This window comes from Taudactylus pleione, unplaced genomic scaffold (genome assembly GCF_031769625.1).
Source record: "Taudactylus pleione unplaced genomic scaffold, aTauple2 ptg000399l, whole genome shotgun sequence".
Taxonomy (NCBI): Eukaryota; Metazoa; Chordata; class Amphibia; order Anura; family Myobatrachidae; genus Taudactylus; species Taudactylus pleione.
In genome coordinates this window covers 3,623,393-3,695,481 of record NW_028284801.1, presented here as the reverse complement: position 1 = coordinate 3,695,481, position 72,089 = coordinate 3,623,393, and the positions used below count along the sequence as shown (strand labels likewise).

Below are 72,089 nucleotides of genomic sequence, written 5' to 3'. Positions count from 1 at the left end.
TGATGTCTCTCCTTCACGATGCACGCTTGCATGACATCATGATCTCTGATCATGCTCCCATCACTGTCACACTCACATTTCCCTCGGATCCCTATCGAGATAACATAGCGCAATTTCCTGCGTATTTAGCTTCTTCTGCAGATTTTTGCTCTTTCCTTAAGACAAAATGATCCAATTTTATAGATGATAATCTCCAACACTGGGACAACCCTGACCTTATGTGGGAACCCTCAAGAGCAGTGTTACGGGGCCACATCATTGGTTATATGGCAAAGCAAAAGCACGAAACAGCGACCACTTGTACTTCATTACGAATATCTGTTACCCAAACTTTTACAACATATAACCTTGACCCATCCCTGACTTTCTTATTTTGCAGGCGAAACGAAGTCTGGAATTTTCCAAACATAAATATTATCGCTGGGGCAATAAGGCCAGACATTTTTTGGCTAACATAGCTAAGTCACGAAAGCCTAGGATACATATCTCTGCAGCTCTTAATCCTTCTACTTGTTCTCCTGCCACTGACTCACAGACTATTTTTTCTGTATTTAACTCCTATTATTCAACATTATCTTCCTCACAGCCAGTTGACTTAGAACATCAAAGACTTTTGTTAGACGAGGCTTGCCTGCCCAAACTCACTCAAGACCAATGTGACACCTTAGACTTGGCAATCACTGAACAAGAACTTCGTGATGCCATTAAAGCCTTGCCCACTCATAAAGCCCCCGGCCAAGATGGCTACTCAGGAGAGTACTACAAAATCCTCCAAGATGATCTCTCCCCTCTTCTTCTAGATTTATTTCGCCATATTCATTGTGAGTCTCCCCCCCTTCGGTCTTTCAACACCTCCCATATGATCCTACTACCTAAGCCAGAGAAAGATCCCCTTCTCCTTGGTTCATACCGTCCCATTACATTGCTGAATGTAGATTTTAAATTACTTGCGAAAATCATGGCCACTTGTCTACAGCAAATCTTACCCACTCTTTTGACTGAACATCAGTTAGGATTTGTGACAGTAAGGCACTCAGTTAAAGGCATCCGTACCGCTTTGGCCATTATAATTGCCTCTAATCAGGACCCCCATGCACAGAACATGCGCCTAAGCCTTGATACACACAAGGCATTTGATACAGTTCTCTGGCCTCATTTGTTTGAGGTCTTGAGTCGCAGACAATTTGCTCCAAATATTATTAAACTGCTCCACTTTTTTTTATCATTCCCCCTCTACGTCTTTATTGATTAATGGATTGCGTGTCACTTCTATGGAACTGGGACGGGGCACTCGACAGGGATGTCCCCTCCCCCCTCTCCTTTTTAATCTTGCCATCGATCCTCTTCAGCGTATTCTACAACAATGGTCTAGCTTTCAGGGAGTTTGTGTAGGCACTCATAGTATCAAACTAATGGTGTACGCAGATGACATTCTTTTATACATTAACGACCCTCAACATACACTACCACTGCTCATGCAAAAGTTTGGGCAGTTTGGCAACATCTCTAGTGTTCAAATCAACGCAGACAAATCAAGGGCAATGTTTCTTCACCCCACCATTGTCATTCCCTCCTGGGGTTCGTTCTTTTCCTTTTCCTGGGCCTCCTCACTCTTAGAATATATAGGTATAATTTTGCCCAAAAATCCTGCTCAATTATATAACATGAATGTATCTCGGATGACTCGACTTATTGCTGAGGAACTCAAGAGTTGGAGACATTTGACACTCTCATATCTTGGTAGAGCCGCCCTTATTAAGATGATGACCTTTCCCCGTCTTCTTTATATGTTGCAGGCATTACCCATTCTCCTTACTAAAAAGGATATTCAGTTAATTAACAAATTGTTTTGTTCATTCCTATGGCACGGTGGCAGGGCTCATATTAGTCTTAGGAAATTATACCAACCTAAATCTAATGGAGGGATCAACTTTCCTAATTTTTGGTTTATAACCATGTCTCCTTGATGAGGTTTTTGATTGATTGGTTACAAGATCAAGAGATCTATGCTAATATATCCCTTGAATCACAATTTCTAACTACGATGGCCCTAAAATATTTCTCTCATATTCATGATCAAGAGATTCCGTCAGAGGTTCTTGACAATCCTTTATTAATGATGACTAGGCGCCTCTGATACATTCTGCATCATAAGTCTTGCCTTAATACTTACAAATCCATTTATCTTCTGTTTTTGGGTAATTTAGATTTTCAAGTGGGAGGGGCAGCCTATCCTTTTACGATATGGAGGACAGGAGGGATACATAATATAAGTAATTTGCTTAACTTGGAGTTTGAAACTTTAAGAGCTTATCCTCTAGCTTATTTTCAGGCACATTACATAGCTTCAGTGGTGCAGACATTTTCGGCTGATGATTGGTGTAATCCATTGAACCAACGCCTCTCAGGACCAATACCCTCACGTAAAGCCATCTCCATATACTACAGATTTTTAAGTGAGGATTTGGACCATGATTTAGTCAGCCAGGGGATGCACCAATGGTTGACACAATTCCCAACTCGTTCTACTGAGGATTTGGTAAAAGGCTAATGAAGTCACGTACACTGCTAACAGCTAGTTCATATAATGAACTTTTCTTAAACATATATCATAGGACCTATTTGTCCCCTCATAGATTATATAGAATGGGTCTATCCAACTCACACAGTTGCCCTAGATGGGCTAAGGAAGAGGCCGATCTTTATCATTGTCTATGGGAGTGTCCAGTAGTCCAGGGATTCTGAAGGCGTTTACGGTGGGAGGCTGAAAATCACCTGGTCAATTTTGTGCCATTTACTCCAGAATGGGCCATCTTGGGTATCTTTTCGAGGGGTCAGAGGCTCACCCAGGGTACCAGGAAATTACTACTTGCTATAAGTGCCGCAGCAAAAAAAGAGCATTTTGCAGGATTGGATACACCCAACCCCCATTAACTTTCAATTGTACAGGGAGAAATTAAATTTTATCTTCCAAATGGACTGGGTTGAAACGGTGTTTGAAAAAGAGAGGATGGTACATTTTTCTTTGACACCTGGGAAAGCTTTATTGAGACTTCGCCACTTTCAACACAAACCCAGATATATCATAGTATGCATCTGACCCAGTGGTATGAAACTAGAATCCTCTTGGGTGATCCTCCTATCACGCTGCCTGGTGGGTGAGTGCCGGACATTCTCTTTTTTTTTTTCATTTACTTATTTAGTTATTATTTATGTACTTTCTATTGTTTGTGTTTAGATTTCAATTTGTATTGGAATAAACTATTGGCAAATTGTACGCAGATATGTATACAGACATACATATGCCCTGGAATAAATGTATAGGCTGATAGACACCATATGTACTGTTATCCAATACTTGTACTAGATTTATTACATTTATATATTGCTAATTTTATGTATAGTGTTTTTTTTTTTGCTTCAATAAAAAAATATTTATAAAAAAAAACAACATACGTGATTTAAGCTAAATCACAATCCTTTCTCACAGGAATGAGACAGAGGACACACAATATAGTGTACAGGACAGCAAGAGAAAAAGCAAAATATCATATTGCCTTTTTTTTACAGAATCAGTCAATTGGTCACAAACTATTTAACTCTTTTGATCTCACTTCTGACACCAAGTGCATAATGGTGGGTTTCGTTCTGATTGAAATGAATAGTACACACACGTGACCATTTGAGTGAGTACAAATTAACACACTTTATTTACAAGTAACAAACAAACAATTAACAAAGTATACAGTATACTCAACTTTTGTCTATGCATTCAGATGACACCGATAGTTCATCATCTTCAACATCTGGGGAGCCCTCATTTCAACAATGCCCAAGTAGTTCAATTTACATTGCAGGCACCCTACTGCAGTCTCAGGTCCATACACTAAACAAAGAGCCTTTGTCTAAATCTCGATTTATATACCATAATATGGGTGTTGGAGTTCCAGATATTAAGCCCATATTAGTTACATACTGGGTACCAAGCACTGATTGGTACAGCATAGCATGCATCATTCTTACCTCTTGCACATGCTCTGTTAGCACTAACATATACTACCAGACAAAGAAATACAGTAATAACATATCCTAATATCTGCAGATAAACTCTCAAAACCCCTTTGTGTAGAATAGCCCATAATGCTTAGCATTTCTACACATCTTACAATGGTCACCCCACTGGAATGTGGCTCACTGACTACTGATAACACCATATAAGCTATGAATGGCTCATTATACATCTATTAATGACAGGTACAAGTTAGGACCTCTCAATATATGTCTTGTTTGACCCTAAAAGGTGAATCTAACCAGTCTATGCATAGACTGCATGAATACAACCTCTTTTAAAATCTCAATGGGGCCTAGCAAGGGTTGTATATTACAACTTATATGCCTATGTAGAAATTAAATATTTAACCCACTGGTTACATCTGATTTAAATAGTGTTTCATCTGTCAGTTCTGGGGGGGCCGCTGTCACTGGGGGACATTACTGTGACATAATGTGTAGTAAGGGGCATTACTGTGTCATAATGTGTAGTAACTAGTAATGAGCATTACTGTGTCATAATGTGTAGTAAGGGGCATTACTGTGACATAATGTGTAGTAAGGGGCATTACTGCGACATAATGTGTTGCAAGGGGCATTACTGTGGCATAATGTGTTGCAAGGGGCATTACTGTGGCATAATGTGTTGTAAGGGGCATTACTGTGGCATGTATTGTAAATGGCATTACTGTGGCATAAAGTGTTGTAAGGGGCATTACTGTGACAATGTGTAAGAGGCATTACTGTGGCATAATGTGTTGTAAATGGCATTAATGTGGCATAATGTGTGGTAAGGGGTATTGCTGTGTCACAAAACCAAACATCTTTTTTGTGCTCTATGTTTTTTTTTTTTATTGTGGGGGGGGACGCCAAATTACTTTCTTGCCCCGGATGATAGAAATCCTAGTTTCGGCCCTGGTGGGAGGATGGGAAGACGATCAGCTCAGTCTTAGACATATTAAGTTCAGAAATCGCTGGGACATCCAGGAAGAGATAGCAGAGAGGCAGATTGAGATACGAGTCAGTAGAGAGGGGGAGAGATCAGGTGAGAAAAGGTAGAACTGAGTATCATCAGCATAGAGATGATAATTGAAGTCAAAAGAGTAGATGAGTTTACTTAGAGAGAACATATAGAGAGAGAATAGGAGAGGTCCAAGAACAGAACCTTGGGAACACCGACTTTAAGAGGCTATGTGGGGGAGGAGTAGTCGTGAGAGGAAACAGAAGCAATGGTCAGAGAGGTAGGACAGCCAGGAGAGAGCAGTTTCACATAGACCAAGGGAGTGAAGGATATGCAGGAGAGGGTGGTCCACAGTGTCAAAAGCAGCAGAGAGGTCAAGGAGAATGAGCAGGGAGTAGTGGCCTTTGAATTTGGCAGCAAGGAGGTCATTGCTAACTTCCGTGAGGGCAGTTTCAGTGGAATGGAGAGAATGGAAGCCAGACTGAAATGGGTCAAGGAGGGAGTGGGAGGAAAGAAAGGTGGCGATGCGGTTGTAAACAATACGCTCGAGGAGTTTGGAGGCAAAAGGGAAGAAAGAGATGGGTCAGTAGTTTAATGTTTGGATCAAGGGTAGGTTTTTTTTAAGAATGGGGAAGACAAGGGCATGCTTGAATGCAGAAGGGACAGTGCCAGAAGAGAGGGAAATGTTAAGGAGGTGGGCAAATTGGGAGCAGGCAGGAGAGAGGTAGCGGATGAGGCAGGAGGGAATGGGGTCAAGGGGAGAGGTGGATGGACTGGATGAGGGCCTTTACTTCCTCTCTAGATACAGGGGAGAAGGATGTCAGAGTCGGTAAAATGGATGGGGAGGGGTTATCCAGGAAAGGTGGAGAGCTGGGGGACTAGTTGGATACGATGGAATAAATTTTAGATGTAAAATAAGTAGCAAAGTCAATGGCAGAGAGCAAGGAGGGGAGGGAGTTGAAGGTGGAAAAGAGACGCTGGGGATTTGAGGACTGGGAGATGAGATTCTTGAAATATGACTTCTTTAGAGAGGGAAAGGGCAGCACTTTAGGATGTACTATCGCTCGGCGGTTCGTGAACATATTTGCAGGTATCTGGTGCATTTGGAATGCCAGGGTTGAGGTGTGGATTTGCAATGGTGAGTAGTGATCACCGAAGCAACAGACTCCAGAGCAGAAGGGAGGCATTGTATAGGGAAGTAGCTTGTTCAGGGCATGAGAAAGAGTGGATAGGGGAGAGAAGTGAGTCAAGTAGTGAAGAAAAGAAAGTAGTGTTATGCTTAGTAATGGTGGCTTTCGGAGGTAGAGAAGGGGCAGGAGAGAGGGATAGTTTAAAAGAGAGGTGATGGTCAGAGAGGGGAATGGGGAATTGGAGTAGGCACAGAAATATCACAACGGTGAGTGAATACCAGATCAAGCAAATGCCCACTCGCATGGGAGGGTGAGGAGGTCCATTAGGAGAAGCCAAATGAGGAAGTGAGGGTGAGGAGTTTGGAGGCAGAGGATTCTATGGGGATATCAATTGGAATATTGAAGTCACCTAGAATAATAGAGGGAAGATCTGAGGAGAGAAAGTGAGTGAGCCAGGAAGCAAAGTTGTCAAGGAACTTGGAGGAAGGGCCAGGTAAATGACAGATACTCGGAGGTGTACTGGTTGGAAGAGGTGTATAGCATGAACTTCAAATGTAGAGAATGTAAGGGATGGTTCTGAGGGTATGAGTAACCAGGGGATAGAAGGACCCCAACACCACCCCCATGGCGACCTCCAGGCCAGGGGGCTGGGAGAATGTGAGGCCCCCCATAGGAGAGAGCTGCAGTAGAAGTGGTATCAGAGGGTAAAATCCAGGTTTCAGTAACGGCAAGGAGATGCAGGGAGTTGGAGATGAAAAGGTCATGGCTGGGCGGCAATTTATTACAGACTGATCTGGCATTCCAGAGGGCACAGGATAGAGTGACAGATTTGATAGGAGGAATGAGATTATCAGGATTGCTATAGCGTGGAGATGAGATTACTTTGGGAGACTGAGATGAACAGAGTGTAGGGATCCTGTGCTAGGAGGGGAACCTGTATGATGTGGGCAGGGAGGTAAATTAAGGAGATGTGGATGGAGGTGGGGTGAAGGGACAGGGAGAGAAGTGAGGGAGATGAGATTATCAGTGGGGTAGTAGGATCCTGGGCGGGATATAAGAGGGAAGAAAATGGAGTGATGGCAGAAGAGGGGGAGGAAGGCAGAGAGAGAAGGGGAGATAGGAAGAGGTGGAGGAGACCAGGGGAAAATGATAGAGGTGGAATCAGGGGGCAGAACAAAAGATTAGGTGGAAACTGAGTGAAGGGAGGAGTTGAAGATAACATTGTCATAGTAAGGGTGAGGTAAACAGGAAAATTTTGGAAGTATGAATGAAGAAAGAATGTAAGAGAATGTGCAGATTTCCAGGAATGTTAAAAAAAAGTGTCAGCACCACAAAAAACAGGATTTTGGTACTTACCGATAAATCCCTTTCTCCGATTCCACAGGGGACACTGGAGGACTTCAAGACAGTGGGGTATAGACGGTGCTCAGTGGAGCTAGGCACTTTAAAATTAAATGAAGTGTGACTATCTCCTCCCCTCTATAGGCCAGTATTAGAACCGAGCCTGAGGGGAGCAGAGAAAAAAGATTGACAGAAGAGGAGGAGGCGAAAGTACACAAAAGAACTGAAAGTTGAAAACAAAGCAAAATAGAATGAAACAAGAGACGACAAACATGTCTCTAACATTCATAACATCACACTAGACAACAAACATGTCGCCAACAGGCATAACAGGTGTGGCAGGAAGAACAGCGCAGGGTGGGCGTCCAGTGTCCCCTGTGGAATCGGAGAAAGGGATTTATCGGTAAGTACCAAAATCTTGTCCTTCATCCACTAGGGGACACTGGAGGACTTCAAGACAGTGGGGACGTCCCAGAGCTCCCATCACGGGTGGGAAAGCGCTGAGAACCTTACAAAACAGACTGACCATATTGCGCTGCAGAAGTCGCAAAGGTGTCAAATCTGTAAAACCGAACAAAAGTATGCCGTCCTGACCAGGTAGCTGCCCGGCATAGAGATTCCATAGAAACGCCTCGAGCAGCCGCCCACAAGGCACCCACTGAGCGAGTGGAAGGATTCGAGGGAGAAGGGGAAATGGAGGAAACAGATAAATGAACTGGAACCGCCATGGTGTTGACAGTGCATCCACAGCCACCACTTGTGGATCCCTTGTTTGAGAGCAGTAAAGGGGCAGTTGATGGTTCTGCCTGGATGCCATGAGGTCGACCTGCGGAAGACCCCACCATTGGACCAGTTGCTGAAACACCTGTGGATGTAGAGCCCATTCTCCCGGATGTACATCCTGACGACTGAAGTAATCTGCCTCTCAATTTTCGACGCCCGGAATGAAGATTGCCGAAATCGACCTTGTGTAGCTTTTCCGCCCAGATCAGAATCCTGCTGACTTCCTTCATGGCCGCACGACTTCTGGTGCCTCCTTGTTTGTTTATGTATGCCACTGCTATGGCATTGTTGGACTGACCCTAATGCGTAGAAAACTGCTCTTAACTCCAATATGTTGATTGGTAGACTCAATTCCTCTGCTGTCCAGCGCCCCTGGAAGTGATGCTCCAGAATTACTGCCCCCCAGCCTCTTAGACTCGCATCCGTGGTAAGAAGCGTCAATCCCACTCTCCGAATCTCTCTCCCTCCACAAGGTGAACTGAGTTTAGCCACCACAGTAGGGAAATCCAAGTCTTGGGTTGTAACCTGACTCTTTTGTGAAGAAACAGGTGGGATCCCGACCATTGTGATAGGAGATCTAGCTGAAAAGGTCTGGCGTGAAAATGACCATACTGGACAGCCTCGAAGGCTGCCACCATCTTCCCCAGAAGTCGGATACATGCATGAACCGGAACCTGCCAACGTCGAAGGACCAACCTCACCATCTCCTGAATGGAAGTTATCTTGTCCTGGGGAAGGAACACCCTTTGACACACTGTGTCCATTATCATTCCTAGAAACTGCAATCTCTGTGTGGGTTGCAGATGCGATTTGGGAAAATTCAGGATCCATCCATGATGAATGAGGAGGTTGTGCGTCACAGTGATGTCCTGTAATAATTGATCCTTGGAATTCGCCTTCAGGAGTAGGTCGTCCAGGTACGGAGTAATAGTGATTCCTTGTTTCCGAAGGAGACTCATAATCACAGCCATAACCTTTGTGAATACCCGTGGGGCCGAAGATAAGCCGAAGGGCAAGGCCTGAAACTGGAGATGTGAATCCCGAACTGCGAATCTCAGGAAAGCCTGGTGAGGTGGCCAAATGGGTATGTGCAGGTAGGCGTCCTTGATATCTAGAGATACCATGAACTCGCCCTCCTCCAAGCCTGCAATTACCGACTGAAGAGACTCCATCTTGAACCTGAAGATCCGTAAGTATGGATTGAGATCCTTTAAGTTTAGAATGGGTCTGACCGAGCCGTCCAGCTTCGGAATGACAAAAAGAATGGAGTAAAATCCTTTTCCCTTCTGATGACTGGGGACTTGGATTACCACTTTCATGGACAGAAGCCTGTCTATTGCTTTCTGTAAGACCACACTTCTGTCGTTGGAAACTGGCAAACCTGTGGTAAAAAAACGATTCGGGGGTTGCAATTGGAAATCTAGCTTGTAGCCTCAAATTATTATACCTCGGACCCAAGCGTCCGCACAGGTTTCCGTCCAGACCTCGCTGAAGTCCCGAAGAAGCGCTCCCACTCTGTGGTCCCCCAGGTGAGAGGGAAGCCCATCATGCACTGGGTTTAGAAGTGGACTTAACTTCCTGTAGACTCGAGCCTCTGGTGGCTGCGGTTCTACCCCGACCTCTGGTACCACAGGACATTGATGATCCTCTTAAATGACCATGTGAACGACCCGGGGCCCGAAACGAAGGTCCTGAGTAAGATCGTCTAGGTTGAGGAGCTGCAGATGGTAGAAAAGTGGATTTACCTCCAGTAGCCTGAGATATCCATTTATCTAGTTCTGCCCCGAATAGTACATGTCCAGTGAAAGGAAGTGCTTCCACAGCCTTTTTGGATTCCGCATCAGCCTGCCAATTTCACAGCACCCGCTGTGCTGAAATTGCCAGAGCTGAAGTTCTGGAGGCAATAGAACAAACATCCTTAGACGCTTCTCTAAGGTAAGCTGCCGCTTCACCTATATGTTCTGCTAATGGAATGAGTTCCTCCATAGGTAGTTGATCTTTCAATCCGTCCGCCAATTGCTTAGCCCAAATTTCAATAGCCTTGTTAGTCCATGAGCTAACTATCGCTGGACGAAGAGTCACCCCTGGACTTAAGAGTGCTCTCCAGTCTCCGATCGGACGTTTCCTTTAAAGATGTGACTCCAGGAACAGGGAGCGTAGTCTTTTTTGACAATCGCGATACAGATGAATCTACCGTAGGGGGAGTTTCACAAGCCTTTCTATTATCTGCTGGAAAAGGGTAAAAAGATAATAAATGCTGGGACATCTGAAACTTTTTATGTGGATGTTCCCAGGATGTCGTTAGAAGGGAATCCAGCTCTTCCGATATAGGGAAAGCCGTAGCTTGTCTTTGTTTCTTAAGAAAGAAAGACTGTTTTGCAGGTCCTGAGTCCTCTTCCTGTATATGCAATACCTGTCGTATTGCACCAATCAAGGCTTCTATTCCTTCTGATACCTGTTCAGGATCAGACTCCAGAGGCTCTTTAGGCGAATCTGGGGCGTACTCACCCTCTTCTAATTCGGGCATATCCTCCTCCGGGTCATCCCAATGGAGGACTGAGGGTAACAGTCTCTTTTTAGAGCGGACGCCATTGTCATGGCTTTGGAAATCCCCTCCATAGAAACAGCTAGGGATATCGCCCATGCTGGTTCCTCTGTAGTAGCTGACCTGTAAGCCTCTCTTTCTCTGAGAGAAGCCTCCAGTTCAGCCGAGAGAGAGGACATAACAGATGTAACCTGCGTCCAAGACGGTGGTTCTGACATCTCTGCAGATTGCTGATCCATATAACAACCGTCACACAATCTGGAGGTAGATGACTGTCCCTGTGTAAATTTTACTCCACACTTTTTGCAGGTAAATAACTTTTGCAAAGCCTTAGACCTGCCAGTCATGCTACATACAGACCCCACACAAACCACAAAGAGGTTAAGTGACAGGGTAAGAAAAACAGAATCCACTGGGGTACAGAGAGATTGGAGACAGTCACACTTGCCCACCACAGCGCTCCTAGCAGTGCCAAAACACCAGGCAAAGATTAATTATTATTATGCTCTCTGTCTACATCAGCCTAAACCCCTGCTGTGATACATACAGGTCCGAGTAGGCTGTCCAACACTGCCACTCCCTGTAATGGCCGCCAGCAAACTGCATGCAGTGACACGCTGGGGCTGATGGGAGGCAGGAGGAAGTCGGAGCTAAGCTCCGCCCCCCGCATTCTAGCGCCGTTATTATAAAGTGGTGCGTGTACTGAGTATAACTGTTTTATATATATACTGCCTCTGTGCAGTATTGCTGAGCCACCTAATGCAGGGAAAACACCGGCTACCCTGCTTGTCAGGGAGCCGGGGCATACAGGAAGCCGCCTCTGTAGCGCTAATCTGGCTCCCTGCTAATCAGGGACTTGCTAATTGGACTTCGTAGAAATAGAGATTACAAGGGTAAGTTCTTACCATATCTCATATTTTCTACTTCAGGGTCCAAAGGGTATCCACAGGATACCTTGCGGATGTCCCAAAGCAGTATCCTTTAAGGGTGGGGAGGCTCTTGTGCTGGAAGGAGAATCCGCTGCCCGAAGGAAGCATCCTGAGAGGTGAAGGTATCAAATGCATAATACCTTGCAAAAGTATGGACACATGACCACTTGGCTACCTTGCAAAGCTGAACTGCAGAGGCGCCACGGCGAGCTGCCCACAAAGGACCCACAGACTGAGTAGAGTGAGCTTTAAGAGAGGATGGAACAAGAAGGCCCTCATGACTGTAAGCCTCAGAAATCGCCATGCGAATCCATCCTGCCAAAGTGTGCTTCGTGGCAGGCCAACCCTTTTTACGGAAACCATAGAGGACAAACAGAGTCGGAGTTCCAATATGGACAGGTATGGTTAACATAAATCCTTAGAGCCCATACCACATCTAAGGAGGCCTCACCAGCAGAGAGGTCTGGGGAATTAACTGCTGGTACTAGGATTTCCTCATTGATGTGGAAACTAGATACCAGAAAACCAGGGCGAGTGCGTAGCACCGCCCAATCTATGAAAAATCAGAAGAGGGCGACATGACAATTCTCAGACCCGCCTGGCCGAAGCAATGGCCAGAAGGAATACAGTCTTAGCAGTAAGCCATTTAAAATCCACCGAGCAAAGTGGTTCAAACGGCAGTCCTTTGAGAGCCCTCAGGACCACAGCTAGATCCCAAGGAGCCACTGGTGGAATAAAGGGAGGCTGAACACGAAGCACACCCTGCATAAAAGGTGCGGACATCAGAAAGAGTAGTAATCCTACGCTGAAACCACACGGACAGGGCAGAAACCTGCACCTTCAGTGAAGCAAGGCGAAGACCGTGATCTAAGCCCGTCTGTAGGAAATCCAAAACCCTGGATATCCTGAACACCTGAGGATCATAGCCTCTAGTGCGATACCATTCAAAGAAAGTATGCCACACTCTGTGGTAAATTCTTGCAGATGCCAGCTTCCGAGCATAGTGTTAACTACAGAGCTGAAAAAACCCCTGGACCTTAAAGAGAGCAGTCTCAACAGACACGCCGTCAAAGACAGACAACCCAGGTCCGGGTAATGGCAAGGATCTTGAGACAATAGGTCCGGACAGAGAGGAAACAATCTGTCTATTGAGAGACTCCAAAAAGGTCTGAGTACCAATGCCGTTTGGGCCACGCTGGAGCTATCAGCAGGAGCGTGCCCGCAGCCACAGCCCGCTGTCCCCAGGGTATAGTGGAAGCACAGGTTAATACTTTGTTCCACACTGCAGCCAGTCCACAGGGAGCCTCCTGCCTGGGGACTTAGGACTGTGTTGCTCCACGGGTGCCCTCCGCATGACCCCATTGCTAACCTGTCCCCCTTGGATCCAGCCACAGTCCAGGCATCCGGGGTCACTGCTAGCTGTGACCCCAGATACCTACCAGCATCACTGGATGAGTACAGGCGTTCTGGTCCGGCAGGGTGTAGGAGTGACAGCACGGACATCGGTACTGACTGTCCATGCTGTACAACTCAAATGTGCAGCCACAGCTGCTTTTGAAGAAACTTCAGGGGCCATAACAGCCCCCCTCTGTTAAGGTGATCAGACTCAGAGCCGGGAACCAACGAAATTGGCTTGAGGTATAGGAGAGGGACCCCAGTGCATCCTGGGAGGCTGAAAATTTAACTCTGGTGCCCGATGTCTGACATCAGCCTATACCCCAAGGTATCCTGTGGAACCCTATGGACCCTGAAGTAGGAAAACACTGGTTCTGACTGATGTTTGGATAAGCTGCAGGAGCCCACTGCCTAAGTATGCGACACACTGGTCCTGTCTGACACTTTGGTAAGCTGCAGGAGCCCTTTGCCTAAATATGGCACAGTGCAGCACACAGCAGTATGTGCGAGACCTCAAATATTATCTTTTATATATGAGAATTAAAAGAACCACCTTAACTACACCTGTATTAGGGTAGAATTGGAGGACAGGTATAGATAACAAAGGTAAGTTCTTACCATATCTCTTGTTATCTCTGTTTCTACAAAGTCCATTGGGTCCACAGGGTTGACCTTCGGGTATAGCTGGATCTGGATCCACGGGCAGCACGCAGTTAAAGCTTTGCTGCTCCCAGGATGCACTTGGGTCTGTTCTCCTCTATACCCCGCCCCCGAGCCACAGGCACTTCAGTTGGTAAGCAGCCAAGGCCGGAGGAGGAGACTAAACAGAGAGAAGGAAGACAAGAACACACAAGAAATACTCACAGAAATGGGAGACTGAAAACCGGTGACCAGCCACCCAGCCCATATGAAGCCAGGTGCGTCAGGGCGGGCACCCTGTGGACTTTGTAGAAACAGAGATAACAAAAGGTAAGTTCTTATCATATCTCTTGTTTTCTACTTCAGGGTCCATAGGGGGTCCACAGGGTTGACTTTGGGGATGTCCCAAAGCAGTTCAACTAAGGGCGGGGACGCTCCTGTGCTGAAAGGAGCACCCGGCGCCCGAAGGATGCATCCTGAGAGGCAAAGGTGTCAAACGCATAGAACCTCAAAAACGTTTGAATTGAAGACCAAGTGGCCGCCTTACACAGCTGAACAGCAGAGGCGCCACGTCTAGCAGCCCAAGAGGGACCCACAGAACAAGTGGAATGAGCCTTAACAGAGGCTGGCACAGGTAAACCCTCCTGTGCATAAGCCTCACAAATAATGGAACGAAGCCAACGGGCTAACGTTTGTGTGTTGGCAGGCCAACCCCTCTTGTGAAAACCGAAGAGGACAAACAATGAATCAGTCTTCCTAACCGAATCAGTCTGGTCCACATAGATTCTAAGCGCCCGGACTACATCTAAGAAACCTCACCAGCTGAAAGATCAGGTGACTGAAAAGCTGGCACAACAAGTTTCTGATTAATGTGGAACTTTGAGACCACTTTGGGCAAAAACTCAGGACGAGTGCGGAGCACCGCTCTGTCCTGGTGAAAGATCAGAAAAGGAGGGCGACAGGAAAGCGCCCCCAATTCTGACACCCTCCTGGCAGAAGCAATTGCCAGGAGAAAAACGTTCTTAAACGTCAGCCACTTGAGTTCCACCGACTCAAGAGGCTCAAAAGGAGGACCCTGCAAGACCCGTAGCACCACCGCCAAGTCCCAAGGAGCCACGAAGGGAGGCTGGATCCTGAGAACACCCTGGAAAAAGGTGTGAACATCTGGCAGTGTAGCAATCCGTCGTTGAAACCACACCGACAAAGCAGACAAAGCGTAAGCAGAGGTCCAAACCTGACTGAAGGAACTCCAAGATTCTGGAAACCCAGATCACCTGAGGATCATAGCTTCTGGATTCACACCACTGAAAGAAAGTGTGCCACACCCTGTGGTAAATCCGTGCGGAAGCAGGCTTGCGTGCCCGAAGCATGGTACCAATGACCGAACTGGAGAAACCCCGAGACCTCAAGACAGCTGTCTCAAGAGCCACGCCGTCAAAGACAGCCGACCCAGATCCGGGTAAAGGCAGGGCCCTTGAGACAACAGGTCCCAATGCTGAGGAAGAAGGTACGGAGCGTCGATGGAGAGGCTCCTCAGATCGGAGTACCAAGGACGTCTGGGCCACGCCGGAGCCACCAGCACGAGCGTGCCGGCGTCCTACGTGAATTTCCGCTGGACCCGAGGAAGTAGGGATATCGGAGGAAACAGATACGCCAGGTGAAACGTCCATTTCACCGAAGCGCGTCCACTAGACAAGCGCCTGCATCTCTTGTCCTTGCCCTGTAAACGGGCAACTTGTGATTGTGATGGGAGGCCATCAAGTCCAGCTCCGGCAGCCCTCACCTGTCCATGAGTAGCTGAAACACCTCTGGGTGAAGCGACCATTCCCCGGGATGCACGTCGTGACGGCTGAGAAAGTCCGCCTCCCAATTGAGGACTCCGGGAATGAAGACTGCCGAGATCGCTGGAATGTGACACTCCGCCCAAGCAAGAATGCGAGATACCTCCGACATCGCTGCCCGACTGCGAGTTCCTCCTTGGTGGTTGATATACTACACCGTGGTGGAGTTGTCGGACTGCACCTGAACCGCCCTTCCGTAAAGAGCGGGGCCGGACGATTGCAGGGCCCTGTATACTGCCCGCAGTTCCAGGATGTTGATGGGGAGAAGTGCTTCTTCCGCAGACCAACAACCCTGAAGCGACAATGAGCCGGTCACTGCCCCCCAACCCCGGAGACTGGCATGCGTCATGAGCAGGACCCAGTCCGGGATCCAAAAGGGGCGCCCCTCGACCAGATGAGCTGTCTGAAGCCACCAAGCCAAAGACTGCCGAACCTCCGGGGTCAACACCAGCATCTGAGAGCGGATCCGGTGAGGCAACTCGTTCCATTCCGATAGAATCAGCCCCTGCAGGGGCCGGGAATGGAACTGGGCAAATTCCACCATGTCGAATGTCGACACCATGGACCCCAGAACTCTCTTAACTGAATGGACAGACAGACGGCAACTGCTCAGGCAACTGTGTATCTGCAGCTGTAGGGAGGAGACCTTCTCCGGGGTCAGGAAGATCCGTTGCTGACGAGAATCCAGCAGGGCTCCCAAATGAACCATCCGCTGTGATGGAATCAGGGAGGACTTTTTCCAATTTATCAGCCACCTGTGCGCTTGCAGGCAAGCGATAGTCAGGTGGAGATGTTGAAGCAGTACCTCCGGGGAGCTCGCCAGCAACAGGAGGTCGTCCAGATACGGCAGCAGCCGTACATTCTGGTTCTGAAGATGTGCGGCCATGACCGCCATAATCTTTGTGAATACCCTCGGTGCCGTGGAGAGGCCAAAGGGTAGAGCCCGGAACTGATAATGATGTTGAAGGATAGCGAACCTCAGATACCGCTGGTGCGAATGTGCTATCGGAACATGGAGGTAGACATCCTGGATATCCAGGGACACCATGTAATCCCCAGAATGATGGAACATAACGTTTCCATCCTGAACTTGGGAACTCTGAGGAATTTGTTCAGAGACTTCAAGTTGAGGATAGGGCGATGAGAACCATTGGGTTTCTGCACCAAAAAAAGAATAGTACCCCGTCCCTCGTTGTAATTGAGGAACGGGAACAATGACCCCCGCTTTCAGCAAGGACTCTATAGCTTCCTGAATCTGTAAAGTCTTTGTCTTGCCCTGAGAAGGACTCGTGCAGAAAAACTGGTGGGGCGGTCTGTGCCGAAAAGACAGGGCGTACCCCTGGGAGACCACTTCTCGAACCCAGGCATCCATGGTGGTATTGTGCCAGCACTGGGCAAATAGAAGAAGTCGGTCCCCCAGAGGGAGGCCTGTCCCATCAGGCAGGAGGTTTATCTTCCTGCTTGGACGGCGCCTGGCACTCCAGGCCTGCTTCTTGGGCTTAGAAGCGGCCTTGGTCGCCGACTGCCTCGGGAAGGACTGACCTTTGGCCTTGCCCTGAACCCAAAAGGCAGAGCTCCGTACCTTGGTAGGTGCAGAAGCCGAAGGGAGGAAGGCTGATTTAGATTTAGCCAGAGTATCCACTATTTTGTCCAAGTCTGGACCAAACAGCAACTCTCCATTGAAAGGTAAGGCCTCCAGACCCTTTTTGGAGTCTGCGTCAGCTCTCCAAGACCTCAACCACAAGGACCGACGTGCCGACACAGCTGCAGTCGACACCCAAGAGGTCAGCAGGCTTGCATCTAGCGATGCTTCCCCAATGAAGGAAGCCGTATCCCTAATTTGTCCTATCAACGCTCTCTGTATCTCCGGAGCATCCTCCAGAAGTTATCCTCCGAAGCGTTGGCCCAGCTCTCGATGGCCTTAGCCACCTAAGAGATGGCCATGGACGGACAGGCCACCGCCCCCGAGAGAGAAGATAGATTTTAAACAAGTCTCCACTTTGCTGTCCGTGGGATCTTTCAGGGAGGAGATCGACGGCAAAGGCAGCGTAGCGCTTTTATTTAAGCGGGTGACGTGGGAATCTACCGCAGGCGGAGTTTCCCACTTCCTGCAAGGAGCCTCAGGAAAAGGATAGTTTGAAGGCAACCGTTCTGCGGTTGGAATCTCTTGCTGGGCAACTGCTAGGCCCCTGCCATATGATCCGTTAACTGGTCGGACAGGGGAAAAACCATCGAAGCTACTTTGGCCTTTTTAAAATTAGGGTACTTCGATCTGGGAGCTGGCGCATCCTCCTCTATATGAAGGTTGGCCCGCACCGCTCTAACCAATGCCGGCACATTAATGGAGGACTTAGCCTCCACCTCCTGGGCCCCGTCATCCGAAGACACGTCCGAGTCCGTGAACTGTGCCGCCAGTGAAGCTGAAACGGGTCTCTTGGACGCCTTTGGGGGCAAATCACTGTGCAACATAGATTGTTCAGAGCCTGGCGGCTTCGTCGTCGGCTTTTTCAGAGCTGGAGAGGACATCCACCCAAGGAGGGGGTGCCGTTTGAGGATACCCCTGAAAGGGTACCATCGACTGCTGCGGCACCGTGGGAGACTGCACGTATACAGGCAATCCCGCATAAGGACCCACAGTCTGGGACCCGAGAGGAGACTGCACCAGATGCATCACACCCGGGGAACGGGGGATGGTAGGCTGGGGCAACACCCTAGAAGGGACCGCAAGCCGGTCCACGTTCGACGCCAGTACTTGCGGAAACATCGCCCACAGAGGATCCTGCACCACCGGGGGTTTAGAGGGACCAGGTACCAGCTGGCACCACCCGCACAGACCGTCCTGAGACAAATCCACCCCGTCAACCCCTGCCGAACAGCGTCGGCAGGAAAACAACACAGGAGCCACGGAGCGCTAATTCTCCTCATCAGACATGACACAAAACTTTTGCAATAAAATGAATCACCAAAACAAGGTAAGGCGTACAACACCTGCGCACTCCCAAGTATGCAACACAAACAGCGCACAATATGGTACGGAGTAGCACACCGCTGTATGTGACGGACCTCACAAATACATAGATCTATATAAGTGAGGTACACAGAAAGAACACCCCTCCCCCACGCATCTGCGGGCCGTAGGAGAAGGAAAGGGATAGGTAAAAAGCTGACAGTAAGAGGAAATAAGCACAGACAGGCAGCACTAGCAAAAGTCACATACAATGCAGAGAAGTTAGTACTCACTGCACCTTCAGCTACATTCAACCTCCCAGATTCAGTGTCTGGGAGGGCTATAGCGCTACGAACACTGTCCTTTGCCAGGGGAGTTGTACGCAGGGGGACTGGTCCACTGTATACCGCCTGGGAGTCTGCGATGCTGCCTGGAAGATGGCCACCGGAGAACTCTGAGGAGTGGCCAGGAGATAACAGCCCAGCGACACCAGCACCCGAGAGGAGCGCTGGGCTGAGGGGATGAGCCGCTAAAGCAGGGAAGGCTGCCTCCCGCTAGTAATAAACCCCCAGGGAAGCCGGTTCCCCGCCAGTACTTACACCCTGGGGGCCAGCGGTCATGCGGGGTATGCCACAGAGGGGGGAGCCCACCGCCGCCGGTCTTTCCCCAGAGACCGGCAGCTGAAAGACTGCCTTTGATCCCTGCGCGCAGCGCTGCACACGGCTTACCTGGCCCTGTGTGTCCGGCAGCAGTCAGTGGGAACTCCCGGAGCCACGCTAGCACTGACTCCAGGGTCCCACTGCGATCCCCAGAGCAGTACTGGCGTCGCAGCGCCAGCGGGGCTGTTGGAGCAGCAGCATGGACAGTCTGATGCTGCCACTCAGAAGATCGTAAAAAAAAAAATAAAATTACATTTTTTTTTTTCTAAAAATTAAAAATAAAGCTTAGGGGCTGCTTATGCAGCCCCACCGCGTCAGGGTGACCAGACTCCGGCCGGGCACCAACTAAAACTGAGGTGCCTGTGGCTCGGGGGGGTATAGAGGAGGACGGACCCAAGTGCATCCTGGGAGCAGCAAAGCTTTAACTACGTGGTGCCCGTGGATCCAGATCCAGCTATACCCCAAGGTCAACCCTGTGGACCCCCTATGGACCCTGAAGTAGAAATATGAGATATGGTAAGAACTTACCCTTGTTATCTCTATTTCTACGAAGTCCATAGGGTTCCACAGGATACCTTGGGGTATAGGTGTGACGTCAGTCGCTGGGCACCATAGAGTTAAGCTTTTCAGCCTCCCAGGATGCACTAGGGTCCCCCTCCTATACCCCGCCCCCGAGCCAAGGCACCTCAGTTAGTTATCAGGCCGGAGGAGGAGAAGGAAGAGAGAAAAAAAGATCTGGACACATACAAGAATCACATTCTCACCAGAGGGAGACGGAAAACCGGTGACCAGAGCAAAGCCCATCTGCAGCACAGGTGCGACAGGGCGGGAGTCCTGTGGAACCCTATGGACTTTGTAGAAATAGAGATAACAAGGGTAAGTTCTTACCATATCTCATTTTCTACTTCAGGGTCCATAGGGTATCCACAGGATACCTTGGGGATGTCCCAAAGCAGTATCCTTTAAGGGTGGGGACGCTCCTGTGCAGAAAGGAGAATCCGCCGCCCGAAGGAAGCATCCTGAGAGGCGAAGGTGTCAAACCTGTAATACCTCACGAAGGTATGGACAGAGGACCACGTAGCAGCCTTGCAGATCTGAACTGCCGAGGCACCACGTCGAGCTGCCCACGAAGGACCCACAGACCTAGTGGAATGAGCCTTCAGAGAAGGTGGGACCGGTAGGCCTTCATGAAGATAAGCTTCAGAAATAGCCATACGGAGCCAGGCTGCCAAAGTTTGCTTTGAAGCAGGCCAACCCTTTTTACGGAAGCCATAGAGGACAAACAAAGCGTCTGACTTCCTAAACGAAGAAGTGCGGTCAACATAAGTCCTTAAGGCCCGCACAACATCCAAAGAGGCCTCACCCACGGAAAGACCCGGTGAGTTAAAGGCCGGTACAACTATTTCCTCGTTAACATGAAACTGGGAAACAACTTTGGGAAGAAACTCGGGCCGAGTGCGGAGCACTGCCCTGTTCCCATGAAAAACCAAGAAAGGGGGTCTACAAGAAAGAGCCCCTAACTCAGAAACACGTCTGGCCGAAGCAATGGCCAGAAGGAAAACAGACTTAGCTGTTAGCCATTTAAGATCCACTGAGCCCAGTGGTTCAAACGGCGGTCCTTGGAGAGCCCTCAGGACCGCAGCCAAATCCCAAGGCGCCACAGGTGGAACAAAGGGCGGCTGAATGCGGAGAACACCCTGCATAAAGGTGCGCACATCCGGGATTGTAGCAATCCTACGGTGAAACCAGACAGATAGGGCCGAAACCTGTACCTTCAAAGAAGCAAGGCGAAGCCCATGATCTAGTCCCGCTTGCAGGAAGGCGAGAATCCGAGACAGACGAAACTCCCGCGGTGCATAACCTCTCGGTCGACACCACTGGAAGAACGTATGCCACACGCGATGGTATATCCTCGCGGAAGACGGTTTCCGAGCTCGTAACATGGTACGCACCACAGAGTTGGAAACCCCCGGGACCTCAGCATGGCCGTCTCAACAGCCACGCCGTCAAAGACAGCCGAGTCAGGTCCGGGTGAAGGCAAGGACCCTGAGACAGAAGGTCCGGTCGTAGCGGCAACCGCAGAGGACTGTCCACGGACAGACCCTGAAGGTCTGAGAACCAGTGCCGTCTGGGCCACGCGGGAGCTATCAACAGGAGCGTCCCTCCTTCCTGTTTGAATTTCCGGATTACCCGTGGAAGAAGGGAGACCGGAGGGAACAGGTATGCGAACCGGAACGTCCACCGGACGGACAGAGCATCCACCAGAGACGCCCCTTCGTCTCTTGTGCGAGACCCGTACACCGGCAACTTGTTGTTGTGCCGGGACGCCATGAGGTCGATTTCTGGAAGACCCCACCTGTCCACCAGTAGTTGAAAAACGTCCGGGTGCAGGGACCATTCCCCCAGATGAACGTCTTGGCGACTTAGAAAGTCCGCCTCCCAATTTAGCACTCCTGGGATGAAGACCGTTGATATGGCCGGAAGATTGCGCTCCGCCCAAACCAGGATCCGAGAGACCTCTACGAGAGCTGCCCGACTGCGAGTTCCTCCTTGCCTGTTTATGTAGGCCACGGTGGTAGCATTGTCCGACTGGACCTGCACCGGGCGACCCTGGAGAAACCGCTGTGCCTGCTGGAGAGCATTGAAGACCGCACGGAGTTCCAAGATATTTATTGGAAGCTCCGCTTCTGTCGGCGTCCACCTGCCATGGAAAAAGTGTGGACCCAAAACTGCTCCCCAGCCCCGAAGACTGGCGTCCGTTGTCAACAGGACCCAATTTGGAACCCAGAATGGACATCCCTTGTTGAGGTGGGTCGTCTGTAACCACCACGCAAGGGACAGGCGAACCTCCGGGGTGAGCACAATCGTCTGGGACTTCAGAGACTGAGGCAGCCCGTTCCACTTGGACAGGATCAGGTGCTGCAGAGGTCTGGAGTGAAACTGGGCGTATTCCACCATGTCGAACACCGACACCATGGAGCCCAGTAACCTCATCGCCGAGTTTAAGGACACCCGGCGGCTGTGCAGGCAACTGCGCACCCTTGACTGTAAAGCAGAGATCTTGTCCTCCGTCACGAAGATCCTTTGCTGTCCCGAGTCCAATAAGGCTCCAAGATGCAGAATCCTCCGAGACGGGATTAGAGTGGACTTCTGCCAGTTGATTAGCCAGCCGTGCCGTTGCAGCAGTGCAATGGTCAGGTCCAAGTGGCGTAACAGGAGCTCTGGAGATCCTGCCACCAATAACAGGTCGTCCAAATACGGCAACATGCGGACTCCCTGCAGCCGCAGAGAAGCCGCCATGACCGCCATCACCTTGGTGAAAACACGTGGTGCTGTTGCCAGGCCAAAAGGTAACGCCCGAAACTGGAAGTGTTCGCTGCGGATTGCAAACCTGAGGAACTGTTGATGGCGCAAAAGAATAGGGACATGCAGGTAAGCGTCCTGTATGTCCAATGACACCATGTAGTCCCCAGGTTCCAGCGCCAGAATGATGGACCGTAGGGTCTCCATCCGAAACTTCGGGACCCGCAAAGACTTGAGTGCTTTGAGGTTGAGAATCGGACGATATGACCCATTGGGTTTCTGTACCAAAAATAGATTTGAATAGAAACCCTGGCCCCTCTGGGAGAATTGAACAGGCACTATAACTTCAGCCTGGAGCATAGTGTGCAATACCTTCCGCAGCTCCGTAGCCTTGTTCCGGTCTGATGGTAGACCCGTGGTGAAGAAGCGAGCCGGGGATCTGTGCCGGAAGGAGGGCGTATCCGTGGGAAACCACCTCCAGAACCCAAGTGTCTGTTGTAGTGGTCGACCAACACTGGGCGAACTGTAGCAGGCGGCCTCCCACCCTGGGATCCCCCAAAGGGAGGCCCGGACCGTCAGGCCGCAGGCTTGTCATCTGGCTTGGGGGCCGGACGTCTGGTACTCCATGCCTGCTTCCGGGGCTTGACCGATTTCTTAGGGCCAGCCTGTCGAGGAAACGACTGTGGTTTGGGCCTGCCCTGGGCCCTAGATGACCGAAAGGACGATGGTCCAAAACCAGAAGGAGCAGCGGCCGACGGGAGACAAGCAGATTTGGCTGCCGCCAGCGTGGCCACAATCTTATCCAGATCCGGACCGAAGAGAACTTCTCCGGTAAACGGCAACGCTTCCAGACCTTTCTTGGAATCTGCGTCCGCCTTCCAGGATCGCAGCCACAAGGTGCGACGAGCAGCTACCGCTGCTGAAGAAATTCTAGACACCAGAGTACTAATGTCTAGAGCCGCCTCGTTGATGTAGGTGGCCGAATCACGGAGATTGCCAATCAACTCCGCCTGTTCGGCCGGACAGTCGGATTCAAAAGAAGCCTCTAATGAATCTGCCCAGCGCTCCAGCAACCCAGCAAATGGCCATAGCCGGCCGTGCTGCCCCCCCTGCAAGGGAATAAGCGGACTTCAGGCAGATTTCTACCTTGCGGTCCGTAGCATCCTTAAGGGAGGACATGGATGGCATCGGCAATGTGGCACTACGGACAAGACGGGTCACGTGAGAATCCACCTGTGGAGGGGATTCCCACTTAGCAAAATAATTATCCGCGAACGGATAAGCCACTGCCAGGCGTCTCTGCGGCTGGTATCGCTTGCCAGGCCTCCTCTAAATGGTCCACCAACTGACCCGAAAGAGGAAAGACTGTGGCATCGCCCTTCACATCTTTGAAAAAGGCATACTTAGATTTAGCCGCTGGGGGAACTTCGTCCTCAGTCACCAAGGCTGTGCAGACCGCCCGAATAAGTCCAGGAATATATACTTTGGACTTAGCATCAGCGTCCTTCGTATGGAGAGGTTCTTGATCGTAAGGATCCAGAATCTCCCCATCATCAGACGTCCCTTCGTCATCCTCATAAGGAGCGGACAGAGACGCCACCGGCCTTTTATGAGGCCGCATCACAGACTCCCCTTGCAACACATCCGACAAGTGCTGTACAGAACTCGTCAGGGAGTTAACCCACGCTGGCTCCTGAGAACCCGGGAGCGGGGAAATAGGGAGACTGTGGGGTACCACCAATTGTCGTGGGAACCCCTGCATGGGTGACTACACCACAGACTGCTGGGACAAACCCATCGGAGTAAACGCGGGCTGCGGAGCTAACTGGCCCACTAAAGCTGTTAACGCCTGAGCGAAACAAGCCCAGGGCGGCTCCTGTACCGGTGCTGTAACCATAATAGGCCGCGCCATGGACAAACACTGCTGGCAAAGGCCCTCCGCGCTACCCTCCCCCTCCGCTAACGGTACTTTGCACGTGGTACACTGTAGCCGGAGGGGAAAATCACTTTCAGACATGATGGCACCACGTATGTGACCTCTCTCACCAATTAAGTATTAAATAGGCGAGAGACCACCCTGCAGCACCGCACCGCAAGGGCTTTAGCAGAAAGAACAGGGACAGTAATAAAGCTGACAGTTTAGAGAAGAAAAGTTACAGGCAGCGCTAGCAGTCACATACAATGCAGAGAAATAACAATTCCTGCACTAACAGCGCTGATCACTCAACTACACAGACACAGGGCCTGGTAGGACACAGCGCTGCATACACAGACCTGAGCCACAGCGGAGAAGAGGTATGCGGGGGGACCCAGACCACGATGCTTCCATCCAGCGCTTCCACCATGCGTTCTGGAGAAGATGGCCGCCGAGGAGCAGAGAGGAGGCTGGCCTGGGGAAGGAGCGCTGCCACAGGACCAGTCGGCAGCATGCAGAGAGGGCTGTGTGCAGCGGGGGAGGCACCGGCTGTGAGACAGGGAAGGCGCGCTCCCCTGGCATGCATTTAACCCCTGGGACGCCGCAGCGCTGCCGCTCTGCTGCGGTCCGCTGTCCCAGGGGGTAGTGGAAAGCGCAGGTTGGTCGCCTGGCTCCACGCTGCAGCCAGTCCCCAGGGAGCCCCCTGCCTGGGGACTTAGGACCATGTGACCAGCGGGGACCCACCGCTTACCTTTGTCCCCCTTGGGTCCGGAACATCTGGGGTCACCGCTAGCTGTGACCCCAGATGCTCACCAGCATCCCCGGATCGGTACCGGCGTTCTGGTACCGGCGGGGGTGTAGGGAAGACAGCATGGACGTCAGGACTGACTGTCCATGCTGTACATCCAGATGTGCAGCCACAGCTGCACTGAAGAAAGCTTAAGGGGCTCTTCTAGCCCCCACTCCGACAGGTGCACCCGACGCCGGCCGGGCACCAAACTAAACTGAGGTGCCTTGGCTCGGGGGCGGGGTATAGGAGGGGGACCCTAGTGCATGCTGGGAGGCTGAAAAGCTTAACTCTATGGTGCCCAGCGACTGACGTCACACCTATACCCCAAGGTATCCTGTGGATACCCTATGGACCCTGAAGTAGAAATGCTCAGTTAGAAAACAAAGACAGGCAGCGTTAGCATAAGTCACATACAATGCAGAAAGTATGCTGCAAAGTGGCACTACAATCAACTGCTCAGATTCAGTGTCTGGGAAGGCTACAGTGCTGCATACACCAACCCAAGGGAGGAGGTATGCAGGGGGGGACTGGATAACACCCTGGCCTGAGATCTGGAATTACACCTTCCAAGAAAATGGCCACCAGAGACCTCAGAGGGGGCATGCCCCCAGGAGGAAACTGCTCAGCAAAGTCAGACAGCAGTGGAAAAACACGCTGAGGGGAGGAGCCGCTAAAAACCATGAATGCCATCTCCCCTGGCTGACTATTAACCCCCAGGACACTGGCTCCACCAAATAAAAGTCCCTGGTGGTCTAGTGAAGTGCAGAGTATTGTGTGCCTGCCTCCACAGTCAGCACTTAATCTGTCCCCAGAGACCAGACATAGGACTGCTAATATGCGGGTGACCGCAAGCAGTGACCCTGCTCTTACCTGTCCCCGTACGTCCGGCTGCAGTCAGGGATGTCCCGCAGGGCAAGTCTAGCACAGATTGGTACTGATGTTGTGGCGCCAGTGGGGTACCGGAGCGGCAGTGCAGATGACCTATGGACAGTCTGCTGCTGCCCGCTCTGATGGAAGAAAAACTATCCAAATCAAAATAAAACTAGCTGTGGGACTGAGAAACAGCCCACCTGTGTTAAGTGACTCCTGCCAGGTACCAACTATAACTGAAATGCCTTTGGTTCAGGACAGGGTCTAGGGAGGCTGGACCAGTGCATCCTGGGAATAATGTGGTGCCCAGGATCTAGATCCAACCTACAGCCCAAGGTCTCCCTGTGGAGCCTATGGACCCTGAAAAAAAAAAAAAAAAAAAGTAGTTAATTATTATCTAGGACATGCTTTGCAATCTAGAGTTCAATAAATGTATTGTGTGCTTTCCATTGTTCATATTGCCCTATCAAGAACTAAACTTATTTCATTCTGTACCATAAACTGTAGCTATTGCACGTTTAAGACATAACATTGCTTGCTATCAAATTGTACCCAATAAGCAACGAGATTGATCCATGTCCTAGAACTTGTTTACCATAAAAAACGTAAAGTACCAATAGAAACGAAAAAAAACAAAACAAAACAAAAAAAAAACACCTCAAGTCTGGATCAGTCAGAGGTCACAAATTACTCATGGTAGCTTTATCTTGCAGCTTTTGCCCATTTGTTACATCAGTCTGTTTTACGTGGCAAAACTTCCCTAGTTTAACAAGATTCTATAAGTGACCAAACATGCTGACTAAGCAGAGGGTGCAGACAAGTATATTATTGCAGATATTCAATGAGCACCGGTTGTCTCATGGGAGAGTTCCAGGTAAACTTTAATGTGCTTTAGCTTTAATCAAACTATTGAAGTGACTGGCAATGAGTTTACTAAACCTAGTATTGCGACAGCCACTTAATTTTCTAACTCAACGCATAACTCGACCCCATTTGTGCAATCATTTCTGGATGCTTGAACTCCATTTTCTATTAGCAATGTAATAATGTTCAGTAAGACATAGGAAAAAAATATATAATTAGCAGACATGGCAAAGCTGAAATATAAGTTTTTTAATGGCACTAATACAATGCTGATATTCATGCTGTGAAGGTACAGGATTCCCAATCTTGTTTTGTCAGACTCCCGTGAACAGCCCCATTATTCTTGCACTTGTGATTCAAAACCTAATCTTTTATATGAACAGGGGGATACACCCAGAATAGATTTTCCTAATAAATATGTGTGTTACGGCACCAAGATGGAAGAAAATCCTGGACATTAGACCAAGGAAGAAATCTCTTGTAAGTTGCAAAATGAAGGTGGGCCATACTGAGAAAGCTGACATTTGCCATTTTAAGTCCACATCTCCAGGTGATTTTCAGGCTGCCAAAGGATGATCACAGCTTGTCCAGGAAGTTATCCAAAGCTGGGATACCCTCTTTAAGACCCTTTCTTTTACGGGTTTCTGCAACAACCTGGCAGGGCCTTGAGGTGGCATCAAATGGATCTCCAGGAAGAACCTGCCAGTGGTCAAACACACACTGAGGAAAGGCTTGGCCACCAGTGTTTGATCGCAGATCAGCAGTGAAGCCTGCAAAGAAAAAAAAAAAAATTAAGTTAAACATTTTACATGAAGACAGTGTCCAACTATAACTACTTTAGTTCTATGCTCACTTTACTTTGTGTATTTTTTAAATATAAAATTAAATTACATTTGACCCAATGAGTACAGGTTCAACAATGTAGAAAGCATATTCTTAAAGTGGTGCTGTAACGTTCATTTTTTTTTTTTTAAACACAATGCATGTTCCAAACCTTGTTGTTATAGGTTAAATTTTATACAGCAAGAACCACCATTCAAGTGACCAAACTTTCCTACAGTAGGCTCCAATATTGTACAGAATAGCTTGGAAGACTTTGTAGAATACAGGAAGTGTATTCTAAATATAGGACATTATGCAGTTAAATGGCAATATGATTGGTACTGCAGAAAACACATTCCACCAATACCAGTGCTACTTTATAAAGAAATGCTCAGACTTCCATACTTTACTAAAGTTTAAATTATACCTACTGTAGCAACTCAGCATTGGATGTCTCAACATATATTGTAATTAGTTACACATTCCCAACACCACTAAAGAGGGTGCAGTGCAAAGAATGAACTTACCAAATGATTCATTGACAGGCAAGTAAGCTTTAACAACAAACATTGGTGTGCCAGCAACTTGTGACTCCTCAAACACATGTCCACGTTTTCTGTTCAAGACTCCATAGATTCCTCCCACAACTTGCTCAGGGCACTGTGATAGAATATATGCTGTAATCACTACGGCAGTTACTGTACATGTACTGTTAGAAGAGAACATAACCTATACTGACCTGGATCTCCACAAGATAGATTGGTTCCATGAGGCGGGGCTGAGCAGTTAGTACACAAGCATAAAGGCAGCGACGGGCAGTGGGGATGATTTGTCCACCGCCTCTGTGTATGGCATCGGCATGAAGGGTCACATCATGGACATCAAACCGAACTCCCCTCATGTTCTCCTCACAAAGGGCACCCTGAAAAACAAACATTTAATCCAATCAAGATGGAAAACCATGGTCTTTTTCACACAATTTTTACTTTAAGAGCAGTGAAATTAGACAAGTGCTAGACTGGTTCATTGGTGAAGCCATCAAAGTTAAAGCTCAGGAAACAGCAAAGAAGTCTTTCCAAGTCTAGCCCTGCAGATAGAGACTTCAGATTATGACCATTCAAAAAGTTAATCAATGTCAGTGTTGCTCTGCTGTAGAAGTATAAAGGTCAAGTATTTAACCCATAAAAGCTCATTGGGCATGGTTGGATTTATTGCACTTTAACTGCTCCACGATTGCTTTAAATTACAGGTAATTAACAAGTACTTCCTCCCTGAACACAGTAATGTAGACAAGAGGTTCCCAAACACTGCATATTTTCCTGTCTCCTCAGAGGATCAAAAGTGAAATTAGCTTCACTTGTTTAAAACATCAGTGAGCACCTGCCAGTAGACCTGGAAAATGACTTGTGTGGGATCCTGAGGACAAAGTTTGAGAACCACTGATGTAGACCAATGTATTATTGAAGCAATAAAAATCTTGCTTGGCTGCTTAACACCTACCTCCTTGGTGGCCCACTGGAAGCCTGCCACTACACTGTCCTTTATTTCAGTCAAGTACTGGACTCCCTTGGTGACATCAGCAAGTATGTTTGGGCCAGTTCCATCAGGACCAAAACACCATATCTTCCTGGCTTCTGTAATATCCCATTCATATTTCTCAAACAGGTAACGAGCACGAGCCTTTAGCTCCTGACGTGCCGACACATCACCTTTATCGATATCCTCAGCCAGGCCATCAGAGAATGGACGTGACTTCATGTAGAGACGGTTGTGCTTATTTGGAGACTTTGACAGACAGAGTACGCTGGATTCATCACTCACAGTCTCACGGTAAGACACAACTGGATCAGATTTCTATAAATTATAGAAGCACGAAGTTAAGCCACAGTATTTGTAACTTCATGTATTGAACAAACAGTTAACATTTTCAATGATGTAGCACTTCACGGTCACACTATTGATCGTTATGTAAAATAATCAGATTTATTCTGACAATTGGATTATGCCTGGCCAATGTTAAATCTTTGTCATGAAGAAAAAAAAAAAAATGAAGTTAAGACTTTAGAAGCCATCTGTCCATGACACAAGCAAGAGTGACAGACTCTTGTCTTCTGCTGGGTACACTGGCAGATATTTGCTGATCAACTCATCGGCCAATATATTGTATGCCAGTCGGCCAGCAATATGTCTGAATGACGTCAGACATAGTCGGCTGTGCTGCATAGCCGATGGCAGATATATCTGTCCATTATGCCATGTGTACGAGTGATCAGCTGACTACCCTTACACTAGCAGCCGCTGGGAGGGGATTACAGCATGACAAAAAGCCAGCGGGACACGCTGACACAGATTGAAGATTATGGCTGTGTAGTGTATGAACCATCATCTGCAGATACATCTGCTAGGTGTGTACCCAGCTTTAAAAGCTAGCAGAGCGTGAGCCTCACGTTACCAGTGGTGCATGGGAAACCAAAGTGCCTTGTGCCCATGCCTGGTTTTGAAAGCAACACTACAAATGCATTTTCTATCTGCTTTGGGTGAGTGTAAACTCCCTTAAAAAAAAACAAAAAAAAAAACATTTAATTCAGCTGATAACCAGTATACTGAAGCCCATCAATTTGTTGGTCAAAGTAACCTTACAGGAATGAATATGTATCACCTACCCGCATGCAACTTCAGCTTACAGGTACATTGTTCTGTTAGACAGTTAATTTATATTGTAAGTTAGAGCTGCACAATGTAGCTTATTGTGCAAGTGACTCGAGGCCAACTGGCAGGTTATGTGAGCATCTGAAGATGCTTAGCTCAGCTTATTGTTAAGTTACCTTTATTGGAATGCAAGCATGGTCCTCTTCCAGATCTTTCAGACAAATTTCCAAGTGTAATTCTCCAGCTCCAGCAATAATGTGTTCCCCAGACTCTTCAATGATGCACTTGCAAGATAAAATTAAAGTGGTCACAGGCAGCAGATTATATGCAGTAGCTGAAAATATAACGAGTGCTTCAACTATGTCACCATTTCAAGTGAAATGACCATACTATGTATCGGCATCATGTAATTTAACCATTTATAGAAGTAAGCTTTTGTGCCATTTTAGACCTGTAAAAGGTGAACAAATGTAAGGATACTAGCATATGAACAATAGCCCAAGATTCATTCTTACCTGCACCATAGGATCAGATTTAGCCAGACGCTTCAGACCTTCAACCAATTTTGGCAGGTCAGCAGGGTTCTTTGCTTCTACAGCAACACGGACCACAGGGCTCACACTGAACTTCATGACACGCATGTTATGTGCATGTTCGAAAGTGGAGATTGTTCCAGTCTTCACCAAAAACTGGTCCACTCCTACTAGACCAACAATGTTACCACAGGGTACATCCTCAATGGGCTCCACATAGCGCCCCATCATCAGAATAGTCCTGGAGTGAAAAGATGGTAAAGCTGTAATATTTCTTGGAATGAAGGGGTGATGCAATTATCATATGCATGTTGCTTCCAGGTTAAGGGCCCAGGAGGTATTCAATTGACTGCACTGCACCCAGCACTTAACCCAAAAGCTGCACCTTAATGCAATACCTAGGGCCTAGTCACTGTAAACTGCATGTGGTAAGTTCACAGTTGCCCCAAGACACCAGTCACATTCCTATGCACACCCTCAGAAGGGTATGAGCAGACAAGCCATGGAATAGCTCTGGGCTATTAACCCAGAAGCTACATCGCTGCAACGCTATTTATTCTCACTGCACATAAATAAGTTTAAATCTCGTTTAAATGGCTATTTTGCAAAAAAAAAGAAATTGCATTGAAATAGCCATTTACATAAGGTGGGGGGACACAGAGCAGTGGGCAAAGACTGAGGTACAATACACAACTTCCTGATCACTGATAGTATATATTGGGGCAGAGCAGCAGCTGCTATTTCTAGTGCACACTCAGTTGCACTTGAGCTGGCAGGAGAGGGTACCAGTGGGATGCCTGATCACTGCTGGTCAGTGATTGAAACAAGAGGTTCTCATACTCAGTCCTCAGGACCCTACAAAACACATTTTCCAGGTCACATAGCAGATGCACAGGTGTAATCTGACAAATTTTAAAAAAGTTTCACTGTGGAGCCAATCACTTATAATTCTATGAAGCCACATATCCATTAGGTGATTTTAATAAGTGATTACGACATCGCAATCGCTCATTAATCGTGCACTATACTGACAGAAATGACAAGCAATGTGCGCTCCCGCTGTTTGTTTCCGACATCAATCGCCTGAACAAGCCGGTCAATCTGCCGATGACAGATTGGCCATGTTCAGGGATGAGGGAGATTACTACACTAGACATATCGTTCAGTGTATGCACTACAGAAAATCAGGAACAACTGTATGATTATGATGTAAATATGCGCTATTTGGAGTCCTGAGGACAGTTTGAGAACCTGTGATCTAGACACATTGGGGTGGAAATGTGGGTACAGGGAGGTCCCTCTGACACTACCAGCTCCTGGAAGATCATCTCTGTGCATTTCTGACTGGTTGCATCAAAGGTGGCCATGTCAGGTAAAGCCCAGGCTGGTGCAGTTGCATCTGATGAGACCATGCCAGGTAAGTTGTTAACTTACATACAGCCACCATTACAAAGCAATCTAGCAGCACTACTTCACTTGTCTCCAACACAAACCTTTGAATGGGCTTCAGGAAAAGGTCCTCCTTCTTTCCTGGTGTAAAGTTTGGTCCCATAATCCTAACTTTAAGGCCAGTAGACACAACACCAGAGAACACACGCCCAAAAGCATAAAATCTGCCCTTATCAGTTGTGGGCACCATTTTAGAGATGTACATCATCAGGGGTCCTTTGGGATCACAGTTCTTAACACCTGTTTTAAAGTAAACAAATACAGCTTGTTAAATTAGGAACAAAGACAGTTGAAATCTCATTGGCTAATCTAGCCAGCCAATCTGTTACCCCATCTTAAATTTAATCAAACATTTAAGTCATGTTTTGTTTAGTCCACCAAGAACTAAGGCAGCACAGCAGTGGTGCAGGAATGCCCAGTTCACAGTAGGTTTCAAGACACTTACCCATGGCAGCTTCATCATCTGGAGGCCCCTCGTACAAGAGCTCACAGCGGTACCTTTGGGCTGTCACAGGTGAAGGCAAGTGGATGGTTATCATTTGCAGAAGTGCCTCACCAGCAGGCAACCAGCGTCTCATGACAGCCTGTAATATTGTTTGGAGAAGGTCAATATTTGGTGAACACAATAGAGCAGTTTCAGAGCTGAAATAAGCATATTATACAAGACAAAGCAGTAAAATAAGTTACCTTCAGCAATTGCTTGCCCTCTTTGTCTTTGTCCTCACTGTCCAGCTTAATGTCCAATTTTTCTATCAACTTAGCAGTCTCTTCCTTCTTGAAGTTCATGATGGCATCAAATACCTGATTAAGAAACACTTGTAGTTACTATGTATTCAGAAACCCTTTAAAAGTTAAATTAAAATCTATAGACATTCAGATTTTTTTTTTTACATTTCTTCAGCTGTTTGTCAGGTCAAAGTGAAGAAGTGTTTAGTCATCATCTGTCACACATCATGCTGATTAATAAATCAGTTAAGGGGGCATTAATTTAAAACCGCTATATAGGCATTAGTCTTGCAGTTAGAAATCTGGGAGTGATACAGGTAGAGTCTCAGATATCCAAATATCCCAAAATATGGAATATTTTAAGCATGACAGTTAGAGAAACCTTTGCTTTCTGATTGTTACATGTATGCCATCTTTGTTTAAGGCAAAATAAAAAATAATAAAAAAAAAAAAGTAAAAATAAGTGAGCGGGTTCGGTTTTACTCGGTTCTTATCGCCACTTTACCGCAATTTCGGCTCGATTTCATTCGCTACCCAAAACACGTATTCGGCGATAGCCAATAAAAAGATCCGAGTAAAACCGAACCCGCTCACCCCTAAAAATAACCTTCCAGGCTGTGTGTATATAAGAGCTGTATGACATGTACACAAAGCCATAACATTTAAAATATTGTATAAAATGACCTTAAGGCCGTAAGTATATGGTGTATAATAAAACAAAAGCATTCAGTTTAGAATTGGCTCCCATTCAAGATATTTAATTATGGTATGCAAATATTCCAAAAAAGAGAATATTCCGATATCCAAAATAGCCCTGGTCCCAAGCATTTAAGATATGGGAGACTCAACCTGTAGTTATTCTAGTCAATTGCACTCCAGCCAACCTAAACATCATTGTCATGTTGAGCCAGAGATTCTTGCAGAGCACTGCATAAGAGAACATTAACATTTTAGTGGCACAGACTACTTTGTTATGAACTAAACCACACTCACTTTGAATATGGGATCCAAAATGAGTTGACTGAAGGTTCTTGGAAGTTTCTTGCCTTCAGCATTTATTGCAGACTTGCTGAATTTTCCATTAGATGGGTCAAAGTATCTAAACAGAAAGGTATAAATATGTGAACACAGTAAAGGTGCCCATACACTGCACGATAAAGCAGCCGATCCGACAGATTGGTATGATATTGCTGCTATATTGTACAGTGTATGGGCATGAGTGAGCGCAACCGTTGGGTCGTACATTGCACTGCATGTTCACTTGATCTGGGCTTGCGATGTGCGTTCCCATGGGGGTGGGGGAGGAGAGTGCTAGCATATCGGACAGTTGGCCAGCCAATCGCACTGTGTGGGTACCGCCCGACAGTCAGCTGTCGTATCCCCCACCGCATGGCAAGGGGCAAATCGCACAGTGTACGGCCAGCTTAGGCCACTTTAATGGCTTCCAATAATTGAGAAACAAACTCACCTATCACCCCACAGCTTCTTCATCATGTCTTCCACTTTCTTTGCACGCTCTGCTGGTGCCAATTGAGCTTCTCCTTTTGCAGCAAACTTTGCCACATACATCTCAGCAAACTGTTTCAGGGTGAAAGCCCAGCCATGTAGTCCAGAGCCAAAGCCAACAGTTCCAAGAACTGGGTCAATCTAAAGGCGGAAGGAAGCTAAAGTCAAATGAAAGTGGGTTGCTGGATAACAGGTAACCTGTAGGTCCTGTACACAGTTTAAGCACTAGATAGCAGGTGCTACCCAATTTAGCCAATAATTAGATAACAGTTTAGAAGTCCCTTGAGGCCAAATTAGACATCAGCCAACTCCGAGTAGTGCAGCACATGGGTGACAGGACATCACCCATGTGCTGTAAGGAGCAAGCCACTGTTGGCATTCTGTGGAGCGAGTGCCATGGGGAGCTGCTGAGCACACAGAGCCAAGCACATCCTTGGACTGTTAGCAGTAAACTTTCTGCAAGTGCCAGAGCCTTTCCCTGAGGTAGTGTGAGGAGTGGTTGTGTGGTAAAGGTGCTGCAGAGTGATGCTGCCAGGGTAGTCTCCTGCTATGGTACCATGCACCTTCAAGCCCAAGATCCCTGGCACACACAGGCACTGAATAACAGATTTAATTAAATAAACCAGATAAATTAAGCAGGATAACTACAAGTTTATGGTATTAGGGGTGGAGGTGGGTGTAAGATTGCAGATTTGTGGCAACTGTACGCAAGACTGGATGTATTTTTTGTACATTTTTATTTAATAGCTGCATTTTATGTATGCGAGAGCTGTTGGGAAAACAAACTCTGTGCGCTTGTGTGAAGCATAATGCCCGATTCAGAGGTGGACAATTTATTCGCTGTTACAATTTTTCAGATTTACATCTGCAAATATGTGCAGTCTAATGCCAGCAACTCCCATTGTACAGAGATACACAGCAGCACAGACACCAGCATAGCTTCCACCTTTGAATCAGGCCCATTGATGCTTGTAGATAACCGCTAAGTGAATGGAAAGTAGATCCTAGGTCACAAAAGTTCAGCCACCCCAGTAATAGATTGATCAATAACTGGATCTGCCCACAAATCCTGTATTTACTAGCAGTCACACTAACATGACTTAAGGTCATCCCACTAGATGTAATTCAGAATGATGTTGAATATTACTACTGCCCAGTCACCATGCCTTTAGTAAAATTACTCAGGCATGGTCTAAAAACTCACCATGATGTTTCCCATGGGGCCAGTCTCCCCTTCACCATAGGTGGAGATTATTACGTTAACATTCTCCACAATACGTTGGAATGTCTGGTACAACTCTTCTGGTACTAGTTGCAGTTCCAGGAGTGCGCGATCCATCTTGTTCATCATCAACACAGGGCGGATACGCTCTGCAATAGCCTGACGAAGTACGGTCTCCGTTTGTACGCACACACCTGTTCAGAAAAATTAAACAGTTAACTTGCTACTCACTTTATTGAGCAAATAGAAAAGTGTTACAAAACTCACCAGACACACAATCCACAACAACAAGCGCTCCATCAGTAACACGAAGAGCAGCTGTGACCTCAGAGGAGAAGTCAACATGGCCAGGTGAGTCAATCAGATTGATGAGAAAGCCAGAGCCATCTTTGCTTTGCTTGATGAAAGCCAAGTCATTCTCAGAAAGTTCGTAGAACAGGGAGATGGCACTGCAAATTGAATACTGAAAGTTTATGCCAAAGTTGTTCAAAGCAAGACCTGTCTATTACATTAAGCATTAGCCCACAAGGCAGATGCTAGTTAAATTATACTGAAACTTTTATACACAAAATAGTGATCTCATGATTTTTGTAAGTTAATTACTCAAAGAGCTACTTACGTAGATTTGATGGTGATGCACCGCTCCTGCTCATCCTTACGAGTATCAGTAAACCGTGTCTCACCAGCACGGGCAGAGGCAATAATGCCAGCCTTGCACACCAAAGAATCTGTCAGAGTAGACTTTCCGTGATCCACGTGGGCTATGACCGACATGTTACGGATGTTCGCCTTTTTGTCCATGATGGCACGTATCTGATCTACCGTGAAGTTCACCTGAAAGGAACATTATACAAGACATGGAATCAGGAAGATAACCATGAGGCACCAAAATCACCTCACAAGACCCCTTGAAGCATGAAGCCAGAAAACTTGGACCCAGTGTTAAAAGTTCACGGCTCACAAGTACACATCAGGGATATGTTGATCATGAAAAAAATAAATCTTAAAAAGAAAGCCAACATATACCATACAATTTAGTGCCCAAAAAGCTTGCCGTCTACTGATGGAGGGTCTATCCAGTGCTTTAATATAGGGCGATAGACCCAGAACACTACACAAAGCATCGTGTACAGTTCAGCTATACAGATGTTTCCCCTCCTGCAAGAACCATTACATAGCAAACCCCATTCTTAGCTTCTGGAACACTGAATATTTGATAGGAAATAAATCCACAAATCCAGCACATTATGGGTGGCGTAGTTATTAGCATTACTCCCACACAGCAATGAGGTCACGCGCTCAGTTCCCAGTCACGAGCCATATATGTGAAGTTTGTACTCATGTTTGCATTGGCTTCTTTCCACACACCCCAAGAACACTGGTAGTTCAACTGGCTTTTGACAAAAAAAAAAAAAACCCCTAAAGGTGTCCATGTTATAAAGGATCATATGAACTGTGGCAGTGATTGACAATAGTGCCTAAAACATTCCCTGCATAGTGCTGCGAACCATGCGTGCGCTGCATGTGTGCATTATGTGCACTAGGGCTGGCTGTTCGCTTCATGGCTCACAGGGCCACCATAAGATACTTTGCTTTAGTTACTGCTCAGAGAGCAAAATACAGATCACGCTGAGGATGGGGCACCTCCCCGGGCACTCAGCAGCCGGCCCTTCCCTCCATCACGGAGGCTGTGCAAGGTGCTGCAGCATCAGGCGGAGAGGTTACACCCACAGTGCGCACTCTGCTCAACACTACAGGCGTCGTCAGCTGAGCGGGCACAGCAGCAGTTACGTAACGGGGCCGCTCTCCCGCTGCCGCATGCGACTGCCAGCACGGGGAGCGCTGTGGTGACGTGTCCCCGGTAGAGGAGCCGGCACTAGGGCCGCAGCGCACTCAGCAGCGCAACCCGGCACCCGCCTCATACGACAGCCGTCCTACGTGAGCCGGCCCGGGGGTAACGCCGCACGGAGGGAGCAGATGTCACATATCCACCCGTGGGCACCGCACTACCAGGATAACACAAGGATGCGCCACTAAGACACGACAAACAAGGGGGGGGGTGAGCAATGGCTTCCCGGGCCCGCGGTTATTGTCCGTCACCGGCATCAGAAACCGGGCAGAAGAAACACCAGACAGCGGAAATGGCCACCAGCGCCGCCGCCTTAGGTTCCCGTGTGCTGGGGCTGCCGGCCTCCGCTTACCATTTTGGCGGATGGCGATGGATTCTTTTCACGGGATGAAGCCGGAGCGGACTGCCTGCCTCACAGCAGACAAACAGGCGGAAGAGAAAGCTGACGTCAGCAGGACGCCATATATAGGGGCAGCGCCGGCGCGGTAACGTGACATGGGAGAAGGTGGAGCACGTGGGGTCCATTGCGCATGTCTGTGACGTCAACGGTGCGATCGCCGCCGCCCCGTCGCGAGCCCTGATGAGGAACCCGTGTCACGCGAGAGGGAACGCTCCCTCCCATCACCCTCCAAGACAGAAATCCTATGGGAGCCTGAAACCTGTAGTAATCGTTTATTTCTACATTTTAGATTACCTAAAAGGCTGCTCTGTGTATTAGATGGGTCTACACTGAGGGAACACATTATAATATTTGTGCATATACACTCAAATTGTATCAAGTATGTGTGTGTGCTTTTGTATATATAACCTCATCTCAATGCTGCTGCTTGGTTCAGAGTCCCTATCCGAATCAGACCCGGAATTTAGCCGGCGCCTACTTGGGATATTCCAGAGTCGGCGTCGCTCACACAGGAGTCGGGTTCTGCATAGACCCGGCTTTCCCGGCGTGAAAGTGGACGCATGGAGATGACGTCATCTCCAAGCGCCACTGATGCCGGACCAATTGGCAAGCTAGCAGCACACTCCAGGTCATCGTGACCCGGAGTGCGCTGTTCTCACAGCAGGGTTTCACGGGCCTAGCCCGTGTTAATCCCTGCTATTTACCTGGGTTGGATTGCCAGGTCACTCGACCCGGCGAACCAACCCTCTCCCCTTTTACACCAGGGAGCTGCCCGAGTTAACCCTGCAATAACCCGGGTTTTAGCTACGGTGTAAAAGGGGAATAATATATGCACGCCCCTGTAACGGCGTTCAAACACACTGGCATGCCTGTGTTTCACCGGCTGCCCCCCGTCACCACCTCCAAATGGTCACTTCCATGCATTGCTGCAACTTTATTTTGCTGTCTGCAATTATCTATTGATTATTATTTAAAGACATACCAGGCATTGCTGTGAAATATCTCAAACATATGTTTTTTTCCTTTAGTTTATTGATGTATAGATCCAGTTCTTAGCTTTGTGGTATTTCTTGCTTGTTTGTTTAATTACATTTATTGCTAGCTATCCAGTGGGTGGGGACTGGGGGTTGTTTGTAGTCATTGCATACACATTCTAGGTCTCATTATTTATGAGCCTCAATATGGCTGTAGTGCTCAGTATAGAAGTGTGAAATTAAAAATGCAATTTAAACATAATTTTGCCGTTAAACCAAAGTCAAACAGAAGGATAACAAGCAAAATCCACCAGAAATCTATACATTTGGACAAAGTAACATCATGAAATTAGAGTTCAAAAACTACTTATTCAATACAACCATCGGATGTCAGCATTGCCAGGACATTATTCACTGGATTCTGCTTGCTCACTCTAAGAACTTAACACTATACTTGCTAAACGTTGTCCTCGCTCTCTGATTACACAAGACCTCATAGCTCACTGTATTCTGTACCAATTTCAGTTTTCTTCTTATGCTGGGCATACACTCTACAATTATCTGTCAGATATCTGTCTGGTGGTAAGGAAAATCTGGTCCCTTTTCTAGTGTTTGGAAGCAAATTTCTATTGTTATTTGCTCCCATACATACCTAGCAGGTTTTTATTCCAACCAGCCAGATTGGACAGATATCTGACAGACAATTGTAGAGTGTATGCCCAGCATTAGAAATAATGTCTTGTTACCTAAAGCTGGCCACACACTAGACCAATTTACATTCAACCAGCCAACTAGTTGATTGGTTGGAATGAAAATCTGGTAACGTATGGGAGTAACTGATGATCAGCAATTTGCTCCTAAATTAGGGATGTGCAGGCTCGGATAGGTTCGAGTTTGCACGTGGAGTTCGGATTTTTCCCTCCAAAAAAACGGAACTCAGAACGAGGCAAAACGTCATCTTACATGGACGAACATCATCATTCCTGGTCCAGGAATGATGATGTTCGTCCATGTAAGATGACGTTTTGCCTCGTTCTGAGTTCCGTTTTTTTGGAGGGAAAAATCCGAACTCCACGTGCAAACTCGAACCTATCCGAGCCTGCACATCCCTATCCTAAATGCCAGAAAACAGATGAAAATGGTCGTCAGACAAGTTTGTTAAATATTTGATCTAAACAATTTGTTCAAACAACAGTTTTTAGTCCATTTTCCAGCATTTGGGAGCAAATTGCTGACTGTCATTTGCTTTCATCCCTTACCAGATTTTCATTCCAACCAATCAACTAGTTGGATGTAAGTTTGCCTAGTGTGTGGCCAGCTTAAGTCCTATGACCTGCCACATGTAATCTAGCTTCTAAAACAGTCTACTTCAACATTCATTTTCTCCACCTATTAAATCTCCACTTTTACTCCCCTCAATAATAAACTTTTGTTATTGTGCAGACACCTTTTATCCACTGTATTCTCATTTGCTTTTCTGCAAATCTCCTGCACTGTCACTCACATTCTTACTTTATTCCTTCTTCCAGTTTTCCTCCCCCTAACCACCTCTGCGACACCATGACCATGTTTTCTTCCACTTCCACCCTCACTCAGTGTCTAGCTAATCCTCTGCTCTGCCCCCTTCTTCCACCTTTATTCTTTTCCCCTTGTCTCATTCACCTTCTCCTTCCCTTATCTCCAGGGTTCGCAAAATACGCGCTATAGCGCATATTTATGCGCTATAGGGAGTGCGGACCCGATTTTAAAAACTCAGCGGGTCCTGCAGGACCCGCTGTGTGGGGCTATGCTGGGTGCAGCAGCCTATCACCGCCGGCGGCATCTTTTCAACCAATAGCCGCCGGCGTCTTCTCAGTCACCACCGTGTCGTGTCCCCTCTCCCAAACTCTGGCTAACTCTCACCTGTCAGACACCGGCCGGCCCACCACGCTCCGAACACATTATGTCTGGCCACGCCCACCGCCCGGGAGCAGCAGCAAGGCAGCATCTCCTTCCCGAGTTCCCAGGTAAAACTCTGAGCGGCTGCACAAAAGTACAATAGTGGGCGCTGCGCGGCGGTGGCCGCCGGGAGACGCACCCAGGGCCACCAGGTGTGTTTGGAGGCCCTGCACCTGGGGAGGGGGAGTTGCCTGGCGGTTGTCCATACACGCCGGCCTGGCAGCATGGAGTGTCTTCTGTGACAGGTAGCCTAGCAGACCATCAGATTGGCTGCCTGTCACTACAGTGCGCCGGCCGTGCTGAGCTCAGTGTGGTTAGCAGGGAACGTCCAGAGACTTCTCACCACGCCGATGTACAGTGCTGCAGAGCCGACTGAAAGCTCCCAAAGTGTGTCTTTGTCCAGTGCCCCAGCCCCCAATGTGTGCCTCTGCCCCAGCCCCCAATGTGTGCCTCTGCCCCAGCCCCCAATGTGTGCCTCTGCCTCAGCCCCCAATGTGTGCCTCTGCCTCAGCCCCCAATGTGTGCCTCTGCCTCAGCCCCCAATGTGTGCCTCTGCCCCAGCCCCCAATGTGTGTCTCTGCCCCAGCCCCCAATGTGTGCCTCTGCCCACCGTCCCCATATATACCTCTGCCCACCCAGCCTTTGTGAGCATGTGTTTGTATTTTGTCCTGTGGGGGCCAATGTGTTTATATTTTGTCCTGTGGGGGCCAATGTGTTTATATATTTTTTTATCCTATCTAGGCCAATGTGTGTTTTTTTCTTTGTGTGGGGCAAATGTGTTAGTTTTTTCCTACTGGGGCCAATTTGGTGTTTATTTTCCTACTGTGGTCAATGTGTGTGTTTTTTTTCCTACCGGGGCCAATGTCATCTACTGTGTGCTTCATGGGATTTAGATGGGACCCAGAAAATGTCAGGTAGGACCCAGATATTTTAAAGTGAGGGGTCCCTGGGACCCACATTTGTTTTGGCTCACCGCAATCACTGCTTATCTCCCCTCCTCTGTCTGCCTTCCTCTCCTCTCCCACTACTACACTTGCATTCTCTTCTACCCCACCATGGTCCTACTACCCCACTGCTAATCTCTCCTCCAACCCTCCTCTCCATGACACCTCATCCCACCTCCATCCACATCTCGTTAAACTCCCTCCCTACTCACCACCTAAAGGTTCCCTTCCCAGCATTGGTGCCCGCACAATCTCTCCACTATATTCATCTCTGTCCCCAAAATTAATCTCACATACTCGTTACAGTAATCCTGAAAATCTCATTCACATGTCTCCCACAAACACTGTCCCTTTATCCTGTGCCCTCTGGAATGCCAGATCGGTCTGTAATAAACTGGTTCCCACCCATGACCTGTCATCTCCAACAACTTGCATCTCCTAGCCATTACTGAAACCTGGATTTCACCTTCTGACACCACTTCTGCTGCAGCTTTCTCCTCTGGGGGGCCTCACCTTCTCTCACACCCCTCAGCCTGGGGGTCATCATGGTGGTGGTGTTGGTGTCCTATCCCCTGGTTACACCTACCAACTTATTGTCACGACCAGGGTTTCTCGGCATGGTGGTTGACGGGTATTACCTGTGAGGTCACTGTGGCGGGGGCGTCTGGCGGTGGTGCTGGTGTGTGGCGGGGGGCATTGGCTCTGCGCTGGCATGCTGTCACGTTGGGCTGGTGAGGCCTGGCAGTGCTTCCGTTCCCTTTGGCATGGGCGCCACCATCTTGCCTCCGGCCATGTGATTTGCTCGCCCAATCCTGGTTTGTCACATGGTCTCTCTGGCCAGTAACGGCACAGCACTTGGTATTCAGGAAGGTTCAGAGCCTCACTTCATTGCCAGTGCAACGTGTTTCTCAGCATATTTGAGAGTTCCCTGTGCTCACCACCTGTTACCTGTGAAACGGTACCTGTCTGCCTGCTTGTCTGCTCCAACCCCGCTGGACTACCCTTCATCCTCCATTACCTTCCCCTTGCCTGAGTACCTGAGTCATGCTATTCACCCTGCAGTTACCTCCACTGACACTTGCTGGATATTTCTTCCTCAGTCAGCACTCTTCATTAATCAGTCACCACCTGGACAGTTCCCCTTGTCTGATACTACCTGGACATTTTCTATTAACCAGTCACTACCTGGACAATTTCCATTGCCTGTCACTAACTGGACTTTTTCCTATTTGCCTCACTCCAGCTCCCAAGTGCACTTTAGTGCTATACCCGGACTTTCTGTTTTACCATATTCATGTCTGTTAAACCCCTCATTAAAAACTCCACATTTACTTTTAAACCTGCTTCAGTGTCTGCTCCTATTACCACCCCGGGTCCACAACAAAACCAGAACATCACACTTATACCCCTGAACCATCCCTTACATTCCCTACATTTGAGGTTCATGCTATACGTCTTTTCCAACCAGTACACCTGCGAGTAGCTATCATTTACCATACCCCTGGCCCTCCTCCAAATTCCTTGACAACTTTGCTTCCTGGTTCCCTCACTTTTTCTCCTCAGACCTTCCCTCCATTATCCTAGGTGACTTCAATATTCCAATTGATATCCCCACTGAATCCTCTGCTTCCAAACACCTTACCCTCATTTGGTCTCTCCCAATGGACCTCCTCCCCCCAAGTGAGTGGGCATTCGCTTGATCTGGTCTTTACTCACCGTTGTGATATTTCTGATTATTCCAATTCCCCATTCCCCCTCTCTGACCATCACCTTCTCTCTTTTAACTTATCCCTCTCTCCTTCCCCTCCTCTACCTTCTAAGGCCACTATCACTAGGCGTAACATTGAGACTATCAACACCGTCTCTTTTTCTTCCCTACTTGACTCGCTTCTCTCTCCTTTACTCTCTCTCTCCTGCCCTGAACAAGCTGCTTCCCTATACAATGCCTCCCTTACTTCTGTTCTTGACTCTATTGCTCTGGCAATCTTTACCCTCGCAGATCCACACTTCAACCCTGGCATTCCAAATGCACCAGATATCTGCAAAAGTGTTCACGAACCGCCGAGCGACAGTGGAGAAGGTCACGCTGCATGGCAGATTTTCTCCATTTCAAATTTATGCTCTCATCCTATAGTGCTACCATTTCCCTCTCTTAACAGTCATATTTCAAGCTCCTCATCTCCTCCCAGTCCTCAAATCCCCAGCATCTCTTCACCACCCTGAACTCTCTCCTCTGCCCACCCCCTCGTTGCCTTCCCTCCTTGCTCTCTGCCCTTGGCTTTGCTTCCTACTTCATATCTAAAATTGACTCCATACATCAGGATATCATATCCCACCAGTTCCCCAGCGCTTCACCAACTCCGTTCCCGGCTCATCCCTCCCCTTCCATTTTACCTACACTGACATCCTTCTCCCATGTATCTGGAGAGGAAGTCATGGCCATTATCCAAGCTTCCACCTCCCCCCTTGACCCTATCCCTTCACGTCTCCACTACCTCTCCCTGTGCCTGTTCCCATCTTGCCCACCTCCTCAATCTATCCCTCTCATCTGGCACTGTCCCTTTTGCATTCAAACATGCCCTTGTCTCCCCCATTCTTAAAAAACCTACTCTTGATCCTAACACTCTCTCCAACTACCAACCCATCTCCTCCCTTTTGCATCCAAACTCCTTGAGTGTATTGTTTACAACCGCCTTACCACCTTTCTTTCCTCCCACTCCCTCCTTGATCCTTTTCATTCTGGCTTCCGTTTTCTCCACTCCACAGAAACTGCCCTCACTGAAGTCAGCAACGACCTCCTTGCTGCCAAATCCAAAGGCCACTACTCTCTGCTCATTCTCCTTGACCTTTCTGCTACTTTTGACACTGTGGACCACCCTCTCCTGCTGCAAATCCTTCGCTCCCTTGGTCTACGTGACACTGCCCTCTCCTGGCTATCCTCCTACCTCTTTGATCGATCCTTCTCTGTCTCCTCTGATGGCTTATCTCCCCCCCCCCCTCCCCCCACATCCTCTCACAGTGGGTGTTCCCCAAGGTTCTGTTCTTGGACCACTCGTTTTCTCCCTCTATACGTCCTCTCTAGGTGAACTCATCAGCTCTTTTGACCTCCATTATCATCTCTATGCTGATGACACTCAAATCTACCTTTCCTCCCCTGACATCTCTCCCTCTCTCCTCACTCGTATCTCCAACTGCCTTTCTGCTATATCTTCCTGGATGTCCCAGCGATTTCTTAAACTTAATATGTCTAAGACTGAGATGATCATCTTCCCACCCTCCCACATAACCTCACTTCCCACTATTTCTTTATCAATTGATGGCACAACTATCTCCTCTAGTCCCAAAGTGCGCTGTCTTGGAGTTATCCTGGACTCATCCCTCTCCTTCAAACCACATATCCAGAACCTCTCACAGTCCTGTCGTTTCCATCTTAAAAATATTTCCAGGATCAGACCCTTTCTCACCCAGGATGCTACTAAGACCTTAATAAACTCACTGGTCATCTCCAGATTGGATTACTGTAACCTCCTGTCTGGCCTCCCCAACTCCCATCTCTCTCCTCTCTAGTCTGTCCTCAATGCTGCCGCTCGACTCATCTTTCTCTCCAAATGCTCTACATCTGCCTCCCCTCTCTTACAAGCCCTCCACTGGCTCCCCTTCCCCTTCAGAACCCAATTCAAGGTTCTCACACTCGCTTACAAAGCCCTCACATACTCCTCTCCCATTTACATCTCTGACCTCATCTCCCTTCACTCTCCTGTCCGCCCTCTTCGTTCAACAAATGCACGCCGCCTCTCATGCCAACTGATTACTTCCTCCCACTTCCGCCTCCAAGACTTTGCCCATGCTGCTCCCCACCTTTGGAACTCTCTCCCTCTCCCCATCAGACTCTACAATCCTTCAGACGGGCTCTCAAGACCCACTACTTCATCAATGCTTTCCAGCTCTCATCCTAACTTGCTACTACATTCTCCCTCCTCCCTGTCTTCTCCACCTGTATTATGCCCATCTGTCTGCCGCTCCCAAGCTTTTGCGAGCAGGGCCCTCTACCCTCTTGTGCTTCTCCTTACTTTACTGTCATCAATTTCTTACTCACCACTAGGACACCTAGCACTTGGTGCTCTGTTGCTTAATTGGGTGTTATGGCCACCAATGTATCAATGTATTATGTAATTATCCATGTCCTTGTCCTTCATTGTATTGTATTTTACTGTAAGTCACTTTTTTGGTTATGTACCTTGTAAGGCGCTGCGGAACACTTGTAACGCCATATAAATAAATAATAATCACTCTGCAATGGGTCTGTGTAGTCTTCATGCAGTTGCGATTGGTAACAAATCAGGCCCTGTGTACCAATGTACAAATTATAAAAAAAAATGTCCTCCAAATAAAGTACCTAGGGTAAATCCACAGATATAGGATAGCAGCCAAACTTGTAAAAATCACACTGAGAACCTGAAAAATATAAAAGAATAGAGGGGTGACTCTTATTGTGGTAAAAACATAATACAGTGCTAAAAAACGTATAAGACCTGATTGTCTGCTGAGTCCACTCCTGTATCTGTGGCCGGACTCACATCTGAGATAATATGAATATTTCAGTTTCGCCCTTCCCCTGATGTGGTAACCTGCGTTAGTGCTAAGATTGAGATGCCCACTTTCTGTATAGCTGCACGCTGTAATACCACTGGTCATTATTTAGACGCCGCGATCGTTTGCCTCATCAACACTTGCAGCAGCCCTTTGGCAGGTGTGGTTTCACTGACTCTGACTCTGCTGAAAGTGAGGTTCTCAGTCCCTCTACATTCATACCAGAAAAGGACTTTGTAGCAGCATTTGCAAAGGGTGACCGCCAATATTCACAGCTGCGTCCACTATGTATTAGTCCCAATATACTGATAGGACTAAAAATCAGTTGTGTGCATATGTGTAAACATAATGTTGAGTGAAAAATTATGTTAATGTGGATCTACAAAATGGACCTGATTCAGAGGTGGACGCAATGTCGATGATGGACACAGTGCATCGATTTTTTTTGTCACTGCGCTGCACTGCTCACATGCGGCACTTGATTAGCTACAACAGTCACAGAGAGAATTTAGGACCTGATTCTGTTATTGACGGTATTGCATAGCCTCAGGGAAGCGGCATACAAGTAAAATGCAAATGCAGGAGGAGGCATCTGTAGGAAATAGACTCCTCTTGCATGCATGTGCGATCCGAGCGCTGCATCCAAAGACGCAGTTTCGGATTTCCATTGCGATGGTTGCAGCCATTGGCTAAGGGCCAAAGCTTACTCAGACTGGCCGCTGCAACTGGATCCCAGAAGTGTACGTCCGACGACACGCCCTCATTTTGTAGAACGGTCCTGGTCTCAGTCCCCCAAATGTCAATCATGCTGCAGCTGAGGAGAGACTGTAAGTGATCACGCAGGACCTATTCTGCACATGCGAAGATTGAGTACTGCGTATGATTCGAATCAGGCCCTTATTTGCAAAGTGAGTGGCAGGTAATCAGCATTTGGGAGAGGTAATGGGGGGTAGCTAGAAAAACAGAAGAGTGTTGGGATTGTTTTCTGGACGTGCTCTAGTGAGCCTCTGCCAATTCGTATGCAGCTGGAGAAGCCCCAGCGTCTTAGGTCAGATGCTCATTCAGATGCATTATAGGCTTGCTCAGAGGTTTGATGTGCAACAGATGTTTCCCATGTTCACAAGATGGCAGCTGAGTCATTGGCATATTTCCGCAACTCCGCTGCGCAAGGGATTGATGTGGTGACGGGCATCGCATAAACCTCTGAATGAGGCCCATTATTATTATTATGGTTCTGCCATTAGCCCCTTAAACGAGGATATACTCTACAAGAGAATTCTAGATCATGGTAAGGTACATCAAGCAACTACTATTTTATAGTGAGGTACATCAAGGACTGGTAATTAGGACCAATAAGCAGCCCACAAAATTGGAACAACAGTTTAAAATTTGTAGATCTAGAATTGTTAACCGAGCATGATTGTATGTTGTACGCTTTAGCACAGCCGTTGCATCTACAATATGCAAAAGCAGTGTCTGACCTAAAATGCTGAGGCTTCTCTAGCTGCCTACGAATTAAATAATAAGACTCCCACTGCCGGCTTCTCTGATCCGATGCTGCGTGCTGCTAAGGCCAGTGAAGCTTCAGCATGCCCAGAAAAGGGGGCCAACATGCCTCTGTTGTCTGTGACTCTGTGTCACGGCCCCTTCCCCACCCCCAAACAGCCGCAGCATGTTCTTAGGAGGCAATGCAACCTTCGTCGCAGACACAGATCTGCACATGCGTAGTACAGATCCCCAAACATCAGTGTTGTATGTAAAGCATTGGGTTTGCGTACAACTCTAAATCAGGCCCTCTGTACATAATAAAATAAACCTATTTTGGGCCTGATTATGAGGTGGGAGTAAATGATTGACATGCTGCTGCTTACAGGGCACTATGGCCATTGTTGCAGCTGTATGGAGGCACATGCACACTGCGTCTCTGACACATGAGAAGTCCTACAACCATCGGCAATCTGCAAAAATGTCAAAACAGCATCCACCGCTAAATCAGCCCCACAGTTACCTGGTTCATAGGACCGCATGTTGACACCTCCTCATTGATTTTTGTATTTGATATGATTGAACATACGCCCTGATTCAGAGCCGGACGCTCTGAAAGAGCGCTCGCTCTGAATCAGGGCGTTTTTTTTTTTTGTAGCGGCCCCCTGGCCGCTCACATAGCTGTGGGTGACCACCCACAGCTATTGCGAGTGGCCAGGATGATGGTCGCCATCGGGCTTGCGACGAGACCCTTGTGGTAGGGTCTCGTGGCCGCAAGCCCCAGAGAGCTTCTGGCTCTAATAGAACCGGAAGCTCTCCCACTGACATCACTGTGGAACACCTCCGTTTGTGAAGCCACCCCCACGCCACGCCTCCAAAATGGTGCGAGCTGTCGATCAAAATCGACAGCCGGCCCCTTTTGGTGTGAGACCTGGAGCGACGGAACGCCCGTCGCTAGCTGGGTCTCGCTCATGCGCATGTCGGAGCCGGCTCCGAAGTGTGCATGCGCAGTGGCCTAACATCGACCCGCTTGCGAGTGCATAGCGCTTGCGAGCGGGTCTGAATCAGGCCCATAGTCCCCTTTAAAAAAGGTTCTAGATTGGGTATTATCAGATTCACTGTCACGGACTTAGGGCCTGATTCAGAGCCACTCGCTCGCACTGTACGTTCACAAGCGGCCCGAAGTTCTGCGTACGCGCATGTGCACGTTTCGTTCTGCATGTGCGTGAAGTACACACTGTGATCGCATCCCTCTCGTTCGCCCAGCAAAGGCAGCCCAAGGTACTGAGTGGCAGGTAACGATACTGGATCAGAACCTCTATACACACCTTCCTATACCTTCTAATATCCTGCCTATACCTTCTAAGGATAACGCTAATTTGCGTACGCAGTCATACAGTAAATAAAGACTTAGACCTGGAATCTGTGGTTCCAAAGCACAAGTATTATTCAAGTAGAAGTTCAGACACTTACACGCAATTGATTCAGACACAATTTAGGCGCAAAAAGGAATTATACAGACCCAAGTACAGTATACATATGCAGCGCTTCCAGTACCAGGTGTTAGGCATCAGCAAGAAACCCCTCGTCTATCAGCATGCAGCACGAAGACTAAAAACCCAGTGTTTGAGCACACATATTTATACCCCCCAGGAATAGACAAAACAATAGAGATGTTTGTTGCTGATGCTATTGGTTCCCAAGGGGGATCCATCTGTTACGGAGCATTTAACAGGCTGGTTCAAATAGACTCTCTCTGCCTCTAACAGCTGGGGGTCCTTCCCTTCCCGCCCCCTGTAACATCCTAACAGTTAATACATTTTGTTGCTTGAAGTCTCTGCGATCCATAACTCGAGAATGCATGATGCGATCTCCCCACCGATAACACCGGAATACTGTGGAAAGAGTGCGCATCAGTACGAAACCAAACACGGCTTGTTTAGCATGTATAAAACCTTAGTTATCAAATAGCTTTATTTCACAGCGTTTATATTAACTGAAACAACTTAAATTGTATATCTTAAAACTAATGGAACCTTGTAAGTGAATATGTAATGTGTGAGTGTACGGGGTTTGATATGAAGACGCTAGTTAACTTGGTGCGGATGCATGCGCATTTAGCTACTAAACGGTGTTTTCATTCGGGGTCTTGTGCATTCGCTAATATGCGACTAGTCAACAGCGCTATTATGCGTATTATTGTGTATATGAGGAATGATGGGAGATGCAATCGCATGGTACTAATAGTATTATCGCCACATGTACTAAAATGTGAGTTTATCTAAAATGGCGCTTAGGTGGCCATTCGCAAAATGGCGTCTTGCGATCTTATTTTCAAGATGGCGTCTTGCGGCCAGTCACAAGATGGCGTCACCGCGATTCAATTTTAAACTGAACTTGTCTCAGCCAATTACTCAGCTTCGACAGTCCACCCTTTGATAGCAAACATGCTATCACAATCTGCTATTAGAATTTAATTGAGGCTTACATTTACATATTATTTAGTGTTATTGTGGGATGGCACAAGGTGGTTCTTAATCCATCAATAATGTGTCTCTGGGTGGGGACATAAAACTACTATTATACACACACCGCGGATCTTGGAAGATCATATGACAGGTGTGGGAATGCACCAGTCTTATAACAGCAGTCTTGAAGGGGAATTGAGACTTTACATTATCTGAGGTGTTCTATAAATAACATTTCAATAATACATTCTATGCATGTCTAAATATAATACATCAAACGATAGTATTTCCTAGTTCAGGGTTGTAATGCAGTTCTATATTTACCTCGGTATACATATTATTATTATTACCAGTTATTTATATAGCGCACACATATTCCGCAGCGCTTTTACAGAGAATATTCGGCCATTCACATCAGTCCCTGCCCCAGTGGAGCTTACAATCTATATTCTCTACCACATGCACACACACATACACACTAGGGGTAATTTTGTTAGGAGCCAATTAACCTACCAGTATATTTTTGGAGTGTGGGAGGAAACCGGAGTACCCGGAGGAAACCCACGCAAGCACATTACTGACCACCATCATAGTTTCGTTCTTACGTTTTACTCTGTTTTTACATTTTCCACACTTCAACACAATAGGAACACACCGGACGCATATGACAATTATTATGATGACAATTATTATAAGGATCAAGAATTTGCCTATACTGGCGATCACTTCCTGGACCCATTCCCCTAGACCTGAGAACCATTTCACTGGGTTCAGCCATGAAACCCATCCTTCTATCTTCTCCCCTACTTCAGCCACTGAAGCGTTATGGTTCTTACAAAACTCCCATTTTAGCTGCAGAATTTCATCCATCTTACGGTCTATCACCTCCTTGGGGTCGCTTGTATCATTGGTGACATAGGTGCAACATTTTACTCCGAACTGGGTGGCCAATGTTACGCAATATCCTCCAGTAACAGCAGTTAAATAATTCAGCACTAGCCTGTGTTGCACCAGTTATTTCTTGTATGCTTGCAATTCTCTCCCTGTATACCTGAATGTGTCATCGTACATCTCGGTGATATTATCTATCAATTTAGCAAGTTCCTGGATATATCTAAAATTTAATGTACCCCGAGCGATCCTGGTGGGATCCAATGCGACTAAAACTTGAAAGCCAGTTGTCTCACTGATTAACTGAGTGGCTTTATGTACGTCACCAGGTATTATATTTCTTTTGCCTCTGTGTTCATATTGTGTGTGAAGATATGGTGACGGTGTGTTTTTATGTATACCCAGCTAGTGTTCCCTCTAGCTCCGGCGGCAGGCAGGGCGCCGGAGCTAGAGAGGGCATGCCTGAGCGCGCGCCCGAGAAGGGGGCGTGGTCATCGGAAAAGGGGGCGTGTCTATAAGACGCGTCCCCTTTTCTTCACTCTTGGGGGCGTGCCCGGCACTTACGGACACGCCGGGCAGCCCCCAAGCCCTGCAGACAGGGAGAATAGATGCCGGGCGCATGCGCCCGGCATCTATTCTCCGGCGGTGACCGTGTCACCGCATGTTTCTCCACCCGCGGGACGCTACGTCCCGCGGGTGAGAATGGCTCCCGCAGGCTGTTAGGGCAGGGCTCTTTTTGCCCTCCTCCTGGAGGGCAGGGTGCTTTTTGCCCTCCAGAAGGAGGGCAGGGCGCCGCGCCCCGCTAAAACAGCCTAGCGGGAACGCTACCCAGCATTTCAACATGTGTGAGGGTCATAACTTCTGGGACTACTCTTTCCAGGTAACACAAACCTTCGGAACTCGGGGAGAGCCATTTATACGCTTTTCTTCCACATATGAAATAAACATTATCAGGGAGAACATAAGGAATGGTATGCATCATTATCATTAAGCACATTTCCCTTGCAAACAATCCTATTTCTGGGTCTTCCATCTGGTACATGAAAGTTTCTGGTTGTATTATCTTAGCACAATAACCATTTGGCACCTTACCAATAATTTCTTTGGTGGAACTCAATGTATACCGATACCTAAAATGTTTCCCACCAGACTTAATGGAGCGTAATAGATCATGGTTTATGGACTCATTATCAGCTCTTTGTGAGAAGGTCATCGTCTGATTATTCCCCGTCACTTCCCAACTCCTGGGGCTATTGGGGTTGGTTATGTTTAAGCACAAAAGTGATCTATCTACTTGGAATTGATGGAGTTTGAAATGAGGTGGTTTGGATGAGAGAAATTTTCCATCCAAGGTTTTCCCTTTTTGCAATTCTAAAATTTCCGTGGTATTCAGCGGAAATGGCACCAACCCTACATTATGCTGTCCCTGTGGCACATGTGAACACACCCAGCAATCAGTTTGTTTTAACACTTTGCCTACCATACTATGATAATCCTCTAAAGGATATCCACCCCAGTACGGGCTATATTTAGGTTGGCACCGTTGGATACAGTTATCATCAACTAGGGACCCACAAAGCTCACAAATACAGGAATCTTCAAACTATAAACCTCCACACCGTCCCCGAGTATCCGGAATGATAGCTCTCTTAACAATAACAGTACTAAGGTTGGTCAGACACTCCCCTGATTGGCATTGCACTCCTCCTGACTCCACTCCATCAGCACTGCCATCAGCTCCCATTTCCTCGATCGGTCTCCCATCACAGAAACTGGATACTCCCGAACCGACCAAGATGGTGAACACTCTAAAAGAGAATATAAAAATGAACACAGCAGGCTCGTTCATTGTCACAACAAGACCTGCAGATTTCTTTCTGTTCAGGTATCTCACTGCAACCTGTTCAATCCTCCCGGAACAAGCTCACGAGCGACAGGTCCACACTATCAGCCTTGTCTCCGACTTGTTTCTCCACTGGTTGATTGACCTTTCTGCAGTGAGTGGAATGGACCCAGGTATCTCTCTCGGCCACCTTCAAAGATGTAGTACACGTCAGCAGCACCTGATACGGACCTTCCCACCTATCAGTCAAACAACCTGAACGCAAGAAATTTCTGATCATTACATATTCTCCTGGTTCAACATCATGACAGTTTCAGGCATATCGTTAGACAACAATTTCAGTTTCTGCTGCTGTTGCTTTAACTGCTTACTCATTGATATAAGATACTTTACAGTTACCTCGTTGTTACCCTTCAGGTCTTCCTGTGGACTTATAATCAAATGAGGTTGTCTACCGAACAATATTTCAAATGGAGACAGATTCAGAGGAGGTCTAGGAGTGGTCCTTATGCTATGTAGGACCAAAGGTAACGCTTCTGGCCATCCTAGTCCAGTCTCTGCCATGATTTTACTTAGCTTATTTTTAATAGTCCCGTTCATCCTCTCTTCCTTGGCACTGGCTTGCGGTCGGTAGGGGGTATGAAGTCGGATATTAATACCCATCAGCTTACACATATTTTGAAAAACATCACCTGTGAAATGGGTACCCCTATCACTCTCGATGATTTTAGGGATACCGTACCTGCATACAAATCCCTGAACTATTTTCTTGGCAATAAACGCTGCAGTATTAGTGGCCGCTGGGTAGGCCTCAACCCAGTTAGAAAATACGTCCGTGCACAATAATACATACTTAAGGTTCCTGCAGGGTGGTAATTGGATGAAATCAATTTGTATCACCTGGAAAGGTCCATCAGTCGGTGGAATGTGGGACGGTTCGGTAGGGATTGCTTTCCCTATGTTCTTTCTCAAGCAGGTCAGACATTGCTATCTTTTCTGCTTGTGAAGAAAAACCTGGTGCACACCAGTATGCCCTCACCAACTTGCACATACCCTGTTTACCTAGATGAGTCAGGCCGTGTGCTGCCTCAGCCAGGCTGGGGTAATATGCCTTGGGGGCTACTGGCTTACCATGTCCATCCCTCCAGAGCCCGGAGGACTCTTGCCCACATCCCTTGGACTTCCAAATGGATTTTTCCTGAACTGAACACAAATTTTGCATCTCAATTAATTTCAGCATATCAGTTGTTTGAAATGACATAATTGTTTCATTTGGAGAAAACATTTTTAACCCTGCTGCCCATTTTGCAGCTTCATCAGCTCTGTTGTTGCCCAGTGACACCGGGTCATCCTCACATGTATGGGCTTTACATTTGATTACTGCCACCGCTTTGGGCAGTTGGATTGCTTCTAAAAGATGTTTTATGTGTCGGGAATGTGCAACTGGTGTGCCTGCTGCTGTCATAAAATTTCTCAGATGCCATAGAGCCCCAAAATCGTGCACCACCCCGAACGCGTACCTCGAGTCAGTGTAAATGTTAGCAGATTTGCCTGCTGCCAGTTCACATGCTCTAGTCAGTGCTACTAACTCTGCCACCTGGGTGAGGGGGACCAAGAGGTTTAGCTTCTATGATGTCTGTGTCATTTACAACAGCATAACCTGTACATAATTCACCTGTGTCTGTTTGTCTATGACAACTCCCATCCATATAAAAAGTTACATCCACATTCTCTAAAGGGGTGTCATGTATGTCAGGTCTAGCAGTAAAGGTCTAATTCAGATATGTCATACAATCGTGCATATCATTATGTCTGCCGAACTCACCTCCCGCCACCAACTCCTCTCCTTCCACCCTTTGTACATCATGTTGTACATATGGTAGGTATGTTGCTGGATTCAGCGTACTGCAACGTTTAACAGTAATATTTGCAGGAGCGATTAGAGCTAGTTCCCATTTGGTGAACGTAGCCAAGGAGACGTGTCTGGTTTGAGCTGAGTTCAACAGAGCAGATACAGCATGGGGAGTGTAGACAATCATATCATTGCCCAATACTACGTCCTCACTTTTACTCACCAATAGAGGGGTAGCTGCTACACTTCTCAAACAGGGGGGGAGTGATCTTGCCACAGTGTCCAATTGGGCACTGTAGTATGCTACGGGCCTACTGGCATCACCATGTTTTTGTGTAAGGACACCTGCAGCACAACCATTGGCTTCCGTACAATACAAATCAAAAGGTTTTTCATAATCAGGTATTCCCAATGCAGGAGCTCTTGTCAGACTATCCTTAAGATTAAGGAAAGCCTGTTCTGATTCCTCTGTGTGTACGACATGATCAGGCTTTGAGGAAGAGACTAATTCCTGTAAAGGTAAGGCCAAAATAGAAAAACCTGGAATCCACATTCTACAGTATCCACACATTCCCAAGAAGGTACGAATTTGCTGTTGATTCTGCGGCAGTGTCATGTTTTGTATGGCCTGGATTCTATCTGTAGTAAGATGTCATAACCCCTGGGTTAGGCAGTGTCCCAAATATTTTACTCTGGATTGGCACGGCTGTAGTTTGTCCTTAGCCACCTTGTGTCCTGTTTGCGAGAGATGAAGTAACAAAAGTTTAGTAACATTCAAACATGACATAAATGAGTCAGAACATAGCAATAAATCGTCCACATATTGAATTAGAACAGATCTATTGGCAGGTTGAAAAGATTGTAAACAGTCGTGCAATGCCTGGGAGAAGATGCTGGGGCTGTCTATGAAACCTTGGGGTAACCGTGTCCATGTGTATTGTAAACCTCTGTATGTAAATGCGAATAGATACTGACATTCAGGATGGAGAGGCACAGAGAAGAAAGCAGAACAGAGGTCAATGACAGTGAAATGGGTTGCATTTGGTGAGATCTGCATCAGAATGACAGCTGGATTTGGCACTACCGGGAATTGGCTCTCTACTACCTTATTAACACCTCTAAGGTCTTGTACCAGCCTATAACCCCTCCCACCACTCTTCTTCACTGGAAAGATGGGACTGTTGGCTACACTAGCTGTACGAACTAAAATTCCCTGTTGCAATAATCGCTCAATTATTGGGAAAACAACTAATTCTACCTCCTGTTTTAGTGGGTACTGGTGAATTTTTGGAGCTTGCCTACTGCTTTTTAAATTTACCATTACGGGGCTTACGTTTGCCATTAATCCAGTGTCCTTTCCATCTTTAGTCCAAAGGGAATCTGGAATTAGGGACAGCATTTCATCTACCTGTGATGGAGTTTCATTTAAAACTGTAGAGTGATACATTATCCTTTGAGGAGTGTCTAACATATCCCGCACCTCGTATACCATTCTCTCTGGGATATCTAAAAATACACCATCAGGGGTGCAATATATAACACATCCCATCTTACATAACAAGTCTCTGCCCAGTAGGTTAGTAGGAGCCGCAGCAGCCAGGAGAAAAGAATGCCTGGTATGCAACGGCCCAATAGTAACCTCTGTGGACTTTGTTAAAGGATAATGTTCCACTTTACCTGTTACACCCATGGTTGGTACTGTCTCGTTGGTCACCTGTAAATTAACGGGAGATTTTATCACTGACCTGGTCGCCCCTGTGTCTACAAGAAAAGGATATTCAGTACCAGCTACATCAACCATCATGACCGGTTCTTCCCTAGTACTTCCCGTTAACCTGACTATCTGTAGACTACAGGTATGACCTGACCCCTAGCGTTGGCTACTATTCTCCAATAAAGCATTTACGGCCACAATTGGAGCTGGTGCCTGCTGGACACTTGCTGGCCTCTGTGCATATCCCTTATGGGGATATCCAGGTCTCCCCTGATTTGTGGTTCCTACTCTTTTTTACTGTACAGTTTCTACTTAAGTGTCCTGGTTGTTTATAGTTAAAACATGTTCGTGTATCGGTTGAAGACGTGCTGTTGTGAGGTTTGCACAGAGGGTAAAGGTGGTGGATATGGGTAAGGATAGGGAGGGTAAGGGTATTGTGGGGGATAAGAAGTTGGCGGGTAGTATGGGACCTGTGGTTGTGTCGGGTTCGTGGGATAGAGTTGTGCTTGTTGATGTGTGGGATTAGTGATGGCCCATACTTGTTCAGATGTGAGTGTGTGTGCAAGTGTGTCTGTTGGCTGTGATGTTACCGTCATTCCCTCCAGAGCTTGTATACTGACAGCCATTAGTTTTTCGCTCTGGGCTTCTCTCTTCTTTGAGTTGTTTTTATCATGTTCGATGGCGGTTTCGAGGGCATCTATTGTGAGTCCCTGCCAACCAGGCTGTGAGTTCTATCTTTAATATCTTCTATCCCAGTGTACTGGGTGATAGCCTGCAGAGCCCGGTCGCAATAATCTTCTGCAGTTTCACTCTCCTTTTGCTTGATTGTGAAAATTTTGTTCCAGTTAACTACTACTGGAAAATATATACCCAATTGAGTTACAATGCGGGAAATGTTACCTTGGTTTACTTGGTCTGTTAAGGGAACTCACCATCCAATACACAATCCGTGATAAATTTTGTCACGTCGGTATTGCATGGCAGACAGGCCCTTAACACCACACGCCAATCTTTATTAGTTGGTTCATGAGAACTACCCAAATTTCTCAAAAATCTTTGACATTTGGCTAGTTCCTTTTTGGGATCGGGGAAATCATTTATGATGGAATTTAGTTCTGCTCTTGACCAAGGACAATGCATTACTACTTCCCTCGTTGGTACCGTTCGCATCTGCATTTCCATTTGGAACAGTTATTGTCCGAATGGGATGCAGACCGGTAACGCTGCTACCTTTTGACCTGGTTACCTGGCTGGGGGTTTAGTCTGCTGCTGCGTATGGTATGAACAACTTCCTCTACGGGTGCAGAGGGCATTAACAATTCCCTTGCTGTTACCGATGGAGATGGCGGCACCACTCGTGATTGTGGTTATGCCGCATCTATCATTTGTACAGCATGGGAAATGGCAGACATTACAATAGGCTCATCATCCACATCATGAACATGTTCTTTATAGTTGCTTAAGAGAGGGTAGAAGTTGCTTGTTACATTTTTATGGGTATTTTTGGTAACTGTACTTGCACCTCCATCCACATAAGGTGGGGGAGGTGAGCGTGAACTGCTGGCAATACTCTCCACTACGCTACCTTGCTGCACGGGCGCGCCATTTTGCGACTTGCCCGTATTGCAATTTAGCGCCGCGGATGTATTTTCTGGCAATGTGCTCGCGATGCTAGTTTGCGTCGTTTGCACTTGTTTAAGCCACGCATCCCCTTCATGCTGTCACAGTTTTAAACATTCAAAATATTTAACCTTTTTCTCTCGGGAGCGCATCAAACTGATGTGATCCCGGACATTATCTAATACATTTTTATCAAAACTACCTATTCTGGGAAACGGTCTAACACTCTTCCTCATCATATTAAACCATAAATCACAATACCTTATTGCATAAGTACCATACTTAGTATGCATAATACGGCGGGCTGATCCGATCAGCGCCTCCATAAGCAGCACATCATTGTCTTACATCTCTACTGTTTGCATGGCTCCCATTCTGAGACAACTCCTACGCTTTTCAATAAAGATTTAAACTGGTGAAAGACAATCAAGATACTTTCACTTACCTGTGGACGATTTAAGTCGGCGGCGCCTACACACCTGGATAAGATTTGAAAAAGGCAACTTCCACACCCGGATAAGATTTAGTAAGGCAACTTCCACACCTATGGGAGTTTATATGTCGGCCACTCCCACGGACCTCTCTACAACAAAGACAACATGTACACCTGCTACTGTGTATAGAACGGTAAAGCTGCTTACCAAGCGACTAGCACTTTGCCCTTAAAGGTCATACGGTACCTTTAACTGTAGGGAACAAGTTACCCCTACCAACAAAACACTCACTGTTACACACTTTTTTTTTTTCCTGCGCAGAAAAATACACGTTAACCCAGATATTGGTAATAATTGAAAAATGTAAACCTCAACGGCTTTATCCAAAACACGTGGCAGCACAATCGGAAGTACGTATACGCTATTGTGCGACCAGTCGCATACACAATAATACGACTACCACGCAACCGTATGACAACCTTTAGCTGCGTACACAAAAGTGCGTCTTTGCTGTGCGCAAACCTGCGACTTAGCCGCGTACTCAGTACTGCGGCACCCCTTTAAATGTAAGGTTCTATCAACAGAGGAAAACAAACTTTTTCCTCTCTTGTCCCTGGATTCTAGTCAGCTTCCTTGATTCACACGGAGACGGATAGCGATCTTTCAGCACAAAGCGGTTGCAGGCAAACCCTGCATGTGGCCACTCCACCCTTTGCTGAAATATCGATAGCTGTATGTACCGTGTGAACAGGTAAGTGACTTCACTACGAGTCCCCAACTAACGATATTGGATCAGAACCTCTGTACACACCTTCCTATACCTTCTAATATCCTGTCTATACCTTCTCAGGATAACGCTAATTTGCATACGCAGTCATACAGTAAATAAAGACTTAGACCTGGAATCTGTGGTTCCAAAGCACAAGTATTATTCAAGTAGAAGTTCAGACACTTACACGCAATTGATCCAGACACAATTTAGGCGCAAAAAGGAATTATACAGACCCAAGTACAGTATACATACGCAGCGCTTCCGGTACCAGGTGTTAGGCATCAGCAAGAAACCCCTCGTCTATCAGCATGCAGCACGAAGACTAAAAACCCAGTGTTTGAGCACACATATTTATACCCCCCAGGAATAGACAAAACAATAGAGACGTTTGTTGCTGATGCTATTGGTTCCCAAGGGGGATCCATCTGTTACGGAGCATTTAACAGGCTGGTTCAAATAGACTCTCCCTGCCTCTAACAGCTGGGGGTCTCTCCCTTCCCGCCCCCTGTAACATCCTAACAGTTAATACATTTTGTTGCTTGAAGTCTCTGCGAGAATGCATAATGCGATCTCCCCACCGATAACACCGGAATACTGTGGAAAGAGTACACATCAGTACGAAACCAAACACGGCTTGTTTAGCATGTATAAAACCTTAGTTATCAAATATCTTTATTTCACAGCGTTTATGTTAACTGAACCAACTTAAATCGTATATCTTAAAACTAATGGAACCTTGTAAGTGAATATGTAATGTGTGAGTGTACAGGGTTTGATATGAAGACGCTAGTTAACTTTGTGCGGATGCATGCGCATTTAGCTACTAAACGGTGTTTTCATTCGGGGTCTTGTGCATTTGCTAATATGCGACTAGTCAACAGCGCTGTTATGCGTATTATTGTGTATATGAGAAATGATGGGAGATGCAATCGCATGGTACTAATAGTATTATCGCCACATGTACTAAAATGTGAGTTTATCTAAAATGGCGCTTAGGTGGCCATTCGCAAAATGGTGTCTTGCGACCTTATTTTCAAGATGGCGTCTTGCGGCCAGTCGCAAGATGGCGTCGCCGCGATTCAATTTTAAACTGAACTTGTCTCAGCCAATTACTCAGCTTCGACAAAGGAGAGGCCGTTTGTGGGTGGTTACAGGGGCAGTACACTAATAACGAGGGGTTAGAGATGCGAACGCAGGCATGCCTGAGTGTTTCAACGCCATTTTAGAGGCGTGCATAATTAACAGGCAGCATCATAGTACACGTCACTTGCCTTTTTTTTAGACTGATTTCCTCGTAGTGCTTGCGGTAGGATAAAGCTACCTCAAGTACTGCATTCACATCTGATGGTGCTCGATGTACCAATATTTTAATAAACTTCCTGGAGATGACGTGTTGCTGGTGGGTGGCTCTGCCTGTGCGATTGGGTGTACTCATACACAAAGTGGCCGCTCACTAAGACATGGTGGGCGTGCTTATGCCTTGGTGAGCGTTTGCTTCCCGTGGCGTCTCTGACAAATTTGCATACGTATCCAGCGAGCGTACGCAGATAGCGAACGGGTCTGAATCAGGCCCCTAGTCCCAAGATTCTCCATTCTAAATGCTGTACATAACATTATCAAAATCAGCACTCACCTGAGCCTGCGTGACGTAGGTCTAACACAGAGTTAATAAAAACAACCACCTGGGGCCAAATGTAATAGGGTGAAAGTTTAGTAAATGTGAGAGTTTAGCAGTAAAATCTCACACTATTACATTGGTCGAGTTGTATCTTCAAAATGGGAATACATCTGGATGAGAGTATAAATCGTGAGTTTTTTGAGTCTGAAAAACACGTGAGTTTGCATGTTCTCGAACTCTATTACACTGGCTCATTTTAAAAAGTGTGAGAAAACTCTCACATTTTCTAAACTCTCACCCTTGTCAGGATTCTGCCTGTGATCAGCTGTTACTTAGCGCAGCGCCGGCTTACCCTTATTAGCGAGAGTAGTGAGACGTCAGGTGCAGTGGTAGATGATTTGCTGAGTATTCTCCCCGGGGCCCAAATGACTTCCACGCAATCCTCCATATCGGAGTTCCTGCGGCGATGGTCATGGGCGCAGCCACCTTGGCTGAATCACCTGATAGATCCTTATCCAGTGGTAGCTGTGTCAGTTCTCAGCTGACTTGCTCATCCAATGAACTGCTACCTGGGTATAAACTGGACTCCAGGTGAACAGGAAATTGTCTGATCAACTTCGTTATTCCCTGATGGTTGCTGTTTACTTTGTTCCAGGCTTCACATGCAATCTTCCAGAGACTCTTCCCAGTGTTATTTCCAGTGTATACTCAGACATCATCTATGTACTGAGGGCCTGATTCAGACCCGGTCGCTATTTGCGGCCGCACGCTGTCAAAAAGGGGCCGTCTATGCAAATGATGCTCACTCTCTGCGGTGTAAGGACGCCTCTATGTCTAAGCGAGCAACGGCATATTGCACTCGCAAGTGTTTAAAGACTTGCCCCCTTGCCACTTGCAACACACGTCATCTTCGGTGTTTGAAGGATTACTCGGTAACATCGAGAGCCATCGGAGCTGCTCGCAGCGCTTGAGGTAGCCTTACCCTCCCGCAAGCACTGCGAGCAGTTCAGGGTAGAAAACAACCAAGTGATGTGTTCAGTGATGCTACTTTGCTAATAATCCACACCCATTAAACTCCGTTCTGACGGTCAGACACGCCTGCATTCGCAGCACCACTCCCCCGTTCACAAGCACCTTCTGCTGTTACCACCCACAAACGGCGCTATCTGTCATTCATTCCACTGGGCAGTCTTCAGGGCGAGCGAGCAAAATGCGATCGCTCGTACTAGTTTGTGCACGCGCACTGCAACTTATACGCATGCGCAGATGGGCGACTATCGCTCAGCTAGCGAGCGCAACAGCGTCCGGGTCTAAATTAGGCCCTGAGCCCTAGTGTGTTATTTACAAGTGCCATATCCTTGTGCGACAGAACATCTTAGCGCACATAGGCAATTTCATGTGCCATATCCTTGTGCAGCAGTGCGACAGAACACTTTTGCCTGTGTGTGCTATTTCAAGTGCCATATCCTTGTGCAGCAGTGCGACAAAACACGTTTGCCTATGTGTGCTATTTCAAGTGCCATATCCTTGTGCAGCAGTGCGACAAAACACCTTTGCCTATGTGTGCTATTTCAAGTGCCATATCCTTGTGCAGCAGTGCGACAAAACACCTTTGCCTATGTGTGCTATTTCAAGTGCCATATCCTTGTGCAGCAGTGCGACAAAACACCTTTGCCTATGTGTGCTATTTCAAGTGCCATATCCTTGTGCAGCAGTGCGACAGGACACCTTTGCCTGTGTGCTATTTACAAGTGCCATATCTTTGTGCAGCAGTGTGACAGAACACCTTTGCCTGTGTGTGCTATTTCAAGTGCCATATCCTTGTGCAGCAGTGCGACAGAACACCTTTCGCCTGTGTACTATTTACAAGTGCCATATCTTTGTGCAGCAGTGTGACAGAACACCTTTGCCTGTGTGTGCTATTTACAAGTGCCATATCCTTGTGCAGCAGTGCGACAGAACACCTTTGCCTATGTGTGCTGTTTCAAGTGCCATATTCTTGTGCAGCAGTGCGACAGAACACCTTTGCCTGCGTGCAACTCCAAGTGCCACCTTTTGGTGCAGTGGTGCGTCAGAACACCTTGCCTGTGTACCCGGTACACACAGTAGTGTACAAGTACGGATCTTCATGCTCCTTCAGTGTCTGCAGCATATCCTCATTCTCCTCCAGTGTTAGCTGCAGAACCTACTCATCAGTGAATTTCCTATCTCTGGTCTCCCACAGCACCTCTTCAGGATACATTTCTATTGTGCTTTCTCTGTACTAGTGGTACAGAGATTAGATTTCCAGTGGGTCAAAGTGGTGTGTCTTTCTCCATTCCCACTCGCATCGGATCCCTGACCTGGGGACCACGACCTGCTTGCCGGGTGCAGCTGAAACCCATATCCTGCTTGGAGTGGTCACTGGTGAACACCTCCCAGCAGGTTAGACTCCGCACCCTAGGTCAGGGTGACTGAACATCCAGGCCCCTCGGTACTGATTCCTTCCTTGACTCGGGACCACAACTTCCAGCCCCTCAGTAGGGGACTCCATGACGCTAAGCGTGACAACCCTATTACATTTGGCCCCTGGTCTGTCTACAGAAATGAATACATTCTCCAGTATCTCTCCCTGTCACTATTCAATTGTCTACCACCACTTAAGGTTTTTTTCAGGAGCTACTCCAAATAGAAAGCCTTAAGTCCTCCTTACAAATACAATTAAGCCCCAGTTATCATTACCCAAATAATAACCTGTAGTACAGATATGTAGCATAAATTAGCCGAATTCACAAGCAATGTCATGGTGGCTGTCGACATGTTCAACCATGTCAACATTGTAGTGTTAACTTGACATTATGAATGTTGACATGGGAACTGTTGATCATGTGACTGGATCCTGTCACAGCTAGTTAGTCAATACACTATATGGGGGTCTTCAAAAGTTCCGCTATATCGCTTCCTGCTTCGCCTCGGTAAAGAGCATCGCTTCCTGCTTCGCCTCGGTAAGAACATCTCATCGGCCGGAGCGGGGGAGCATTAACTCCCCCCTCCGGCAATCCCCGCTAGAGTTCCGCTATATTGCTTCCTGCTTCGCCTCGGTAAAGAGCATCGCTTCCTGCTTCGCCTCGGTAAGAACATCTCATCGGCCGGAGCGGGGGAGCATTAACTCCCCCCTCCGGCAATCCCCGCTAGAGGCCACAGCGCATCAGCATAGTGGCTGATGCACTTTGTATCAGTGTCGGCCGGCTCCACTGAGCATGGGCGGGATCTCGCAAGTATCGTAAGATCCCCGCGTGAAGTCCTGGAGCCAGCAGCCACCGCAGCAGGACGAGCGTTGTCCCTGCTGTGGGGATAGGGCATCACCAGGCTTTAGCTGTCGATAGCTACAGCGGGCGGAACGGTCAGGCTAACTGACCGCTCATACATGCCCTGCCGTTCGGCGCTGCTATCTTGTAGATAGCAGCACCGATAATGACAGGGGCACATAGCGCTCCTGTCATTTGCCGAAAAACCCCCCGATCATACATTGCGGAGAAGCGGTATCAGCACATAACGTGCGCTGATACAGCTTCTGAGCTTCATATATCTCCCCCATTACCTCTTATATTCCTTATTATTATTATTATTATTATTATCCTTTATTTATATGGCGCCACAAGTGTTCCGCAGCGCCTTACATAGTACATAGAACTAATAGGTGAACAAGAAACAAGTAACTTACAGTACATTACAGTGCAGGACAAGGACACAACTTATATACATTGCTGAAAGAGTGATTAAAGCACTCACAATAAGCTGCCGGGAGTTGGCAGTCACGTGTTAGGTGCCCTATGGGGAGTAGAGAGTAGAAGAAAATGTAAAGAGAAGCACATGAGGGAAGAGGTCCCTGCTCATGAGAGCTTACATTCTAAATAGAATTCTTCCTAAATAGAATTTAGTCATGGCTGGAGGGGCCTTTTAGTATAGGATCAGGGTCTATGCCATTACACAGATCATCAAGGAATTTGGGGAGTAGATTATCATGTCATGGGAACATTGACATATTAGTAACAAGAGTCACCATACAAAACTTTATGACCTGCCCATAAACTGTTACCTGATCTGAGCAGCTCACTACATCTGCCTGATGCACTGTTTCCAAGCAGGTTAGGGGATAGAAACAATACATTTGAAAAGAGATGAAATCCATATATGTACTTGTGGCATTCCCATGTGTGAATAGTTATGCGAATAGCTAGCACAAGCAGCCTATGTTCTCTGTGGGTCAGCGGGTGTATCTGCATGCAAAACGCTGCGTTGCAGTGTTACAGCCGCTGACACTGTAACGTAGCATATCACATGCAGGTACACTTGCAGTCACACACAGAATATAGGCATGCTGCATATCCTTTTGATCAGCAGAAGCTGCTTGTGCTAGCTATTCACATCGCAATGTGAATAAAATTTCAAGGTAAAAAGTTGCACGAAAGACGCTTAGCGCTAACGAGGCACAGAGCTCCTGCGTTATGTATGGCGTGACTTGTAGCGCATGGAGGATAGATGTATGTGGGCACATCTGTAGTGTGGACTCAACATTATGAATGTTAACATGGGAACTGTCGCCTATGTGACTGGATTCTGTCACGACTAGTTAGTCAGGGATGATCTTGAATTCTTTGTAATCTAATCGTTTTTATACTTAGATTTTTTTTGTTGGAGCACAGCTAGAAAGGTCCAGTCTCTGACAATACTCTACTATGGATGCACGTATTTACTCCATGGCGTTCAGCATAGATGGTCAGATGATCTGGCAATAACCGGCCCCCAGCGGTTGTAGAGAAACATATCCCAGCATGCCCTGCCACAGTTTTGATATTTGACCTGCTAAAACTGTTGCAAGGCATGCTGGGATGTGTAGTTCAACAACAGCTGGAGGGCCGCTTATTGCCCACCCCTGTTCTAGAAGGTACTAGATATATGTTCAGTAGAACATCTCCATTTCTAAAAACCTGCACTTTAGTAAGTATACCCCTGAGTGTTTTAGCATATTACTCTGCTAACAAATAACAAGGGTCATAAAGTCAAGGAAACATTGATTAAGAATCATGCAATATTGGTGACAAAATTCTTTATTATTGTGTCTAGTTAACTGGTTTCTGACCCTGAAATCTCTTAGATTAACATTTTCTTTATGTAAAGCTGGGTACACACTTGTCAAATTCTCATTGAATTCAAATTCAAACCAACTGGTTTGGCAGATATTGGTAAAATGGGTATGCTCACAAGGTTTCATACAATCTTGGTCTTCTGGTCTTGTGAAGAGATTTTCTTCTTCATCCACTGGGGACGTTGGAGTATAGACAATGAGGTAGAGTACAGTTCATCCTGCAGCGCCAGTTCTGCTTACCAAAAGTGGCCCACTGGGAGAAGACTATCAAACTTGACTATCTAGAGGAAGTAAAAGTCGTAACAAGGTTTCCGTAGGTGAACCTGCGTAGGATCATTAACTTCTAAATTATTTATCATTAAATAATTTAGAAGTGTGACTGGCTCCTCCCCTTCTATGCCCCGTCAGCCCCAGTTTTAGAAATGTGACCTTGTTAATAATTAAGTTTTTATTGTACTTGATTTTACTGAGGACAGGCAGACTGCATACTGTGGCAGTCTGCCTGCTACGTGGGAGCCGCCGGGAGGTCACCATGAAAGCTACTGCAGCCTGTGCACAGTGACACTTAGAGGGGTCCCCACATTGAGCAACTGCTCTGCGAGGACTCGCCACAGCTGACACTGGTTTGTTTCTGGGTTCCTCGCCGCCCCCCTCAGCCCAGCTTCCCGGCCACAGCAGTTGATGAATATTACCACCGAGTAGCTGTAGGAGCCGTGAATATTAGAGCTGGGCTTAGTGGCTGTCACTGTACGAGGCTTCTTTCCTCCTCCATTATGCAACTGAGGAGACAGCAGTGTCCTGCCTTAGCGCTGGAAGACCCAGCGCATCGCTGAAGTGAACATCACTCTCCCGCCATTTTGCAGCTGCTGAGTTCAGCGAGCTTATTCTGCAAGGTCTGCTTTAGACTGGATTTTCTAGCAGCTCTATTTAAACACACCCCTCACTCACAGCTCTCCTCTACTAACACAGAGGGGGAGATGTACTAAGCCAGTGGTTCCCAAACTGTGCGCCGTGGCACCCTGGGGATGACAGGTCAGCACAAATTACTTCACTTTACTACATTTCTGAATTACTCAATAACAAACTTTTGGCTTAGGGGTGTCATGAAAACAATGCTGATAGTCTAAGGCGCCGTGGTTCAGTAAAGTTTGGGAACCACTGTACTAAGCTCTGAAAAGTGATAAACTGGAGAGTGATAAACGACCAGCCACTCAGCTCCCAAATTTCATGTTACAGGCTGTATTTGAAAAATGACAGTTGGGAGCTGATTGGCTGGTGGTTTGTCACTCTCCAGTTTATCACTTTTCAGAGCTTAGTACATCTGGCCCAGGAGGAGAAGCTGCGCCCCTCTGTTCTTGGACAGCGCCGTGCTACATTGGACATGCACAGCGCTGACTACCGCGGTCCCGCCATTTATGGTCCTTGTAACTCCGCTTAGCACTATCTCTCCCTAGGGTAGGGATAGACCAGAGTTTTTCAACCACTGTACCGTGGCATACTAGTGTGCCGCGAGCAATTGACAAGTTTGCCACAAGATCAGTGAAGTCAGTTGATTTTACTTGTAGTACCGGCACTGGCAATGTTGGGCTCTTCTGGTAAGGTGCGCCTGGGCCATGACCTATGGAGATGCGGCGGCATGACATAGGTCAAGCATGCCTTGTTGCACACCCGCCTGCACACAGCTGCCAGCTCTGCATTGTGTGCTCAGTCACTGAGTGACTTTTCTGCGGGTGCCATTGTGTTTTATTTTTTTTCGGGGGGGGGGCAATGTGTGTTTTATTTTTTTCTGGGGGGGCCAATGTCTATTCTTTTTGCTGAGCGGGGCCAATTGGTGAGTGTTTTTTTCCCATGGGGTCAATGTGTGTGTGTTTTTCCCGTGGGGGACTGATGGTGTGCCTTAGCAATTTTAAATAATGAATGATGTGCCGGGAGTTGAAAAAGGTTGAAAATCACTGGGATAGACAGTCTCATATTCTCACCTCTAGCGATAATCGTTTTGTTTATACGTGTATAGATCTATATGTATTATATACTGTTAGGCCCCTTACTAGGTTATGGCATGTCAGTCTCTCTATATCCCTCCTTTAGGTGATGTGGGTTATTTTCCCTATCCCTCCTTCAGTTGGGATCTCTAATATCTGAGCTTACATAGTGTAGCGGTAACTACTCTGCCTGCTATGTTGGACACTGGGGTTCGAATCCCAGTGGACATAATATATACTTAAGGTGCATGGACTGTAGTTTCCGCTGCAACCGCTACAAGCCTACTGGCTACTATCTAGGTTGTAGACAGTGTCAGGCCTGGTTTGAATAATATTGGCAGGCATTAGATTCATATTGGGGTAGGTTCTGCTGTACCCTTATAATGTTGGTTTCAGAATCCTTGGTTTTGTATCCACCTAATCTACTGACCAGATGTCACTCGTTTAAGGTCCAGTGATAGATATGGTTAAGGAAAACTGCTTGTGGTATATGTATAATTCTGTAGATACACATCCTCAGGAGAACAGTCTCAAGATAGTCTGGTCTCTCCCCTGACCGAGTTCCTTGTCTGGGTGTGCTAGTATATGTTCTATTGTGATTCTGGAAGTCACAGAGTTCGGTCTTTTTGTTTGACCATACATGTCTCTACTAACAATTCTGCTAGTTTTCTACACAGGGTGCATCTTCTTCTGCAACAGCTTCAGTCTGAAGTCCAGGATGTAGAACATTGGGTCTCAGACCACTGACAGAACTTATTGGTACTCTTCATGCCTGAGGGTGCTAGAAGCGGCAACATTGAACGTTGAAGTCTGAAAGTTCTACATGTGACCAGGTGGATCCTGGGTGCTCATAGGTAAGTAAACCTGCCTCATCAATGCCTAAGTTCCGGGTAGCACACACATAACATAGCACCCTAGCTGCTGCCCTGGCAGTCATCTGCCCCTATATGGTACCTTTTCATATCAGTGAACTCTACACCTTTAGCGTTTCCTAGAGGGGGAATTCATAGTTCTGCAGTCATTTTCCAGAGTGATACGTTGTCTGCTTTACACTGGTGTTTTATATTTCTTGGCCACATTCCAGTGATCATGTTCCAAATAGGTGTGACGGTTTGTCAAAGGGCTGTGAGGGACATCTTCTCGGTCAGAGATCTATATATATATTGTCAACTTCTATACCAGGTAGAAGAGCAATAGTTCTCTCTTCGGAGCACAGTGTAAGCTCACAGTGCTGCTTCACTATGACTGTGGTTCTTTAGGACTTTTCCTGACTTGTCTATTAGACTGGAATAGAAGGAAGCAATGGTATTATTCTAGGATCCATTGGGGTTTTCTGCAGCAGTCTGGACTGATACGCAGGAGGACTTACTTAGTTTTTACTCTTCTGTATCTGTACTTCATGACACCAATTGGTCATGTCTTCTTTTACAGAATCTTGTCTCGTAGTCCACCTGTGATTCACACTTGTGACAGGTGCCGTTTATTCGCTGGTCACAGATGATCTAGGCGGGTGTAACACAGTCCACATACCTTCTACACACAGACTCTCCGTCTAATCTAGTGCAACTTTACAAATGTCCTCCCGAAGATCTAGCTTCACCGAACAGAGGGCTTGATTCAGACCTGCTTGCTAGATGCGTACGCTTGCACCCAGTGTATGCAAATTTTGGCAGGCGATCGTACAGCAAGGCATTAGCACGCCCACTATTTCTTGCCGTGCAATCGCTCAGTGTATGCAGACACCCACCAGCGCACGTCAACTCCAGGAAGTGTATGCAACCATCGGTACATCAGGTATTATCGGTAGCAAATGCAGCGCTTGAGGTTGACTATACCCTGCCGCAAGCACTGCGATCACTTGAGTGTAAAAATCAGCCAGATGACATGTACTATGACGCTGCCTCTTAATTATGCACGCCTCTGAAACGGCGTTGAGACGCTCAGGCATGCCTGCGTTCTCATCTCAACTCCCCGTTATTAATGGCCAGCCCCTGTCGCCACCCACAAATGGCTTCTCACTCGATCTGCTGGGCAGTCTATATGCAATGAGTGAACGATTACCAATCTTTCGCACTGGTTCGCGCACTGCAATGCATGCGCAGAATGCGAAAATCAGCCAATACGAGCGAACGCATACTAGCAAGTGGGTCTGAATCAGGTCTCAGGTGTTTGCATATTTGGTAGTTCTTGCAGTGGGCCCGTGGCCATTGCCTAGTGGCTAGCAATAATGCTATAATATATCAATGTAATTAGTATTTAAAAAGAAAGCGAAAAACTGCTAGTTTGGGACAAAAATCCCCTCAGTCTCTTTCCTATTTTCCCCTCCGGCAGCCACTCCCCTCCTATAGTTCCCCATGCCCCTCCCTATAGTATACAGTAATTATACTAGTGCCACTCATAGCTCTCCACCCCCCTATAGTTTCCACAGCAGCCCCCTTTACTTACTTCCCTCAGCTCCCCCAGCCGCAGCAAATAAAAAAACTGACAGCAGCTTCCCTCTGGCCGCGGCACCCTGGTGACAGCGCTGGGGTGCCGCGGCGCACAGGTTGGGAACCACTGCTATAGAGCCATGTTAATTTTCAGCCCCAGGCCCGTGCAGCCTTTAATCTGGGCCTGCTCTGAAGGAATGTACTCCAGCAATTTCAAATCTCAGAATACAGGTGGCTATAAAATCTAATTACATCTAGTGATATGCAATTATTATTTATATAGGTGTTTTCATATAGTGATAGCCAGGTTTATATTGTCACTTCTATCGATGCTTTTTTGCTGAATGATATATTTGTAATACAATTTTGGAATACATCTTTTCTTTACCATATATGGGCCGCTAATTGATAATTTCCTACTCCTAGGAGTGCTTATTAATTTAATCAATTGATTATATTTTATAGAAAATATTTAATTTTTAATATAATGGTAATTTTTATTGTAGTATATACTCAGATTAATTCTACCAGGCACTACACATTTGCCCTTTTTAGAGAAAAGAAAAACCTTACACCCTTGATTGGTGGGATACCTTCCCTCAGATTTATGACAGATATTCTATGTGTTGTGGGACTCCAAGAGACCCAGAGGAACACCTGCTGTTGGTCGCTGTGGGAGAAAATAGCTTGTGAGATCTTGTGCATGCCCACTGGAGCCAGCATGGAGGTGAGACACAGAGCTTCAGCACTAGGCTGATGCATTGTGAGTATCAGGGATCGTTGGAGAGGGAAGGTTTCACTCCCCCACTTCGGCAGACGAGATGTTTATACATTTTGTCAGTACTGCTTCCTGCTTCGCCTTGGTAAAGAGGCGAAGCAGAAAGAGTTATAGTGGCACGATGTGTGTCGCTATAATCTACCCCATTGTCTGATATGAGGACATAATGCCTGAGAAGAATATTTCTATGAAAGGGCCATTTTTGGGAATGGTAGGTCAAGGTGTACCTAGACTGGTGTGGTACAACCAGAACTTACAGGGTGTATGACAGCCCACAGTATATACATAAAAATATATATTATCCTGCAGCCTGGGAGAACTTACATAGCCCTCCCTGTGATACTAAAATATGTGTGGTGTGCCCCTGACCTGACAGGCACATAAACATACAGCCTTCAACCTAGTCTCCCTTCTCCCCTCATCTTTGGAAACTTGGCTGCTGCAGGGGAGGTGTAAAAGATGGGCCAGCCACCATTCCTCACCTTATTGGATGGAGCAGCAACGTGTTAGA

General features: G+C 47.1%; 1 protein-coding gene across 1 annotated transcript; it reads right to left on the bottom strand.

Annotated features, from left to right (window-relative positions):
• Positions 1-27,191: 27,191 nt before the first annotated feature.
• Positions 27,192-38,176, bottom strand: EEF2 (eukaryotic translation elongation factor 2). Its single transcript, XM_088446479.1, has 15 exons — positions 38,071-38,176; positions 36,489-36,703; positions 36,137-36,318; positions 35,852-36,063; positions 34,610-34,788; positions 34,135-34,240; positions 33,103-33,216; positions 32,861-32,999; positions 32,460-32,655; positions 30,949-31,207; positions 30,610-30,717; positions 29,285-29,638; positions 28,524-28,706; positions 28,312-28,444; positions 27,192-27,732 (listed from the first exon to the last, which is right to left on the bottom strand). Exons 1-15 carry the CDS (start codon positions 38,071-38,073, stop codon positions 27,539-27,541), a joined length of 2,577 nt encoding a protein of 858 aa, XP_088302605.1. The 5' UTR covers positions 38,074-38,176; the 3' UTR covers positions 27,192-27,538.
• Positions 38,177-72,089: the final 33,913 nt, after the last annotated feature.

Bases quoted from the DNA above. Each gene is read 5' to 3' on its own strand.
- EEF2 (XM_088446479.1), bottom strand. The intron at 36,319-36,488 runs GTAAGTAGCTCT...TTCAATTTGCAG, and splicing joins TGCATCACCATCAAATCTAC to TGCCATCTCCCTGTTCTACG. The intron at 33,217-34,134 runs GTGAGTGTGGTT...TTTCTTAATCAG, and splicing joins TTTTGGATCCCATATTCAAA to GTATTTGATGCCATCATGAA.